Here is a 72,089-nt window from a genome sequence, read left to right on the forward strand (position 1 = left end):
CTGGCAGGTGGACTGAGGGCTTGGGTGAGGGGTGGGCGGCAAGAGCCACAAGCTTCTCGTGGTTTTCCTCTGCTGGGAGAATAGTTGAACAATCAAACTTTCTCTGGAGAGAGGACAGCCCTCTATGGGTCATATCAGTGGAAGCCCCCTCTTCACCCCAAGGACAAAGTAGTTCCCTACATGGACTTCTCCCCTTCACCCAGGCTGGCCTAGTCAACCCTGTGGGAGGGACAGAGAATCCCGGTACCTTGGAAGCCTCCCCACTGCCACTGGATTTCCTGTGACAAAGCAGAATGTTTATCTGAGTTGTGAAGCTGTCAGGGAGAGGGGAAGAGAGATGGATTACAGAAAGAAATACTGAGAATTTACAAGCTATCTCCAGCCTTGCAGAGTTCAGTGTTTGGGGGTTTTAGTTTTGGTTTTTTCTGTTAGAATGACAGAAAATGGGGTGCTTTCCATGCAGGCACACTATTTGCAGAAATGCCTGCCATCTGACATTTCAGTCGTATTTTGCCCACCACCCTCTGTGCCTGAACCGGGTGTGACAATAGGTAATGGGGCTGATTTGTTAACAAATAGAGTTTATACACGTAAATGAGTGGCTCAGTCAAACCATTCAGCCTGAAGTAACACACCTTTAGTCCCCTCACCGCACCCACCCCCCCCCCCCGCTGTCCATTGCTAACCTCCTCTTTTGAATCTACCCTCAAAGGGCCCAAAACATTCTTTTTGTAGCAGCCATGATGGTTTTATCTTCTGAAGGTGGATTTCATTTTTATTAAGAATCAAAAGGCTTTCAGAGCCATGAGTTATAAATAAAGGAGGGACCCAAATTAATTACTGGTACTATTTTGGTTCCAAAAATGAGGCGTGACTATAAAATAATGTCCTTATTGTGTATGTGTGGCCCATAAACTGACTCTCAGAGAGAGTCCTAAAGGGAGTACTTTGAAGGGTTCAACCATCATTTAGATGTTTAAATCCTGACGTGTTTGTTAAAACAACCTCTTTACTTAATAAACACACTTAAGATAAACATAGCATGAGATTGAGGAAGTTTTGCAAGCCCAGACCTAATCAAAGCAAAAGGACTTTCATATGAACTGAGATATTATCCCAAGTAAATCCCTTTCAGAAAAACACGAGGTCAAAACCTTCCCATGGAGAAAGTGCATACAATATCCTGCTAATTGACAGCAAAACTACACCAAGAAATGGTAACCCTATGGTGGTTTACGTAGAGCCACATAGCACTGTGACTCAGGAAACTACAAATACGTCTTTGGAGCAGGCACTAGCCTGCAGGTTTTAGCAAGTGAGTATTACAGGCAAGTCAGACATTTTAAATGTTTTTGGTGTCTGAGACACAAAGGAAGGTAAAATAAGGGAAATACTGGCTATGGAAGCAAAAATTAAGGCTGTCTGAAGTGGCCATTCTGGGTCCATCTACTCTGGACAGGCAGGACAAAGGAGAGCTTGGAGGCTCGCTGGAATGAATTTACCACCAATTTCATAAGAATTATATTAATTATTAGAAAATATTTATTAGCTAAAGACTTTGAGAGACTCCTCTAAACACGGGAATTCTTTTAAAACTGTACCCTCATTCCACATTTTTCACTCGCTTTTTCCTACCCCTCTGTATGCCTTTCTCCCTCATCCAATTCAACGCTTCACCTGGGCATTCATGTTTTGAGAAAGCATCCTATCCACTTCTTAGCCTGTCACTTAAGGCTCTCTAAAACCTGGGCCCTTTCTGTTCTCCAAATCTGTTTCCAGCTCTTCCCTTTCTCAAATGTCTTGCTCCAGGCAAACTGGACGCCTACTTCCCCTGAATGCTTACACATGCCCACACCTGTACCTAATGTCCATAAATCAGACACCATAGACCCCCACTGAAAATAGACCAGCATACATGAAACAAATTGTTCTTTAGCCAGCACAAGTGTCACCAGACTTAATTTCATAGGGACAACTTGAGAAACTATATCTCTTCTTAAAAATGAAGGAGGCTTGGGTAAGAGATCCAGCAGGCAAATAGCAAAGTAGGAAGGAAGGAGATGCTTCTGTAATGGGTGTGGGAAGGAGGGAAGACATTCTTGGAAGAGAACAGCACTGACTAAATCCAAGTAGGAAATTTATGGGCTGCCAAATTCCCTGTACGTTTCTTGTTTTCCTTCTGGAGTGGTCCGTTCCGAATTACTGGTTGTTAAGCCCCTGGTCCCCCAGATGGCCAGAGGGTGGGGAAGAGGGAGGAGACCATGCTGTACACTCAGCAGTGGTGCCTATGGAGTTTCCTTCTCAGATTTTCCTCAAGCTACCTCAAAATTAAGAGGGGTTCAGAGAGGCTTGAGAAGTACTTGCAAGCTTTCAACTGTGCCCTTGCATCTCTGTCCTCACTGAGAGAAAATGCGCAACCCAGACATTTAAGGGCACATGGAGCAGAATCAGTTGCACCAGTTTTCCCATAGCCAGCCTACATCAGTTTATATAGCTGGTTGATTCCCGGACCCGAGAATAAGTCCAGCCAAAATGAAGAGAACTGCCCAGCTAAGCCCAGCTTAAATCACTGAACTGCAGGCTCATGGTCTAATAAATGCTTATTGTTTTAAGCCAAAAAAATTAACAGAGGCTCAAAAGGATCACCTTGACAGGATGGGAGAAGCTACCTGTAAGAGAATGATTTCAGGTTAGTCCCTGAGTTATGCTATCTCCCGGGAAAGGGACAGTGAGAATGCAAAAGTCCCCACTAGGACACAGATAGAAAGTAGTGAAAGTCCTTTTCCTGGTGACCGTCTAAGTTGGGGATGAAAAGGTCTGGAGGGCTTCCCTGGTGGCACAGTGGTTGAGAGTCCGCCTGCCGATGCAGGGGACACGGGTTCGTGCCCCGGTCCGGGAAGATCCCACATGCCGCGGAGCGGCTGGGCCCGTGAGCCATGGCCGCTGAGCCTGTGCGTCCGGAGCCTGTGCTCCGCAACGGGAGAGGCCACAGCAGTGAGAGGCCCGCATACCAAAAAAATAAGAAAAGAAAAGAAAAGAAAAGGCCTGGAGCTGGAGTCAAGGGTGAACTCCAGGGCTGACCAGCGCCTGTGACTACCTCGGTCAGAGGTGTCTGGCTCCAGCGCCCTGAAAGGGTGGACCAGCATGCTGACCCCTCTTGCCGGGTAGGCAGTTGCAGCTGCCCTCAGTCTCTCCCATTGCGATGACAATATCTCTGACTCCTTTGGCTTTGGTGCCGTGGACAATAACTGTTCCTACTTTGTCCAAATGAGGTACATGATCTTCAGAACCCCTGGAGAATTATTGTGTAAAACACCGGAGGATAGCTAGGATTTTTGGCAGTCAGTATGCTGGGCTTATGCGGGAAAACTCCTTTAGAATATTTAGAAAGAATATCCTCCATTCATCCAATGTGTAAACAGTCCTGAAATCCAGGCTGGAGCTATGATTCTGTGCCAGGTTATTACTTAATATTCTCTGTGCTCATGGTATCACTTCTTCCAGAAGATCTTTAGGGAAAACTTAGTTTGGTTTCTAGGAGGTTTTTGCTGAGCTGAAGATCACTGTGTGAATAATAATGCAGGCAACACGTTCACATTTGGAGGGGGAACAAGGTTAATGGTCAAACCCCGTGAGTATCTCTGCTGAATCTGTAATGATTGCTCTGATTTCTAAAGGAAGCCATAGCACTGAACTTCATCTGGGGGCTGTTTTTTCCACCCAATTTTTTAAAAGTTAATTCTAATCATTAATCCTAATGATTATACAGTGTATATATATGCCATATGTATATGTGAAAACGGGCACATATGTAATCATCTGGCACAGGAACAAATAAGCTGGAGAATAACAGATTCCTTGTCCTTTTTGTCTTAACCATCTGGGTCTGAAAGTCTGTGTTGAACACGGGGATGGCTGAGCACTGGAGTGAGAGAACCTTCTCCAGGGACTTTGTCAGTATTTTGCCATGCCCTGCTGGCCTCGTGAGGGGACAGCTCAGTCTCGAAGTTGGTATTTAACCTCAGAAAAGCCTTTGTGTCCTAACCATGCTGTGAATTGACCACGATAATAAAGTCTTCCCCACTGATTCTTTGGCCAGGGTCCTAGCTGGAGAAGCACGCTGGCTGGATTTGGGGATTGAAAGGGATTTCCTGGTACACATTGGCCTGATCAGTTTCTGTAAAGCTTTCTATGACTGTGTAATATTGGCAACAACCGTAAGCTGATTTGGGGATTGGGGACAAGTGTGGCAGTAAATCCAAGTGAGTCTTCAAATTAACTCTCTCAAACCTGTCTATGTAGCTGGAAGTATCTCAGAAACTATCTCCTTCTTTAGCCCTCATGTTTTAACTGTGCAGTAATGAATAGTGTTTTCCTCCTGTCCACCCAAGCTGAGCCCTTGCCCACCTCTCAACCAAAATAACTAGAGAGAGGGGGCCAGATGTGCCTGGTAGGAAGGCAGTTGCACTGTTAAGACTGTTTTCTTACAGAGCAAACAGGTGGCCCTTTCCAAAAAGAGCCATCAGAGAGCACTGAAAGTTAGACCTCCTTAGTCCATACTGTACTGACCTCACTATGGGCCATTGGTGAATCCTGTTTCCTCCCAGCCAAAGATAACTCAGGTGCTGCTGGGAACTCCTGGGACTTAGGGCCCTCCGAGTGACCTCCCTGGAGGACATCTCCTCACCATGGATTATCCAGAATGACTCAAACTTACCATATAATTTCTGCATCTCTCAGTTCTCTTTGGCCTACAGCCTTATGGTGGATTTGCTAGAAGTAACAGGGAAGGAGTTGGTTTCATCCTAATTCTGGTCTCTCCTGAAAAGTTCTTCTCTCCAAGACTCTTCAGGAGCATCTTAGGGACCACCTAACCTGTTCAGAATTGTGCTTTGTACAACCAGACTTGTTCCTAGCAGTGTTTGCTGTGGCTTTGGCAGGGGCTAGCTCCCAGGGAAGTTCTGGAGCTCCAGGCTGGAGCTGCGGGGAGAGGAAGGGGTGTGATACAATGGAGTCCAGGGGCTTTGGGAAAGACATCTTTGATACAGGTGTTAATGAATTTCTAAATGAGCTTCTGTGTGTTAACCCGATAAAGACCCTCCAGGGAGAAGGTCACACTTACCTAATGGAAGTCATGTGTTGCAAGAAAAAATGGGAAATGTCAACTGCAGTGCCAAAATGAAGAGACTGGGTATAAATATTGAACCAGTTTTAATGTTAAGTTTATGAAACGTAAGCCTTCCAAAAGAACTGGCTCAAGGCACATTTATTAGGATGGATGAGCTAACTATTTTGTCAGTGTTACTGGGATGCACACTTTAAAGGGGAACCCAGAATGTTTTTAAGACTAATGAAAGGTATAGCCACTATAGGTGAATTTTGGAATCAAACTGCCTGGGTAAACCCTAACTCTGCTACTTACCAGATGTGTGACCTCAGGCAGGTTACCTAATCTCTTCATGCCTCATTTTTCTCATCTGTTAAGTGGGAATAATAACAGTACCTAGCTCACTGCATTGTTATGAGATTAAAAGAGTTAATACCTATCAAGGACCTTGCATAGTGACTTACCTAGTAAGTCTTCAATAAATATTAGTTATTATTACTAGCTCAGGTTGCTGGAGGGAAGGAAGGAAAAAAAACTATCTCCTTTTAAAGTTTTTGTAAAGTAGAGTATTACAGTGTGGCTCTGGCAATGCAGGAAGACTCACCTTTGGGCAGGGGACAATGTTACAAGTAAAACCAGGTAGGTCTGAATGTTCTCGAATAAGCCAGAGTTACCCACTAAATTCATTCTTTGGTTAATCATCTCTGCCTTTTCAACTTCTAACCAAAGACTCTTATTTTTAGATTTTATTTTTCTTTTACAGTAGTAAGGAGAAAGTGGGTAAAGCCTGGCTACATTCTTTTCTAACACATTTGGTTTCAGCTAGTGGCAAAAAAAGGGGGGCAGGATTTGAAGTGAGTTAGGTCTGGAATTTCTAGGCTAAGACTGAGAGAATATAATTTTATGGGAGACATAAAAACATCTAGTACTGGGCTTCCCTGGTGGCGCAGTGGTTGAGAGTCCGCCTGCTGATGCAAGGGACACGGGTTCGTGCCCTGGTCCGGGAAGATCCCACAGGCCGCGGAGCGGCTAGGCCCGTGAGCCACGGCCGCTGGGCCTGCGTGTCCGGAGCCTGTGCTTCGCAACGGGAGAGGCCACAGCAGTGAGAGGCCCGCGTACCAAAAAAAAAAAAAAAAAAAAAAAAAAAAAAAAAAAAACATCTAGTATGAGAGATGCACCAAAAAAAAAAAAAATGGTGATTTTACATAATGGCATACTACAGTGAGAACCACACTGGTAGAGGCTAGAATTCTCTACGAACTGTCTTTCAAGGAGAAAAGGGGTAACACAGAAATGACAAGGTTTTGTTTGAAAAATAATGGGGAGGAAAGATGGGAGACTGTTGGTGACTTGGATTTTTTTTTGTTAAGAAACATGGAAAACAGCATTTTTCCATAGGATGGTTGGTAAAAGGCTATCACCAAGTAGGAGTCAAAAGGGTCAAAACATAGGTGAGCTTCACGGAGGAAGAAGAGGAAGAAAATGTCCCAGAGTAAAGTGGTTTTGTACTGGGCAGAAACAGTGTGTCAGATTCTGGGGCAAACCAGCTTGTCTTTGGGATGGGAACAAGACTCACTGTCATTCCCTGTAAGTCTTTTGCCACTTGAGAAAAAGCCCTTAATCTACAATGACCAGCTCTCACATCCCAGACACCTATTGAATTTCTCAATGAGCTTCCGTGTATTAACCTGATAAGACACTCCAGGGAGAAGGTCACCCTTACCTTTGCAGCTCTAAATGTAAGGCCTGTTGTAAGAAAAAATGGGAAAAGTCAATTGCGGTGCCAAAATGAAGAGAGTGGGTATAAATATTGGACCAGTTTTAATATTAAGTTTATAAAATGTGACCCTTTCAGAGGAACCGTCTCAGGGCACATTTATTAGCTTGTGACTACACATAGCACAGTTGTCTAGTTAATTTGGTTAATTGTCAGTAGCTGATCCAAATATTTAGGCACTTCCTTGAGAAACCTTTTTTGCACTCAAAATGGCCTGAATTGACTGTCACATTACCTAAATAATTGCCAGATCTGTTTTACTTTGTGCTGTAGAGACTCAGCCTAATAAAAACAGAGGCTGTTGTGTCCCCCCACCGCCCCCGTCTGTCTTCTCTCCACACAGCAAGTTTTCCCTCTATTCAACAACATCTCTGCACACAAAGAAAAGAGACCCAGCAAGCCATGTGACTTATGGCTGCTGCTACTTTGCATTTATATGACTCCCTTCCTTGGAAGAGATTAAGACACTTCATAGGACTTATTAGCTAAACAGATTAACAGCCTAATTAGAAAGAGAGAAACAGAGTCCGAGTATCTTTTTGTGGCTGCTGTCCTTGCCCCCTCGTGTAGAACATTTGGTCAGATGGTTCTACAAAACAGAAATAAGACAGGGAGAGGGCTCACTGTTTGTAGTGTAGGCCTTCTCAGCTGCATGTGAGAGGTTGTTACAGGGGGTAAAACAGTGCTAAATGGGTCAAGGTGACTGACAGAGCCGGGAACATGTCTTTCCCCAGAGCTCCTGGGGTCTCACAAAGCAGAGCACATCAGCTGTTGCTGTGTGTCCACCCTTCTTACTCCTGTTTTCAGACCCTTCTGCTCTAGGGCTGTTCCTTCCATCTCCCACTCCTCTGTCTAGCTCCTTTCTGTCTCCTGTGACCCCTGACTCCCATGCCCATACCCAGCACCAACCCTACCACACACTAAAGAGGCCGCCTGGCCTTTTGGGCCATCCGTTGTATTTCTAAGGAGTTTCTTAGCCCCCCTTGAGTGATCCTCCAAAGGCTCAGGTACCTGAGAGAATCCTCCCTAAGGGCAGGGCCCCACCCCCAAGAAGTGGAGGACCGCCCCAGAATGAGGACCACTACGGTCTTCATGATGCATGTGTGTGAGTCCCCTCCTACTTGGGAAACTATAGCTTCCACCTTGACTCGACCTTTGTGGCTCTGAAGAGGGGGCGGGTTTCTGTAGTGGAATCAGCCGTTGTGGACAGTCAGGCTTTGGGGGCATACAGCGTTCTGGCCCCGGCACTCAAGTGATTGTTACACCACGTAAGTGCATCTTTTCTCATTTCTGTGGGTGGGTATGTCTGTCAATCATATAGAGGAGTTCTCCCCCCACCCCCGTTTCCCAGCTAGTCACTGATGGGATACAATTTCTGGATCCAGCTGCCCTGCCGGTTTGACCATTAAGATGATCAAATTCATTTTCAGATATAACTTTGACTGATTTCAATTAATGCTGCTAACAGCAAAGGGAAGTTAGCACGTCGTGGGAACCTAATCTATGCTCGTTCGCTGCTATGGGAGGACAGTCATTTCTTCTTATCCCCGGCAGTTAAACTTCAGAATTCAGCTGACCTTTTCCAGGCCTGTCTCCTCTGGCAGATTAAATGGTTGTGTCCACTAACTTTCTTGAAGGAAAACACACAAGACAGATATATTCTCTCCTTCAGCTTTTCCTAAGAAAGCTTTTGGTTAGTTATTTTGACAGTACACTTTAGCTAACTTATTCCCTTCTATTCGTGTTAATAATATCTTGGCTTCAACAAGCAATTTTCCCCACATTATACAAAATGCATTGTTGTGTGTAACCCACTGCTCTACCGCCAGCCCTTTTGTCTTCACAACATTCTCTAAGAAGGTAAACAGGGTCACACATCATCACACACAGTTTCACAGAAAAGCTGAAGCACAGACAAGTTAAATAATTGAAGTCAAACCCCAAAAATCAGAACTGGGATTAGAGCTTGAGATTCCCCATTTTCTTATGGTGAATTATCTTGAGTTGTCACCTTGGTGAATTGAAAACATAATAAGCACAGGCCATAGGAATCCAGTGGGGATGGAACTTAACCAAAACAAAAACTGACCGTCTGATGATTGCATTGGTGTTTGAAATGTACATGCCCAAATCTGCTTTGCCGTTGGTAGTTATTTGGTGCCAGAGATGGGGACAGAGCAGAGGGGCCAGATGTAAAGGCAGAGCACCCTGCTGGGCTCAGGGGGGTTTGTAGGCCTCGGCATCACTGTGTTCTCCAACACAGACAAACTCATCTTTGGGGCTGGAAGCAGATTACAGGTCTTTCCAAGTAAGTCCTAGAAAACAAGGAGTGATTTTGCAAAGGTGTTTTGTATAAACAGTCAACTCGCTTTGGTTCATCCTCGTGGTACTTTGGGCCAGCCTTCCCAGCCCTGCACTCTGTAGGGCCTTCCCCACCTCTGGCTGCCTGGTCCTTGTTCCCTCAGGATGCCGTTTCTCACAGAGAGAACATTCTGTAAACCAAATCAGTATAATCTATATACGAATGCCATGGTTCTGACTAGAATCTTTTCCGCAGTGAAAACAAGACACTAGAAAATCCGATGCATTATAACTCCAAAAAAAATTATCTGTTTCTCTCTTTTGTTGTTTGTTTATTTATTTATTTATTTATTTATTTATTTTTGGCTGCACTGGGTCTTCGTTGCTGCGCGCGTGCTCTCTCTAGCTGTGTTGAGCGGGGGCTACTCTTCATCCCGGACCAGGGCTCGAACCCCTACAATGGCAGATGGATTCTTAACCATTGCACAACCAGGGAAGTCCCTGTTTCTCTCTTTTGCATTTTTATTTAAAACATCAGGGAAGGTGAAGCAAGTTCAGCTTCTCCCATTTGAAAACTGCTTATGAATTTTGCTTCCCTTATATGCAGAGAGATCGAGATTGACTTTGGATGTTTAGTCATCCCATTTCATCATCTGTGTCTGGAATCTATAATGGGAGAGGGAATCAAATGTAATTAAATGAGCAAATAGTCTTCAGTAGTCAATAGTCCTACGTTGTTTTATGTGCTTGGCTCTGGACTTTATATCTGGGATTTATCTCTAATAGGCTCCCCAGAAGGACAGTGAAGGTTTTAGTTAAGGTTTTTCTCTCTGTGCGGATGGCAACTATCGGTTGATCTGGGGCTCTGGGACCAAGCTAATTATAAAGCCAGGTAAGTCTCAGAGATGTGACCAACCGTAAGGGAGAGGAGACACAGGTTGAATAATACACGAGGCATCGCATGCAAATTATATTCTTAAGAACAATCCAGCCTGCTGGAGACAATGCACTCGACCCAAATAGAGTTTTCATTCCCAGCGAGAAGCAATGTCAGCCACCAACTCTCTTGTTTGATCTAGTTGCTTCCAGAATGAATAATGCTTCACTAGCCCTCCAAGAGAGCAGAGCTGGGTTGTTAAGGAGTATCTAATTCCCTCTAATATGGTTGGAATTCTTTCCCAAGGATATAACCAGTCTCATTTTATCAAAAGAGAAATCCAGAGAAAAGGGAAAGGGCCACAGTCAAATACCAAGTGGTGAAAAGCAGTGCGGGCGGTTTTCCCGACACCCTCATCTCTGGTTGCTGTCCTGCGTGGGGAGCAGATACCTGCAAAGCTTCTGGTCATTTGCTGGTGAATCCCCTGGGGTTCTGGGCTTCAGCATGAGTCCCACAAGGGTGTAACTTAAAAGGCAGTGTCCACAGACGTAGAGAATGGACTTGAGGACATGGGGAGGGGGAAGGGTAAACTGGGACGAAGTGAGAGATTGGCATGGACATATATACACTACCAAATGTAAAATAGATAGCTAGTGGGAAGCAGCCGCATAGCACAGGGAGATCAGCTCGGTGCTTTGTGACCACCTAGAGGGGTGGGATAGGGAGGGTGGGAGGGAGACGCAAGAGGGAGGAGATATGGGGATGTATGTATATGTATAGCTGATTCACTTTGTTGTACAGCAGAAACTAACACACCATTGTAAAGCAATTATACTCCAATAAAGATGTTAAAAAAATAAATAAAAGGCAGTGTCAGGGTACTTGAGGGAAGAATGGAGCCTAAAGGGATACCTGGCAAGTCTGATTTCGCAGCATTGGGACTAAGGAGCTCTTAGCCTGGGAAAAATAAGCCCATACTCCCCATCCTGCCATGCCCCCTCCTGAGGATTACTGTAAGGCTCTGAAGGGCTGTGCAAATTATGGGAGTGCTGCCAACGAGCTCCTCTTTGGGACTGGCCACTGCTTTCTGTCAAGCCAAGTACGTGAGTAGTGGGATTCTGTGTCCCTGGCAAGTGGGAAGTAAAGTCACTCCTCAGTGAAAGGAGGGATGAAGGTAGAGTTCTTACCCCACTGCCGTCCCTTATTTAGGCAGGCTCTCAAATTTCCCATTTTCCTGATGGCTCCACACAGTCAGAGAAGGGGAAATGGGCTAGTGTTAAGGTAAATCCCAGGAAGAAAAAACACTGTAGAAAAATTCTTCCCATCTAAATGTTACAGGCTTTCTGCTCTGTGAACCTGATTCCCAGGTCAGCTCCAGTCCTACCTTTACCTAGGTAGATACAATCTCTGCTAACCTATCTGTACAGTTGTGTGTCAGCTGGTCCAAGCACCTTATTTTTCTCCCAGAAGAGACCTCAGAGCTATGGTTGGAGAGATTGCTGAGAAGGCAGACAAAACTGACCCGGGGTGGGGCAGGGCAAAGACAAGGCTTAGGGTGGGTTAGATCAATATTAATATGGTGACCCATATATTCAATAACACCTTCCCTATATGTCCTCCATTTGTTTTCCCTTTCGTTTTCCCTGGACTACATCCTTTTGGTTTATTCTGGACATTTACTGCTCCCAGGCTAAGAGGAGAGAAAACTAGCATTGAACTCTCTCTTCAAATCTGAAGAAGCAACAAGTCACAGTTACGTTGGGGATGTGATCAATTCTCCTCTCTCCAAGCTTAAAATCCTGTCACTTATGCTCTATTTTTAACCAAGACCTGGTATCACTGTCTTGGATGCTCACCCCTCTCTCTTTTCTTTGATTCTCAGTGTATGTTAAAATGTATATTAAAATCCAGCCAATGCTCAGCTTTGTGATAAAGGAGCTCTTGTGGGCCCTTATCCTTGCCTTTAGGATAAAATCTTTCTTCTAAAGAAAATGTTCACTTCTTCCATTTATTTCAGGACTGGACTTGCTTAAAATGTAGGAGATGGTGTATTATAACTCCCTACTCCTGTCCATCTGAAGCATCATATGAGTCCATGGTGGCACCTCTTTAGGAAAAGATAGGACTATTTTCCTCTTGTTTCTCTTTGCTGGTGAAATATCTTCCTAGGCTACCACACAGACACTGTTACACAGTGAGAATGCTTGGAAATAACCTGGCCAGTGAGTATGGGCCAGGACCGAGGCATTTGGGTGGAGCCTGGATAGGAGTTCAGGGAGCTCTGTAGCTGGAAAACATCCCTTTGGATATAGGAATGCATCATCCTTTCAGACCCGTCTGTCTAGGGCTGAGCTCACACATATGAGAGCAAGAGTTGTTAACAAATTATTTGATTCAGCCTTGGCAGATTTGAGCCTAACAATGCAAAAGGGTCTTAGAAGCTCCAAAGTTTGGTCTTTCTAAGTAAAAATGATTTGCTTTATGTAGCAGAACCAATGTTCTTCTTCCTATCATAAAATACCATTTTCCAGAAACACATAAAAAGAAAAATCACGGTGAGTCCAACTGCCCCCTCACCACCATGCCACGTGTGTAGTGGGGTTTTACTAGGGGTTTCAGTAAAGGCAGGAAATGCTGTGGGAATAACAATGCCAGAATCGTCTTTGGAACTGGAACCCAGGTGTTGGTAAAGCCCAGTAAGTGGTCATGTTCTATTTATATTTGACCAAACAAATAAATGCTGTGGAGTTAGTAGAGATTTAATTTAATATGTAGACAAATGTACCTTTTGAAAAATGACTTTTGTAAATGCATGAAACATTCATGATTGTTGAGAATAGAGCAATAATGATAAATAGACGCAGAATGAGACCATCCCAAATTGCCTTTAATATGGCAGCTCAGCCGCCCTTCTTCCGAAGAGATATTGGAGTCATGAGTTATTTAAAGCCACAGTGTCTCTTAAACTATGTTCTGCAATGATTTGTGTTTATTGGGTTTTGCCCACAGAACTTGTCTTCCATTCTACTAAAAATCTATCTCATTTTAAATGCTATTCATGTGGATAAGATACCTCCTTTGTCACTCATGCCTGCATATGTATTTATTCTAAAAGACCCAATATAAAACTCAAACTTTGTCCCATTTTGACAAAGGTCCACATCTAGTCCGATACACCACACCAGAACAGAGCCCAGGGTGAGGTGAAGGCTCTGTGATGCAGTTCTATCTCAGGTGAAATTCAGATGTGTGTCTTACGTGGCCCCTCCTGCCCCCATCTTTCTTTAGGCTCTGAAGAGTAGATTTCTAGCTCTGTGGCTGTCCACCCAGCCATTTTTTCCCTGCGGTAACAGAACTGTGTTAGCTATCACACAGGAGTTTGTTGAATTGTTGCTTTTATAATTCACCCTCAGTGTCAAATGAGGTCATCCAATTTCCCCTCTGCACATTTGCAATAAGCAGCATAAAAAAATTCAAGCAAAACAACCAGGAGACACGGAGAGAGACGGCTGATGAGATAATGAGGCCTGTTTATTATAGTAGAGGAGGAAATATCCTATGAAGCTGAGATAGCCAATGAGGGATGGGTAGCTTTGCTGAAGAGTCACTAGGAGTTTTTGTTGTGGTCCCAATCACAGTGCGAACAAACTTCTAACAAAATTGTCTTTGGAAGAGGGACTCAACTTCTTGTTCTCCCCAGTAAGTGCTGTTCATGTGATTTTCTGATATTGGCTCCCGTTGAGTGAAAGTGGTTTTGGTGTTGGGTGGGAAAAGTTTCTTAGGCTCTAAACATGTGGGTAGCCTCTAAGTCCTGGGTCCTTCTGCTCGCACAGAGGCCCAGTCCTTGGCCCTTCCACGGCTTAGCCAAATATCAAATTCTTTCCCCTCTAGAGCTCAGAAAGTTGCTGCCAGTGTTTTTGCTGCTTAAATATCAATTACCTTTTTCATTGTTTATACATTATGAAGAGCAAAAAATTTGTGAAATTTTTTCGAGTCCATCTTCAAGTCTCCCCCCGCCAAGGCTTGTCCCCAGTGGACTTTGTTTGGACACATCATTAAACCCAGGATGATTTCTGACTCCAGCCAAGTGGCATTGGAAATGACCCCAGCCTACCTATGACCCCTCTCCTTCCACTCTTTATAAAAGACTCATTTTCTCCGTTTGTCCTCTGCTAAGATTCCTGGCTCTGGTGCCCCATGCCTTCACATTTCCCTTGTTCCAGGGGTGGGTGGAAGATAACTTTTTTAAGAGCTACTTTAATTCAGAGGCAACAAAGATGGTACGTCAGCCAAAAACAACATCTTGTGTGGAGCCTTCTTACTCTGTGCCATTTTCAAAATCTTTTTTTCATTTAGAAAAAGCAGCCACTCCTTTTTATTCCTCGCACAGCAAAGAGTTCATTATGATGCCAGAGACAGGGTTTCCTTTGGAATATTTTTCACAGGCTAACAATAAGCCGGAAGTTTGCAGGCGGTTCACAAATGCATTCTTGGGCCACAACTCCATGTATGGAAGCCGGTATCGGCAGAGTACACAGTCAAACCAGGGGCATCTTACCGATACCACATTTTGTAGAGGATCAGGGGGAAGGAGGCAAAGACGTGCTAAGGGAAAACAAAAACTATGGTTAAGGGGGGAGATTTCTGTATGATTCCACCCAGGGAAAAAGATTAACATGAAGAAACATTCAGAAAACCACCAAGGCCAGGCATTCAGAGTTTTTGTTATGGAAGCAATCACTGTGGGAATTCAGGAAGCAGGCAGCTTCTCTTCGGAAAGGGCACAAGACTGGCTGTGATTCCAAGTAAGTGCCCCTGGCCATCCCTAATTTTGATCAGAATGGCTTCTGCCTTTAAATGATTTTTTCAATGAACCTATGAATGCTTTTACCCCCAAGAAAGTTCTGGTAGGAGCTGGGAAGTCAGTGCTAAGCAGGAAGATGGACAGGTTACTCTGGCATAATTCAAAAGCTAACCAGACAATCATGGGCAAGCACCGTGCCTCACCCCGTCCTCAGTGCCTCCAGCTTGTTCTGGCCACACATCCTACCCAGTTCCCTCCCCTGATCCCAGGAGACCAAAACCCTAGGACAGAGAACCTGAGACTCTTTAGTCTAGGGAGGACAGGAAGGCTTGTCTGAGATCCAAGAGTCATTTGAAAATATATTGTGTGTTTCTATTTATTGTTGTTATTAATTTTGTTGTTGTTAACTCTAATTTGTCTAAGTAATACGTGAAATTTTCTCATTGTAAAAACAATTCAACTTACAGATAAAGCCAATATGCACCTTGACCCCCCTTCCTTCAATATCAATTTCCTCCCCAGAGGTGACCACTGGTTTGTGTGTTGTGATAAGTTTCTATTTGGAGCATATTGACATGAAATTGCCCATCTTCAAGGAAAGGAGCTCAAGACATAAAGAACTCAGACTGCAGATTTCAATTAGATACAAGGAACAGTTGGTTGAATGCAAAGGCCCTTGGCAAAAAAGAGTTACCTTCCCAGGAGCTCTTAAAGAATATATAGGTCTTTGGTCCAAGAACACCTTGGCTGAAGACAGGAGGATGGACTAGTTGACCTCTGAAATCCAGCCAGGTCTCTGTAGGACTCAGGGATGTTCCACCCCACCCCCGCATGGCAAGCCTCTGTGACAGCCCTTCTCTTTTGCCTGTCATCTGGTTATTGTTACAACCTGAGCTTTTGTCAGCACTGCTCCTGTGCTGTGAGTGGTTTGATTTTCTCAGCATCTGTGGGGTTTTTGCAAAGAAAGGAAACTCTGTGTGTACTCTGGAGTTGGGGGTTACCAACTCATTTTCGGGAAGGGCACCAAACTCTTGGTCACACCAAGTAAGTTCTTCTTTCTGGCTAATTATTCTTCCCAAGATGCCTGCCTTCCATCATGCAGAAGCTGTCAAAACACAGGTGGTGTTTTCTTTGCTTGGTTTGTGTTGGGTGGTTCATGATACCAGTTGGAAAACAAGGCTATTAATGCACATATTCCCTGGGGCGTTGTACTTGGCTTTTAAGATCCATGTAGTCTCTCCCTGAGAAAATATGTGAACCTCCACGAGGAGGAAGGCAGAGGGGGGGAAAAAGGCAGGAATTGGGTGAAAATAGATAAAGGGCTTGCAGGAATAACAAACAAGAGGGGATCCCAGGAGACCAAGCAGTAGCCACTTTGAGTGAATTTCCCAGGAGTTGCTCCTGCCAAGGCCCATTCTTTCAAGGAAAATTACCGCAAATAGAATCGGAGTGGGAAGTTGCTAGTTATTCGTATTGGCCCCACGTTCTAACCTAATTACAAGGAGATTGTTCTGGCCGTGGGCAGTCATTCCAGGTTTTGTTTTCCTGCTTGCCTCCTCCACCTCCACCTGTCTTCCTAGAGGCCCGAGTCAAGGTTATTGCAATAGCACCGAACACTGTGTAACACCAGTGCAGGCAAATTAACATTTGGGGACGGGACCGTGCTCACTGTGAAGCCAAGTAAGTTGTGTTCTTCTTTGGCTGTGCCTTTAGGGGCAATCAATCAAATCGTTAGTTTGAAAAATACTTTAATCCTGTGCATCGGCTTGGGCTCTTTATGTTCTTTCCCCAGGCCAAAGAGAATTGGTTTCTTTTTCTGCTTTAAAATGAGATGTGTGTGCGTGCACACGTGCGCGTGTGCACATAACACACACACTTGCTCTGGCTCATGGTGAGGAGCTTTCAGGAGCATATACAACATTTTCAAATAAATAGAGATATAAACAATAATTGAGCCAGTGACACTGTCAGGAAGAACCTCCACCGGGGACCCAGCACCCCGACCCCTGGTTTGGCTTCCCTGCAGGCTCCCTGGCAACATGGATACGCTTTGGCTCCGTCTGATGGTCTAGGGCAGGAAATTCCTCAGCTTTTCTCTGTAATCAATTCCAAAATTTAGCAGCCCCTGCTGCCAGAAAGTACTTTTGTACATCTAAATTTGACTACTCACCCCCCTGTCACTGTGATTTAAATCTCTGAAAAGAACCACTACAACTTCAGGCATCTAGTTTGCAAATAAAATTTCTGCTGTAAATATGAGACTCAGCACTGAGTAGACTTCTACAGCACCTCTGAGATGCCATGTGTCCCGAAGTGATTACAGATTAGGCACTATATGTGAGCTTCGGAGACAGAAAAACCTAAATTCGACTCCTGGCACCATGACTTTACCAGCTGTGTGACCTTGGACAAATTACTTAACCTCTCTGAGCCTCGGTTTCCCCATCCATAAAATGAGGATAAATATCCCTACCTTGTTGTGTTATTGAAAGGATCAAATAAAATAATAACAGCTAAAATATTTAGCATAGTGCCCAAAACACAGAAAGAGCTCATTAAACCCTAGCTATTAATAATAATGATAAACATCATCTCCAACACACAGTAGAGCTTTCGTTTTCGCCCTTCAGGCTCCTCTGTCATGCAGCAGAAGAGCTGGCGTGGGGGAGGGTGGAGAGTGTCAGCCTGTTCTATGAAATTCTTCACCTGGGATTGGAAAGTGTCTAAGTGGAAATAGAAAGACTCCTGGCTAATTTAAATACAAAATTGTCCAAGTGTCAGAGGCAGGGGAGAGGTTTCTGCAGAGAGCTGCATGGCTGGAGCATCTGAGGCTACACAATAACCCCTTAGAGCAGGGATGCAGCTCACAGTATAGTCGGGCGAGGGCTGCGGCAGCAGAAACCTTGCAGCACCCTCTCACCAAGCTGACCCCAGGGTGACTCCCTCCAAAGTGCCCCAAGGCACGGGTTCCCCATGTGGAGGGACAGGGATTAAGAGAGGATGGAAGCTTCATAGGGAAGAGCTTCTTGCCCCAGATCGTGTTTCTGCTCCTCTGGGTAGTGAAGCTTGTGAGAAATATGGCGCCTGAAAAATAGTCCCTAAATGAAACTCTCAGACCTGGGGAGGGAGGATCAGGAGCCTATAGAGGCAAAACTGGGCCAGTTAATATTGAAGACAAGGGGTTGAGTGTAAGGTGGGAATCAAGTCACATCTCAGTCTGGGAGAAGACGCATTAAACAAAAGCTGGAGATGCTGCGTTCTCCAGACCCACCGGGACTCAGACCACAGGACGTGGCTAATACTGCAAGAGGAAGGGAGTTAAGGTTAGTGATTAAAACCTCCGTGATAGGGGCTTCCCTGGTGGCGCAGTGGTTGAGAGTCTGTCTGCCGATGCAGGGGACACGGGTTCATGCCCCGGTCCGGGAAGATCCCACATGCCGCGGAGCAGCTAGGCCCGTGAGCCATGGCCGCTGAGCCTGCCCGTCCGGAGATAGACACCCTCGTCTCAGGGCTGATTGGAGTGCAGCCCTGCCTCGAGGCAGGAGAAGAAACGAGAGAGCCTCTTCCCAGCCCCTGAGCTGCTCTGTGAAAAAACTCTGGTTCATTAATGCAGAGCTGCATCCTTCGGGACACCGGGGTTGCTGGGTTAAGTTTTGGAACCCTTGCTTGTCGTGTCCCAAACTCCCTTTGTTCTCAGACTTAACAGGACAAGCAGGCTGATTTTTTTCATCCTAAAGCTAAAAGCACAGGGTCTGGGTCCTGTGCCGTTGATGGTGTTGAGATATGAGGTGGGGTGAGTTCGGGGGGAAGCTCTAAGGGGTTTTTGTAGAGCCCAGAGGCACTGTGGGAATAGCTATGCCCAGAGTTTGACCTTCGGTGGGGGAACCAGATTGTCTGTGCTGCCCTGTAAGTACGGAGAGGTGGGAACAGAAACCAGCCGTGCTTGAGGCCTGGGCCCATTGTGACCTCCGAGCCGGGATGGAGAGGACGATAAGGAGTGCGAGGGATGCTTATTCAGGGAGGAAAATCACAGGCCCGTGGGAATAATGCTGGAGGAAGTACATCGGAGCTTTCCCTTCTCAGGAGGGCTTTGTCGGGGGGAAAGCTGAGTTGGCAGGTTTTTGATGCTGAGATAATCACTGTGCACAAGGACAAGGCTTCTCCCGTGTCCTTGGGAAGGGAACAAGGCTGCTTGTCAAGCCAAGTAAGTGGCATCCAATTTGAATTGTGCACTGAATATGATTATCTCCAAGAGGAAGACCTGCTCTCTTTCCCACGGGGGCCTCCTTGGACCAGAAGGCTATTAAAGGGGCTGAGCGGACCAAGGCCCAGAGCCTGGTCATCTCCTTTGTCCTTGAAGGAGCTCTGGGAGGTGCGGAAGGGAAGAAAGCCATCAGGACCCCACTGACAACCCAGCCTTGGGTTCCGTCCATTCTCTTAATCTTCCAATAAGTAAAACCATCTGATGGCAAGTCTTCCTCAGAAGGAGGTTCCAATAGGGTTATGCCCATTTCATGCACTTAAAAACTGAGGCCTCTCAGAGACCAGCATATTCTAACAGGAACAGAACGCAGGGAGCAAGCACTTTTTCAGGTAGACGGTGAAGTCGAAGCAGCAGGTTATTTAAATGAGAGGGGAGCCGTGGTAAACAGCTGTAACTTGAGTTCCGTGGTGCTGAGGACTGGGTCTGGCAGTAGGTAAACTCCTAGATGGTGGGGTTTTATCACTGCAGAGCCCAGTCTTCCCTAAACCTGGTCTTCGTTAACCCCAGCAGTGCCACTCTCTGGCCCTGCAGCCTAGGAAGTGCAGCTCTTGGCAACATCATCCTTGGTGTCTTGCAATAAGAGAAATTAGAAGAGAAGTGGCGGGGGGGAGAAAGCTTGTATCTCATATCATGCAGTTCCCTCATTTTGTAGCCAGATTGTTTCCCCATGAGCCGTTTGTCTTCATTTAGCCACTGTCTTCTCTGGGGAAGCCATTTTGTAGAGGAGTTCGTCACAGTGTGACAACTGACGGCTGGGGGAAATTGAATTTTGGAGCAGGGACCCGGGTTGTGGTCGCCCCAGGTAAGCCTGATTCCTTGGAGCCTCACCTGCACTTAATTCTAACCCACGTGCCAAGTATTTCTAGCTGAGACCATGACATATTTGAAAGGAAGCCATTTCCCTGAACAGCAATACCCAGAGCCAGTAAGCAAAAGTGAGAGATCAGTTTGGTGTTAAACAGGAACATTTTTGGATAAATAGGAATTCTCATTTTTCTCTATCAGTCCCCCGAGTAAGTACCTGATTCCCCTTACAAGGAATAAAGTTACAGGAAGAAGTAGAGCCGTGATTCAGGCTGTGGTGTGGGAGAGATCGGCTGTGGATTCTGGGGTGGAGGATTAGAAATGTGTTCAGGAAGATTGGATGTGTTTTTGACAGGATACGTAACACTGTGTGAATTATAACCAGGGAGGAAAGCTTATCTTCAGACAGGGAACCAAGTTATCTGTGAAGCCCAGTAAGTATAAATGTGTAGCCCTGGATTAAGCAATGTCTGTGGATTAAGGGCTGATTTAGACTCAATTATACACTGTATGAAGAATGTTTAGAAAGGGTGAATGAGCGTCAGATACAAGGACAAAACTCCCCCTGGCTAGGACCTGACATCTGTGTGCAAAATGGGCCACACAGGGGAGTGTCTGGGAATTGCTCCCAGAATATATATGGTGGGACTATGATGTGTGACTGATTACTTGGGATATTGGCTAGGATCTGTAGCCCTGGACTTGTATGGTAATCAGTGACGAGACTTCTAATTCCTTAACAAGACTCTAAGGAGCTATTTTTTTTTAATTTATTTTATTTATTTATTTTTGGCTGTGTTGGGTCTTCGTTGCTGTGCACGGGCTTTCTCTAGTTGCAGCAAGCAGGAGCTACTCTTCGTTGCATTGCACGGGCTTCTCATTGCGGTGGCTTCTCTTGTCGCAGAGCACAGTCTCTAGGCGCACAGCCTTCAGTAGTTGCGACATGCAGGCTCAGTAGTTGTGGCTCACGGGCTCTAGAGCACAGGCTCAGTAATTGTGGCACACAGGCTTAGTTGCTCCGTGGCATGTGGGATCTTCCCGGACCACGGATCGAACCCGTGTCCCTTGCACTGGCAGGCGGATTCTCAACCACTGCACCACCAGGGAAGCCAGGTGCTATTCTTTTTGGCTAAGATTATGTCAACGTATAGAAGGAATCTTGTAAGTAATGATCACTGACCAGAATAACGGTGATTAGCCTCTCCCAAGGTCTAAAAATCACTCAAAAAAAAAAATTTATTCGTAAGTACTGTTGGGACACTTTCTGTTTCTGAGAATTTAGGCCAAAAATTTGTACAACATAGCCTCGTGGAGCTGAGAGAAGAACCCTTAAAGTCATCTTTTCTGATTGTCCACCTCTAAGGAAACTGAGGCCCAGGGAAGAGACAGATCATGGTCCCACAGTAAGTCCATGGCTGAGCTCAGACTAGAATTTAAGTCCCTATCATTAATTCTCCTGGCCTGAGGTCTGAGGAATCTGCAAGACTCATGTGACAAATATTTTTGTGTACCTACTCTATGCCAGCCTCAGCGTTTGGACCAGTTGACCCATCAGGGAAGAAACTCAATGTGATATTGCCCTCAAGGAACTTGCATTCTGGAGGTGGACCCCATTGTTCCCTGGGATATGACCATCCATATCCTGATCCCTCTTGAGCTTTTATACCATCCTCACTACCTTAGGTAATATTAAAATTGATCTTTGTTGCAGTTTTAAAGTCTTTTAGCAGTGAAATCAACATAGTCATGAGAAAAGAAATGGCCCAGAAGTGAAGGGGAAAACTAGAAATTTCCCTGATAATTTGATCATTCTAAAATTATTTTATTGATATCAAACTCGTGGCCAAATTAACTAGATAACTAATGCAGCTCTATACCTCATTTAGATCCTGTACTCAGTCTAAGGAGGATTCAAGGGTTCAGGCAGTTTCCTGGTGACGTAACCCAGAGATCCCCAGAGCAGCAGAGAAATATTCTCTGTTCTGGGCTTTGTGAGTCTGAAAAGATGTGAACACTGGTTTGACCTCTGAAATCGGGGAGTGCTCTATATATGTTAAAGCATATATTTGACTCCTGGAACTCTGTAGTAGAAAGTGGGAAGCAAAGATGCCCTAAAAGAAGGTGAGCTTATAAAGACAAAGAAGGCTTTATTTACAACTTGTAGATAGGCAATTTGGTCACTCCAGATCAAACCTAGATTGACAATAATACACACCTAATTCATAAAGTAATTGCCAACTCTTTACTCTGTGCTCTGCCAACTCGGCCTATTGGATCTGGTTTTTGTTGTTGGGCATATCACAGTGTTTCCTCTGGTTCAAGCTGGCAACTGACCTTTGGATCTGGGACCCAACTGACTGTTGTACCTGGTAGGCCGTTACAATTAAATACTATTTTCACGGATTTATTAATCTATAAATGTATGCTGTACATTTATGTAACGTAATGGGCCGGGGGGGTGGAGTAGGGTGGGGGGAGAGATACTAAAAACACATACTTAAAAGGGTAACATAAGAAGAGAATTATTTATCAAAGACCAAAGAGAAAGAGAAGACTTTTTGCTAAGTTTGGAATAGGAGCTGGTGAAAATGAGTAGAAAAGAAGCTATCCTAACCTAGAAGAATAGGAACAGATTCCATAAAGGGAACCTCTCTTTCTCATAATATTTTCACTAGAACCAGGAGAAATGCTACAAGATGGTTTTACCAGGAACTATCTTAAACCAAGTCTAGTTGGCCAGCCATATTTCTAGCCTATCCTGGCTTATTTCTACATAAGTTGCTAAACACAAAAGTGCCTATTTAAGATATTTAAATGAAGCTCTATTTCTACAGCTCTCTGGTGCCATTCCAGCATAGTGTGCCTGTAACATACTGCTTATCATTTCTACAAGTAAGAACAAGTTTGCCCTCCCAAACTGCATAAGTGTTATAATTACTTGCCTTAGACTGAAGTCACCTCTATTTTATTTTTCCTAACTGTGTTCATTTGTTAAGATTTGTTTAAATCCAGAGTGTGTGGGTGTCTAACTCTTGGCTCTGAGGTTTCCTTTCTCTTGAAAGTGTCAGCAAAATATTTTGCCCATAAATAATGTTTCATCTAGACTTGCAAATGACAGCCAACTCTGCGGCCTCTTTTTTCTCCCCCCCTTGCTGAAGGGAATATGCAGGCAGAGAGCAGGAAAAAAAAGCCAAAATGTAGTTTCACTATGGGGCTGGGTGGGGGCTGTTAAAGTACATTTGGTTATATAATGGAGGTACTTTGAAAGATAAGACGCAGTGATCTTGTTTGATCATACGTACATAATACTGCTAGCTTGTTGATGTGGTTCAGGGTGTCCTTAACAAGAAGCTCAGGTCAGGTTGCCAAGCAAGACACAGACCTAGGTCCAACTCAAGGAGAGAAGCTTCCAGATAGCCCTGGAACTAAAGGCAGAATCAGGATTCTCCTCACAATCCAGTCCACCACCGGAGGAGACATTCCATTTATAATTAGGAAAAGAGAAAGGTAAAGAGCATTTATTTGCAGTGTCCTTGTTTCAAATATTGTGCGTATGAAGCACAGAAGACACAAGAAAGAACCCAAGCAGAAAACTAAAGAAAAGAAATCGATAAAAGCACTGAAGAAAATCAGATGCCCTTGTCTTGCCTGTCTCTGATAATGAATGGGTCTTCTTGCCTCATTCCTCACTTTGGTTCTTGAATTTTCTAGGAAAGTAGCAAAAAGAAAAAAGCTGGTGGGGTTGCATTAGTCTTGGCCTAACTTGGTTAGTCATCTCTGGATAATACACCCCCCTTTTAGGAAGTCCAGGAGACTTTTTGTAATGATAGTAAACATGGTGTACAACTCCAGATTTTTACTTCGGATCTGGGACGAAACTCAGTGTAAAGCCAAGTAAGTGACAGCTGTCTACAGGAAAAAGTCACCAACGTATTATCCTAAATTCCTCTTACCAGTCTGTATTTATTTTGAGTTCTTTTATTTTGTGTTTTGGGTCCTTGTTCATATGTCCCTTAAACAGATATAAAATGTAGTAAACAAATCCTATGATTCAGTAAACATTCTGAAACTGCCAACCATACTCTTGGGATGGTATCCTATATACGGAAAATTCCCAAATTTTAACTATTGCTGCTTTTATTAGTTGACCCGAAAAAAAGAGCATTTCGATATAACTTAAAGGACCTATGAATGTCCAGGATTTCAGAGAGGAGATATGACAAATTAAAATTTTATTAAATTTAAATTATATGTTATAATTATATTGATAATAATCTAACATTTACTGAACACTTGCTATGTGCAAAGTATTGTGTAAATGTCTCTCATACTTTAAGTCATTTAACCTTCCTCACAATCTCCTGGGATAGATACTATCATCCCCACTTTCACAGGTGAGGAAACTGTGAAAGTGAAAAATAAAGTAAGAGGTTAAAATAGTTACCAGAGGGCTCCTACACAGAGGGGGCAGCGCTAGACCTCAGGGCAGCCTGCCTGTCCCCACAGCCTACTCTCTTATCCAGGATGAGGTTTGCGTAGGAAGACGTAGCACTGTGACTCTAATGACTACAAGTTGACGTTTGGAGCAGGAACAACAGTAACTGTAAGAGCAAGTAAGTAAGAAGGAAAAAATGAGATTAGTTTTAGAACAAAATGGTGGGCACAGTTACAAGCAATTCCACCTGGGAAGCACAATGGTCAGTAACTAAATTCCCAAAAGATTTCCCAGTTTGCACTAAGACCATAACCATTAGGACCATAACCTGACTACCTCACGTGTCTCCCTCACATCCTCCTCCACCCCAAAATGCTCTCTGCCTCAGGGATGCCTTCACAAGGACAAAATTGTTGAGAGCATGGGCTTTACGGTCAGATAACAACCAAGCTAGCTACCTGAAATTATCTCAGGCACCCCCCCAAAGTCACTGGGTTGTATTAAGATGAGACATAACTCTTTCCAAATATTTGAAGAACTGCCATTTAGACAAGGAAAGGGGTTAGTACCAGTGGCTGAAAGGATGTGTGTCTCAGCCTCCTGTACAATCTTGTTAAACAAGGGGAACCTGTCTGCAGTGGAAAGGCTGCTTTGTGAAGTGCAGGACTGTTTCTCCTTGGAGATCTGTATGCTGGGTCCTTTAGGCTGACTATCTGATGTTGTAGAAGGGATTTCTATGCTATTTTAGATATTGCACTGAATCATCTCTGGGCTCCCTTTCAATGCTAAGCACTAAGATCTCATGACTCCAGCCTAGAGGATGAGAAGGTGAGCTCAGACCTGTTTCTTCTATTTTTATTATTTTGATAGCCAAAGAAATATGTCATTGAATTATTCATCAGCTAAAGCCTATTTGGGATTTTTATACCTAGAAGATGGTGGGGTATGATCTCCCAGGGCCATAAATGGGAAAATAAAGGGCCATATCAGGAAGAAAAAAAGAAAGAAGAGGAAAAGAGAATACCTGGAGGGACGACCAGAGGTCGAATGAGGAAAATGGGGTGATTTTGCAGAGAACAGAACTAGTCTATAAAAGTTTTCACAAGTTCAGCTTTGGAAAGGGATCCAAACACAATGACAATCCAAGTAAGTGAGCAGCCTTTTATACTGGGAAATAGGGCCAGGGAAGCAAAGTTCCTTCCAATTTAAACACTCTCAAAAGGCTGTGTAATTGCTTTCTGATGGGAGAGGGCCTCTGCCGGTGGAAGACTATTGTTAGCCCAGACCATTTGTCCCCTGAGAGATAGCCTATGAGATCTGACTGTCCGGCTCAGACTGTCAGCTGCACAAGAAAAAAGACTTAAAGCCACTTAAGGAGGATGAAGGTGAACTTTCAACCCTGGCCCCCAGGGCAGGGGAGAGAGTGACGGGGAACATTAGGACCAAGTTCATGTAAAGGGGCCCAGCACTGTGTCGATAGAGACTCAGGTCTGGGGAGGCTCTTCTTTGGAAAAGGAACTCAGCTAACTGTACAGCCTGGTGAGTGGGTTGTTTTCTACTCCAGGGAAACAGTACTATGAAGAAATTGGAAAGGGAGATGAATGAATGTCCTTAGTCTTTAGGGACTAAAGGGAAAGTCTTAGGGAAGACTTAGGGAAATGTCTTAGGGAATATGTATATTGCTGCTACTGGAGGACCCTCCTTCTTAGTTAGACAGGGATGGGGAAGCGGAAGGAAGGTCAAGACCACCTAGCATCACTTTCAGGAACTTGAGACTCTGAGAGGAGACTGTATGTGTCCCCACTAAAGGCAAAGGAGAAGGGCAGCCCCACTAGAGGGTGTGAGGCATCCCAAAACACCTGCTCTGGTCCACACCCAACGCGTGGGGAAGGATGTGGCCCTCAACCCAGGCTGGGCATGCCAGATTGAGGTACAGAGTTGCCAGGGTTATTTTTCTGGAGTCCTGTGATTCTCAGCCATCTCCCTATCAGAGGCTCCATCAACTCCTTTCTTATCAGGAATGACCTCTCCATCATATTCTGTAAACTTTCCCCAAGAAGCCTCCTCCCAGTTTCCTTAGTACAAGCCTCACCGATGAATGGGCTCTAGAATAGCTGGAGGGGGTCTGGGTCTGAAACTTGGACCAGGGAAAGTAAAGCTGATCCGCAGTGCACAGCAGCTCGGAGGGCCTGGGTGGACCCAAGACTAAAGTATCCTTCCTCTCTTTGGGCTCTTCCCTGTGCACTAAATTGAATATAGAGATGCTAACGGCGTGCATGCCTGTGTATGGGTGAGTTCATCAGCATTTCCACGCTGCATATATGACCAGCCTGACCCTGAAGTTTCCCAGAGCTTACAGGGCTTCCTGTTCTCAGGTTCCTTTGTGGGTTACGAACGGTCAAATGGGCCCCTGAGTGAGTTTATGGTTGACACCTATTATCCTCACTCACAGATCCAGGTCCAAACAGCCAAAGCAGAGAAGTAAGTAAATATATGAAAGGGCGAGACCCAAATACGTGCCCAGGAACAAGCATTCCATCTCTACAAAGTGTGCACAGCACTGGGAGACAGGATTACCTTAACCATCACAAGCCCTCCACTTTGCCATGGCCATAGGACAGGGCCTTCGACAGGCATCTATGGAGTGTGATTTCCTTGGTCCCTGTGGGTTTTTGCTGGGCCTCAAATCACTGTGTGACCAACTCTGCAGGGAACAAGCTAACCTTTGGAGGAGGAACCAGGATGTTAGTCAAGCCGAGTGAGTACCGGCTCTTGAGCCACTGTTCTGTTTCCAGCATTGAAGCAGGAGCCTAGCCATCAATTTTAAACTGAATGCGCTGTGTTGGTGCACATTAATCTGTCTCAAACTTGCCTTAGAAATGTGTAGTGTTGCTCTTATGCATAAGCACATAGGTATGCACAAATTCAGTGTGGGTAAAGGATATCGCCATCTTGATATTTTCTAGGGTCTGTCTCCTTAAGAAAAGGAAAACAATTAAGGCACTTTCCTTATTTCTTCACATCTTTTGGCTGATCATCCCACAAGGTAGAGGAAGGTGGAAAGCGATGATTCTCTCTGTTCAGAGTGGTTAAGCGATTTGAATGTGGTCACAATAGCAGGGCCAGGACCCATGTGTTCTAAGGTTCAATATACTGCTGTCTGTTCCAGGCTGCAGCCTCTATAACCATCATTCTGATCTATCTCCTCTGGCCCTCAGTTTTCCCAATTAATGCAACTGAAATATTGGTAATTCTTATCTCCTGGCTCACAGAAAGTGTGTGAGAATTAAAAAGACATTGCTCTGAAAAAGTTGAGCTGGAGGTTTGTTTAGAGTGCTTTATTATTTTTTTTTTTGAGGAAGGGGGTGGATATTGTTTTTGTTGTTGACGCTATTGTCCTTTTCATTAAGGAAGAGAATAAAGAAGGGAGAGATACTTGAAAGCCAAGGTGATATGATCAATACGTGAACATGTACAAATAAATCATTAAGGCATTCAACCTGGGGCCAAAAGACAATGGATCTTGCTCAGCCACTCACCAACCATGCGTCCATGGGAAGCTCTCTAAGCCTCAGTTCATCTATGACATGGAGATTATGATTCCAGCTCTGTCTAGCTCAAAGGATTTTGTAAGACTCAAATGAGATAATGTATGTGATATCTCTTTGAAAAGTATGGGCAGTCAGGTGATTCGTGATTTTTTTGAGAGTCAGATTTTATGAAAAATTCCATTTGAGGGTAAACTTGAGGATGAAAAAGCTTCATGGATCTTGGCTATGGCAGAGAAACGGTTGAATTTGGATATAGGGTGAACCTTTCTAGTTATGAGAAAATAGAACGTGAGAATTGGTGACTAAGACTGTCCCTGGAGATCATCAAAACCTGAGATGACTTGGGAGAGAAATGCTTGAGGTTGTGAGCTTGTAGGAAATGGTTTCGGAGGTTTCCTACCATTCCAAAGAATGTATGAGTTTAAGACTTTTCTTGAGTTTACCTAAATATGTGCTTGGTGCTAAACTGGGTTTCAACCAAGTGAGAGAACCTGGGAGAATTCCTGTGCTTGAAAATGAAGCTCACTTTGGTTTTTGTGGTGAAATAGATCCCTGTGGGGTTTTCAAGCAGCCTGAAGCTGGTTTTTGGAAGGGGGACCACGTTCAAGGTGAATCTTAGTAAGTATTGTCATGAAATTTGAATTCAGTTAGTTCCTGAGACATGTAGCAGGCTTTTCTGTTCATTTCAGTGGACTGCCAAATGTGCTTGGCTTATTCAGATCTAGTGGGGAGCAGAGCTCTCCCTGCATCCTCCCCATCGTAAGTGTAAAAGCTCATTTCGCTGGGCAATGGATTGCATTGCTTGCCAACTTAATAGGGAAACAGGATGGAAGAAGTCTCCCCATCTCAGTGGCCAGCTCCATCAGAAAAGCCATCAGAGAAACACTCTGAGATGCTAACACCTTCTCTTCCAATTGGCCTCCTCTTACAACCTGGATGCCTCAACAGCCGGTGCCACAGTTTCCAATTACCCAGATAACATCCCAAAGTCACTTTGGAAGAATCTCTGTCTCATTTTGTCTTTCCTAACCAGGAATTTACATGGTAGAACTAGATCTAGTACTTCAACAGAGAGAAGGCATGATCTAAGCGTCCAGGGCCGTCCTTGACACTGTGTGATTTGGAGCCAGGCTTTGATCTTTCAGGCCCTCTATTGGCTTATCTGTACATAGAGGTGATGATTCTTTCCTCCACGCTTGGATCTCACTTCAGATAATGTCACCTCCTTAGAGAGACCCTTCCTGCCCAACCATTCTAACAAGCCACCAAACACAGCCGCTACCTGATTCTCCATCCCATTATCCAGGCTGATTTATTCCTGCACTTTCATCACTTGATATTGTATTATCTATGGATTTGTTTCTGTGTGCCTCCCACTAGACTGTAAGCGCCACGAGGACTGGGACAGTGTCCTAGCAGCTTTCTGCTCTATCCCAGCGCCTAGCACAGTGCCTTACACATGGCGGTGTTCAGTGAATAGTTATTGAGTAAATGGAGGACACACCCCCATCTACCCTCTCCTTCTCACAAAGTAACAGAGCTTTACTGTTGCATTCCCAAACACTGAGAGCTCACTGAGTTCCCTGCCAAAGGCAAGGACAGAATACAAGTGTCATTGTTTGTAGTTAAATACATGTTGGAGGCAGTGAACAGGTACTCAGGGTATTTGCAGGGCCTTGTTTCACTGTGCCTACCAGACAGGAAATGTGTTGGTCTTTGGGAAAGGAACCACTGTATCAGTATATTCCAGTAAGTACCTGGTTATTATTGATCATAATGCCTGAACTTATCCTGCAGACTTACATTGCACACATGACTACACGTCTCCTTATTCTTTAACTCAAGGAGTATTGGGGTTTAATGATGAAAGCCATCAAAACAAAATGAAAAAAACAGATGCTGCCCCTCGTGTCTAATACTCCAACCATACCCCTGTCCCACCCCATGCTCACAAATTTTTTAAAACACACTAAACTGATAAAAGAAAGAAAGATGACCTACAGGGATAGGAGCAATTTTCTAACCACTGGTAAAATTAGCTCGTGTACAGGAATTGATTCCTAAGTAAAAAATGGGAATCAAAGCTGATATGCTTTGGCTGGTAAAACAAGATGACTTGGTGAAATTTTTGAAGGAAATGTGTCAGGGTTGTCTAAAGACCATCAGCTGGACTCTTCTCAGGCTTTCCCCTCCATCAATTCTATTGTGCTCTGAAAAGAGGCTTTCAGAGGCTTAACTCCATGGCTTAGTCTTTATTTCAATAATAGAAAAAGGGGGAAATCCCAGCCAGAGCTCCCAGGAAGGAGGATAGATACATGCTAATCACATTAATCTATTATCAAGGTAGCTCAGGAATTCTTGTCAGGCAGCATGGTGCTGTGATTTATAATACATTCATCTTTGGGACTGGGACAAGATTATCAATAAAACCCAGTAAGTAGACAATATGTCACTAAAGTAGGAGGCTTAATGTGGTGACTGAGACCCATTGAACTTACTGCAGTATTTGTAGGGCCCAAATATCAAGAAATGCATGGTTTATGTGGATTTAAGTGCATTCTGAAATAGAAAGAAATGTTAAGGTAATGGCACAGAGGCTAGAAAGATCTAACTGTGGAGGAAAAATAGCAGTGTCGATGAACCAGAAATAACAGACTGAAACAGCTCAGTCAGAGAGTGGATCATAATGAAAAAGGCAAAGTTTGCCTGAACGCTGCTTGTCCTTCTAATCCTGGCTTGATCAGTGTATCTGAGCCACAATTTCTTCACCTGTAAAATGAAAATATTTCATCTCACCTCATAAGTTTTTTTAAAGATAAAATAAGCTAATGGATATGAAAGTATTTTAGAAACTAGTAAATGCTATGCACCTGTAAAATATTATGATTATTTGTTTTCAGAACAAAAAGAAAAAGCTAGGACAGCTAGTATAATTCTTTCAACATGAAGAGAATATGTAGATTCTTAGTAAAAGAGCTATTTTCATGTGGATCTGTAGCCATAGGCATCGGTGAAAACCACTCTCTCTTCTACTGAAGTACAGAGACTCACATGTCACCCACATGAGAATGGCAGAAAGGAAACCATTCTGTAAAGGCCTGAAATGCAGTGTGAATTCTGAGGGGTAGTCTAAAGGTTACCTTTGGAAATGGAACAACGCTTCAAGTCACCCCAAGTAAGTCTAAATTCCTAAGCACTTCTCCTCACTTGTATTGTTGTCTCTCAGATTGTAACATTTGGAGCACATAACGGAGATATAACAGGTCTTTTATGGCCATTTTCAGAAGATTTAAATAAAGATATTATAGAAAGATCCCTCATCCAACCCTTAACATTATAATAGTTTTATTCCATCCAAGTTGTGTTCTTTCTTAATAGAAAAGAAAGCCAAGATACTACCCATGAGGCCAATTGAAAACAGTAAATTTGCAGAGCATAGGAACCAAAGAGAAGGCAAGGGGTGTTTTTTTTACCAGACCTGAAGCAGAGTGGGTGCCCTTTAATCAGGACGCCTGGCTTTGGGGACAGAACAGGACTCGAGTAAGTAACCAGGCTACCACTAGGCCTAAGTCTGCAAAATAAGTTGACTGTAGGAGCAGGAAGCTGTCACTCAATGATCTGGATGCTATTCCATGAAGTTTCAATTGATTGAAGTTAAAACTAGGAGAGACACTATGGCAGAAATCTAAAAATTGATAAGTGTGATGGAGACAAAAGGACTAGATACATCTGCGGGATGCATAGAGTTGAAAATCACAAGTTTGGTGGTGACAGACCCAGAGCGATGAGGAGAGAGAGGCTTCATTTTAAGTGTTGCACAATAAATGCCCATATTTGAGTTGAATGGCCTGTGTGTTATGTGGAATGTAAAAAGAAAGTTAAGATGTAGTCCCCTTCATAGGTGAAAGGGCTGTATCTCTCAGTCTTGGGTATGCGAAGGGTGTGTGGGCTTGTGGGTGTTTTTGGCTGACTACGAAACACTGTGGGAAGGGTGGAGGCTATACATGGATCTTCGGGAGAGGGACAAGACTGCTGGTCAGGGCTGGTGAGTAGAGTATCAAGGGAACAACAGGAAGATTGATGAAAATATTTTCATGTCTCAGGAAATGATTGTGTGGTGGAGGATACGCTGGAGTTTGGGGCATCACTGTTACTAGAGGTCTAATGTCTGGTTCTAGCAAGAGAATTAACCCCAGTACAGCTGCAATCTCAATCTCGTAGGAAGGAGGAGAAGGATTCCTCACTCATAGTTCCTCCTAACATGTATCTGCCCTATGCTAAAAAGTCTCATGTCTCCAGGGTACTTGTGTAGCAGTGCTGGTTCAGTGTGCTTAACCCCACATCACCTGTTTTCCTTTTGTAAAATAAGGACAATAATATCAGAGTTCATGGCACAGTTAACGGCCTAAATAAGGCAAGGTGATATATAGAGATTGTCAACCCACTTGGCATGTGTAGGTTCTCCATAAATGCTGGTCTTCTTTCCCTTCCGTAAGCAATCAGAGGTTGAAAGACCCAACACTGCAGGCCATTTTTGTATAGGGGGTTGCCATAGTGTGAATTCAGGATACGACAAACTTACTTTTGGAAAGGGGACTATGCTTCTGGTCTCTCCAGGTAAATGTTGACCCAATCCCACTCCTGTTTTCTTGTTCTCTGGTTTAAGACTTCTACATGTAATTTCTGTGTTTTACCCTTGTGGATGCATCATCCTTGTTTTATCAGTTGACCTATGAATTTAAGGTTGAGCCTTCATGGAGCACTTTGAAAAATGAAAATAACCAACAGAGGAGTTGGATTAGTAGGATTAGAAGTTGAATTAGTTGAATTAGTAGAACTAATTTGCTAGGTAGAATGGAATAGAGACTAATACCCAGATAATTAAGACAAACCTGGTTTCTCCAGAAATAGCCTGGCTTCCTGTTTAAAGACTAGACTGTAGCCTCACCCCAGGCATCCCTCCCATTCCTCTTCCCTCTATATCCCCAATCTAGCTGAGGAGTCTTGGACAATCTGTGACACCTACAGCTACAGAATTCTTTCATTACTGAGAAGATCTGCCTATTAAAATTGAAAGATCCTTAAGAGCAGAGGTTCCTGTTATATACCATGAAGTGTCTAATATGGTCCTTTTACAGAGTAAGTGCTTGTTTAATTGAAATCAAATACCCAGAAAAATCAAGTTTCCTGGCCAAAGGGAAGAAGTGAATATAGTAAGCAACACAGTACATTCAGTATGTGGTGGAGAAGGAAAAATACTAGATTGAGAATCAAATAGACCCGTGTTTTTGTCTCTGCTACCAACTAGCAGTGTAACTTGGAGCAGATCCCTTGCCTCTAGGCCTCAGTTTTCTCCTCTATAAAAGGGGAAGTAGGTCTGGTTGATGTCCCCTCTGCCCTCCTGGCACCAGCAGCCTATGAATTTATTCCATTTGAGGTGGGGGGAGCTTTTTTCTCATATGAATAAGTCAAATAGCTATATTAAATTTTAAGTATTTTCTAACTCATCAGGGTAAATCAGGAAAAGGTGTGAGGTGACAGAGGGAGTTTACTGTGAGGCATCGGACACTGTGGGACTCATGGGGAGGAACGGACAAACTCACCTTTGGGAAAGGCACCCGGCTAAAAGTGGAGCTGAGTAAGTGTGCAATTCTGAGGTAACTACAAAATGTATTCCAGTGACAGTGAATGGGAGAAAAGGAGATGTTATTTTTGTCATTGGTATCTTATTTATAATTAACCATAATCTAGTGCTGAAGTATTAAGAATTGTGGCACCCAGATAAATTAATGAAAATATTCAAAGACTGTCCAAGAACATTTTCTTTAAGTTAGAATTTAGCAAGCTATTAAGACTTTTCCCAAGATGTGAGGCTGACAGAAGCTCTGTCCAGTATTAGAGTTTTTAGCACTAGAATTGAGCTAAATGGAGCCAGAAAGAGGAAAAAAGCAGAAGAGCAGAAAATTGCATGGCCATGATCTAATGGAACTTTTCTACTTCCACTGCCATTGATGCTGAGACTCATTGCAGGAGACTATTCAAGGTCACTTGACCTATGCCCCAAATAAGCCCTACCAAGTTCATTCCAGAGATTATGTCCCTTTGCACTAAACATTATTCAAGAAGAGTCAGTGAAGTGCAGAGAAAGGAGCCCAGGGCTTCTGGTTGCAGTCTAGAGTTCTAGATTTGATTGAGCCCCAACAGGCGGTGTGACGCTGAACAAGTCATTGCCCCTCTGTGTGCCTCAGGCTCTTCCAGTGTGAGATCAGAGGGTGGAAGCCCTCAAAATCTGTGATTCTTATTCCTATACCATCCTAGAGTTTATACAGCCCAAGGGTATGGACTCATGGCTATTTCACAAACAAGTTCTATAATACTAAAAAAAACTTGTTAATCAATCATTTAACTTAACATATAAATCATAACCACCACCTCAGTTTCTATGATGTGTAGGTACAATACTAGGGGCATGACAGACAGTATTGTTTATCTTCAAACAACTGTGGATCAAGGAACAGTATGCCTATTTTACAGAAAAGGAAGCTGAGGCTCAGAGAAGTAACTGCCCAAGATCCCAGGGTTAGTGAGTGGAAGGGTCTAGATTCAAACCACGGTCTGCCTGCCTGAACTCGAAGCTTACTCTTTCTACTACATTATGTCACAGACCCTGTGCCAGGGCTTACCTAGAAATGAGAGAGGTTGCCAATCAGAGTTAGTAAGGAAATACATGGAATTTATCTTTTCCATTCTTAGATACTGCCATGACTTGAGACATGGAGCTTTGGGAAATCTTGACTTGGATGCCCCAAATCTAAAGGGTTCTCTTCCCTTTTTAATGAGGAAACAAGTAGTACAGGGGCTGCTGGGAGAATTTACCCCAATGGAGAGAGGAGACAGAAGAGCTGGCAGCAGCCATTTCCTTACTCTGACTCTCCCTTCCCCTCACAATTTCTTATATTTTCCCCATGCAGACCAGTGTCCAGTGTAACCCATCTATAAGTGCCTGACTCATTTGTGAGTTATAGAAATATGCAACATTGAGTACACTTTGGACATTGCTGGATCATAGAACTTTAGCTCTGAAAGGGAAATCCAAACCTCTTTTTTTCCAGTAAAGAAATTAAGACCCAGAGAGGTTGGTTGAATTGTCCATTATCATAAAATCTTATCATAAAATCAGTGTGAACTAGGGCTGGGATGAAAACGTGGGGATCCTGGTCCCTGGGCCATATTCCATGACTACTGTTTGGTGAACTAACCCTTCCAGTAGGTAGGAGGTATGAGATTGTTCATGAATAGGAAGAAACCAAATGGATTTACTGGGAGAATCTAAAAAATTGCTCCTTATTATGAGCACCTTCCCATAGGCTCCCTGGGCCTGCTTCACAGCTGTGGTTAAAAAAATGGAAGGGGGCTTCCCTGGTGGTGCAGCGGTTGGGAGTCCACGGGCTGATGCAGGGGACACAGGTTCGTGCCCCGGTCCGGGAAGATCCCACATGCTGCGGAGCAGCTGGGCCCGTGAGCCATGGCCGCTGAGCCTGCGCGTCCGGAGCCTGTGCTCCGCGGCTGGAGAGGCCACAGCAGTGAGAGGCCCGCGTACAGCAAAAAAAAAAAAAAACGGAAGGAAAATGAGGCAGCCTACTTTGTCACAGCATAAATCACTGTGGGAAACAGTGGAGGCTCCAACCTTGTCTTCGGGACAGGAACAAGGCTATTTGTTGAAGCAAGTAAGTTCCTTGAAATAGCCTGATTTTTATTACAGTTGAAGGATATCTGTTTTCACTGATTTTCCCCCAAGGGTTTTGTCTGCTATTTAAGTAAGAAAATAGTTTGGTGATGGTAATGTTGCATTATATGTATCCACGAGCCTCATTCATGCCAGAAACATGTAGTAAACACTTAGTAAGTGTGCATGGACATAACTACCCTAGGTCCCATCTAGAACTGAAACTCTGTAATTACATAAATGGCTTTTTCAACCTGAATACTCATGACATTTTTTATATAATCTACTGCATACAAAGCAGGATTTCCTATTGAGTTGTGACTTATTTCTTGTCATCTTCCAATGGTCTTAGAAATGAAGGTTAAAGAGTAAAATTACACACCTCTTCCCACTTTGGCGCATGTACACAAACTCGGGAACATGCTTAGCAACTAACTTGTGTGTGACTCAGGAATCCCCGGCTATAGTCCAGCTATAGGGCACCATTTGTATAGAGTTGGCCCAGTTATAGCATACCATTTTGTATAGAGTTATGTCAGAGTGTGAACACAGGTTCTCAGAAATTTGTATTTGGAACTGGCACCCAACTTTTGATCAGCCCAAGTAAGTCAGCTCTCCAGAAATGTGTAAGCCCACCTCCAGCATTGGGTTTATATTTGTATATGTAGCATTTGCTCTGGTCTATAATGGAATATTATGATGATGATGATTATCATTATTATTGTCACATCATCATTATTATTATTACCACTACCGTTTTGTTATTATTGATCATAACAATGCTGCTACCTCGGAATATATTTTTTCTGCCGTATTATTCGTTTTACCCTTTAAGGAGAATCAGTGTCAAGGTATCAGGAGAAAACTGGTTGAGTTTCCTTTGCAGTCAAGTACTTGTTCATTCAGTTGCCCCCTCTCTGCTGAGGGTCCATAGGAACTTCACGATGTCGTGGGTTTTATGCTGCCTCCTGATTATCTCTTTGAGTTGCTTCCTTGGTTTTTCCCTGCCTAAGCACTTAGGTTTTGCAGCTCATACTTACCAAAAGTATACTTAGCTTTTAACCTCTCCCGAAACTGGCCTTCTTGTCCCAATAATTATGCACAGTAAAAGTCAGTTCAACTCAGTAAGTGCTTATTGAGTATCATCAAGCCAAGGGCCATAGGTGGTTTAAAATGAAACAAACAAACCAAGAAAAGAAGAAGCATAAGATGCGGTTCTTGCTCTCAAGAACTTCCAGTCTCGTCAGAAAAACAAAACACTCATTTGTTGAAAGTCTAATAACAATTTATATGTGGGTGCACCAAGCAGTGTGCTGTGTGTGGTCATGCGCAGGACCTGGGACCCTAGTGACTGGAGACAGGACAGCAGTGACAATGGATAGTCCATATTCCCTGGCAGAGAGCAAGCAGGATTCCACCCCTCTGTTTCTGGAAAAGGATTTAAGACTGTTATCTGCTGAGATGTTTGATTTTCTTGAGAGAAAAGCCCCTTGACAGAAAGCAACATTGACTTAGGTGAGGATAGAAAGAGTAGAAACAGGAATGAGTCAGGCGTGAGTCACCCAGAAACCTCGCTCAGCCCCAGAGAGGATGCGGTGACTCTGAGTCACGCTGAGGCGTGTTTTTAGCATGTGCCCTGGCCTGGCTTGCTGGAAATGCTCTTGCTCCTACTCTTTCTGGCAAAGTGAAAAATACATTTTTGCATATGCCCCTAAGGCAATGGCGCCTTCCTCTCTGGCGGGGCAGCTGAGGTGGGAAAATGCAGGCTGCTGCCTGATATCTTTCTTCTTTTTTCTTTTTTTTTAAATTTATTTGTTTGTTTGTTTGTTTGTTTTGGCTGCATTGGGTCTTCGTTGCTGCGCACGGGCTTTCTTTAGCTGTGGCGAGCGGGGGCTACTCTTCGTTGCGGTGCGCGGGCTTCTCATTGTAGTGGCTTCTCTTGTTGCGGAGCACGGGCTCTAGGCACACGGGCTTCAGTAGTTGTGGCTTGAGGGCTCTAGAGCGCAGGCTCAGTAGTTGAGGTGCATGGGCTTAGTTGCTCCGCAGCATGTGGGATCTTCCCGGACCAGGGATCAAACCCGTGTCCCCTGCATTGGCAGGTGGATTCTTAACCACTGCAAGAGAAGTCCCACTGCCTGGTATCTTTAGAAACACGTATACCCACCCGGCCTATGTGGGAGGCAGGTTTTTCACCAAGTTTTGTAAAGGTTCTGTGTTTCCCAGAGGAGAAATAGCCAGAGGCTGTTTGTTGATGGCTGTGATGAGGAAAATGGAGGTGATGGGTAGCATCAGGGCTGAAGCTGTTACAGCCATTAGGGAGTCTCCCTCCTGTGCTTAGAGCACCCATCAGAAGGAAAAGGTTAGGATCAGCCTTCCCAGGATCCCAGCTTTTAGAGCTACTGGGAAGTGTGTGTGTCCTCCATGAGAGGGTGGGCAAACCCAGGACCTTTTTGTAATGCACTTTCCCAGAGTGTGATTATGGGAACAGATTCACTTTTGGAAAGGGGACTCGAGTATTGGTCACACCAAGTAAGTGAGCCGGGATCCTCCTGGACATATGACCCCTCCCCCACCCACCGCTCTTCCTACCCCGTAGGTACCGGACAACTTCTTATGTCCATGGGAGGGCGGAGGGCATGTCCTCCATCGATGCCACCCCTAACGTCCTTAAAGCTCACTGTGTCAAACCTTCGTGTGCCCCTTGTTTCTTCCACCCTCCCTTCGTCTCAGCATCTCCACTGACAATACATTGAATAATATAAAATTTTCCTTTGCCGCCCATCCTGGGAGCACTTGTATCTGACAAAAGAGTAGCAGAGTCACACCTTGCTGTGGCCCCAGGCAAGCAGGGTGGTGCTGGAGGTACGGCTGCTGGGGAGTTGCTGCCCTGCTTCTCCACTGACAGGAGCGTGTGTTTTCTCCTGGGTAGAGGAGGTGAGGAGCTCTTCTAGTCCCCAGTCCCTGGCTCCCATCACCACCCCTCGGCTCAGGGTTCCAGGACAGCTGTGGGAGATTCCTGCAACTCTGGGCGCGTTGGTCAGTGTTTCCCTGGATTGTTGCCCCAAGCACTGGAGCAATAGGTAGAGGGAGGTCACGGGAGATGGGTTTTAGCAAAAGCTTTCCTCGCTGTGTGTATCAGGAAGAAACTATGGACTTATATTTGGAAGAGGGACCAGGTTTGTTGTTCATCCATGTGAGTATTATAGAAACGGTCAAGGGATATTTTGTAGACAGAGGATATATGATGGAAGGATACTGCAAAAATGAGGGAGTCTGTGACTGGGCTGCTCCATCGTGAAAGAGCCCTTTGCTGTCTGGGGGTAACTTACCATTGTGTCAGGTCTAATGAAATGATTGAGGCTGTACTGGACAAGGGTTTTGCACAGTGCGTGCAGAGGACAGATCACCAAGGTTTGAGAAAAGAGGCTTCACTCTTGGTTAGGTTTCTGAAGCAGAACTGTCTTCTTGGCAGCCAAGGGGTCCATCCTGCCCTTCAACCCCCTGGCTGAGAATCTCTCGCCACGTCCCCTTGGATCCATGAGATATCTGTCGCACATGACAGCATCCCAGCCAGAATGCTGAGGCACCCTGGGGTGCTGGAGAGGGCGGTGGGGCAGGGACAGGTCTCCTCTGGCTACAAGAAGCCTCATCCTTCCCTCAGTGGAAAGCACTGCTGGGAACCACCATATTAATAGCTACTATTTACTGAATGCCTGACATGTGCCAGTGACTATACTCTGTCCTTCAAAGAATTTCTCATTCAGTGCTCACATCCATCTTAATGCTAGGTAGCTGGTATTAGGCCCATTTTACAGATGAAGAAACAGAGGCTTGGGGCAAGTAGCTTGCCCAAGATTACACAGCTAGGAATAATAGGGCCAGAATTTAACTCTAATCTATTTGACTCCAAGGCCTTACTGTTAACCATGCCACCACACTGCCACCAGTGTCCCTCCTGCACTCTGTGAAGGAAGACCCCAGACCTCAAAGGCTACCTGTCTGGTCCTTGGTTTGCCTATACCTATACTGAGCCTTCTTGCCATGGTGACCATGGCAGCTTTGGTCCAGGACTTAGCGTTTCTGAAGAGATGAGTAAAGTCATTGAATTGGGTTGGTAGGATGCAGGTATGGCAGGGAGGGAAGCAGAAACCTAGGGGGACTGATTATTGGGCGTAAAGTGACACAGAGAGACATTTATCATCAAAACGATGGAACAGGCTGTTCAAAAGCTCCATTCCCAAGAGTGAAGGCTGTAAATGTGGGGCGGGAGGTGTGAAGCGCAAGCAGCAGCCCTGGGTGGCAGATGGCAGGTATTTGTGCTGCACTGTACCAGGGTGTGGACACAAGCAGCAGAACACTCACTTTCGGGAGTGGAACAAGACTCCAAGCGCATCCAAGTAAGTGCCTGACCTTAGACTCCAGCCAAAGACACAGAAAGTCCCTACTCGGCTTTCTTAGATGTTGAGTCTGCACTTCCCGAGCTAATTTCTCATGATTCTTCATGAGGCTTGAATGTTTTGAAATTTGAATTCCCAGCCACTAGCTCAACAGCGGTTTATTTTCTAAAGGTAGTAATTGCCAATGGGGCCTGGACTTTTCATCGTTACAGAGGCAGACTCTTTTGCTATTTCTAGATTCCTTTGAGACAAAAGACCTTTATCAGAAATCATGACTAATTATGCCAAAAAATTTTATTTTTGTTACTATCTAGTTTTCATGAGAGGTGATAAGTTAAACTTCCTAAAGACCCTGGGCATGTAATACAGTCTCACAAAACTCCATATCTGATCAAGAGAGATAGGAAGAACTTAAGACCTAAATGATACAATAAAAATAATGCTGGGTTTAGAAAATGGACCCATACAGAATTAAAAGATAAATGAAACAGTCCTCATAAAAGAAGGTAGAGGACAGGACTGCATTTAAAATGAATTAAAATAATTAGAGGGCTTTCATTCAACAAATATTTACCAAGCAACTATTATATTCTAAGCACTATAGAAGGAGGGAGGAGGGGAGGGAGGGAAATGCAGAGTCTCCGCCATCCAGGATCTCCCAGTGGGTAAACATCCGTATAAAGAGACAATTAAGCCCAGTGTCACCACACTGTAGTGGAAGTACACACAAGTTGCGATGGAATAGCAGAAAGGAAGGCATCCCCGACCTCCTATCCTAGTTGTCTGGTACTTTCATGCATTCTGCACTGCATCATAAACTCTGTTAGGTCAAGACTCTCTCTCATTCATCCTACACCTCCACACTCCAGCACAATGCCTGTTGCATAGGTGTCACCTAAGAAATGATTGTTGAAAAAATGCCTCTAGCTGGGAGACTCAGGGAAGGCTTCAGTGGAGGGACAGTAACTATTTAGAACATATTGGTTTAGACAGTAGCAAGTATTCTCCTACAGAGTTGTTAGATTTCAAAACCGGGAGATTACAGAATCCATCTGAACGTGCGTGGGTGGGCGAAAGCCCACTTCTCTGGGGAAAACTTCCTCCATATTTATCTGTTCATTTGTGCACTTCACCAAAGCCTCTTCCCTGCCCTGGGTCAGTCCAGGCTACATTTAGAAAGCCTGAAATCCATCATATTTCTAAAGAACCAGAGTTCAGAGGCATAAGAACTACAATACCCTGAGAGGGAAGCAGCACAAATGGGTTTTAGCAGCAAAAAGGAGAGGTCTAATGATAAATACATGAAGTCTATGTCCCGACTTGAGACGCCACCCAGGAAACTTTTCTCCATTTGTTCTAAGGAAACTTTTCTCCTTTAGGACCAGAACCTTCTTTGAAGTACACAGCTCTAAGGTGTGTAGGAAGGTGTGTGGAAAGAAAACCAATAAATTCACATTTGGGAAAGGCTTTAAAGTTGCCTTTGTTCCCAGTAGGTAAACCCTGCAAAGTGTTAGGGCGATGTGGTCTTGCATAATGACTACGTACGTATCTGCCTTCGAGCCATTCCTGACAGTGGCAGGAAAATTTGCTACATATGAAGCTGTTTCATAATGATTAGAAAGAAATAACCAGCATTAATGAGGCCCCTAATTGTGTCCGTAGGAGTTGGTAGGAGAACAAACAGATTCAGAACACAGAAAGCCTAAGGATAAAATTAGGCTGAAATTTAGGATGAATTTTAAATTCTTTGAACTAGAAAAGGGATTTCCAGGGAATGTGTATCTAAACCTGTACATGTTTCACAGAGGTTAAAGGATGTTTTAAGAAAAAAAATTCTTGAATCGAGTAAGTTTAAGAAGCTCTAAATTTCTTTATTGTAAGACTTCTCAGAGCCTTTAAAATGCTACTGTGCGCTGTTGGTCTTCAGGACTGAAATACGCTATACAGCATTTTCCAAACTTCTTTGAGCTTAGAATCTTTTTTGCAGAGAAACTTAGGACTAGAGTTCTGTGAATTTCTCACTGAGAAGGACTTGTCTAAACCACTCTCAAACTTTGGAGATTTTTTTTTGTCCCCATATGAATGTCAACCCTAATCTTAGAACCCTCCAGAGAAATAGATTCTCAGGCCCCATCCATAACTCACTCCTGATTCTCACAACCTTCAGAGTTAAGCAGTCCTCCTTGTGCATTGTATGTGATATCCCTATGGCAATATTAGTCTCTCTCTGTCTCTGCCTTCAAAGACTAATAGAACTGCTTTCTAAAAGGAGAGTTTTCATAGGCCTCCCTTCCATGAATTAAGCCCTACCCAAGGTTTTCCATCTATTGCCGGTGCTGTGAATTTTCCCTCAAGATTCATTTCCCAGTTAATCCCTGGCTCTTCTCCAGACCCTTCCAATTGTCCTCCTTCACTTCCAGTGTGGAGCCCAGAATGGGCATCCACCCTCCAGGAAGGCCTGACCTGCTCAAGGCCAGCTAGGAGGGAAAGGTCTGTGAGATTATTACACAGAAAGCTGAGGAATTAGGACTCAGTGGGCCAGACTTTTTCTTGTGCCAGAGAAAGGGGGAATTTGGAAGAGCCTGTAAAACAGGCACAGGAGACATTTCTGCCCGAGTGAAGCTGACCCTGCCGGGGGCTAGAGTTCTTGTAAAGCACCCTCCTAGTGTGTGTTGTCTGGTGGCTACAATAAGCTGATCTTTGGAGCGGGGACCAGGCTGACTGTATGCCCATGTGAGTATTATGGTGCAAATGACCAGGGCAAAGTAAGTGACAACTTGTCTATGAGAAAACCAGCAATGATTTACAGTAAACTCGAGGATATGTGAAACACTCGTTTCCATTTCTACAAACTCTTCTGGTATCTTAAAATGTTCCCGTTTCTCATACTAAAGACAGAAGTGCCAAGGGCCAGTTGAGGAAATGAAAATCTGAGGAGAATCATTTACAGAAACATGAAAAGAGTTGCAGATATTCAGTGCTTTCAAGCAAAACAGATAATGTCAGCACCAGATGATCTGAAGATTCAGGAAATAAGCTAAGTGCTCTTGGGGAAAGAGATGAGTTCATGGCAAACACAAATTCTCTTTTATTGCAGCAGGTAGCTAAATTCTGTGCATGGACTAATGAGCATGGTGTGGGGATACCTGCTCACAGAATCTTCCTCTCTGGAGCTTAGTAGAGCATTGAACCACTCCCAGGGTAAAAGTGACCCAGACCCCTATCTGAATGGCAAATATAACAAGGCATGGAGGCAGGATGGTGTGGGGTTCATAGCACAGCTTGGGAGGCTGGCAGACCTGGGGGAAAGTCTGGCTCTACCATCTCTAGCTAATTAAGTCTCCACTTTCTCAATGGCAAAATGACAATAACCACATCATAACAAGACAATACTCAGCATATAGCAAGTAATCAATAAATGGTAGCTTTACTAAATAATATTAATAGTAATTATCATCATCATCAACAAGGCTTTGTTATTACTAAAACTTCATTATTGTAAAGGGAAAGGGGAATGACTTCCCTGGGAAATATGAAACCTAAGAAACAAAGACCCAGGGTGCCTTGTAGAATGGTGCCCTCAAAGTCTGGTGGGCTTTAGCAGGTTAACATCAGGAAGGTTATTGCAAAGACCTTACCCTCAGTGGGGATTCGGCAGTGGTAACAAGTTAAACTTTGGAGCAGGGACCAGACTAAGTGTCCAACCAAGTAAGTAATGCAGGGCAAGGGTGGACATAGATAACTAATTCTTCTTTGTCCAAGATGCTGAGTTGAGCCCAGGTATTATCTTCTGTAGGATCCCAAATGGTTCTTTCCACCCATCCCAGAAAATCCTCTCATCCTGTGCTCAATGCTCAGGAAACATCCTTGGGCCACAACCTGAAGAATCATGAGTCAGGTGATGGGCAAGGAGTCCTGGACCTTTCACGAGAGGATCCAGGATACTGCTGCCCTGAGTGGGGGGGGTTGCTCTACTGAATTCTTGGTTTAAGGAAACCACAACCTCCAACCGAGGGCACTACAGCAGGATAAGGCAGGAGGGGAAGGATTAAGAGACAAAGTCTCAACACAGAAGATCAGAAGGTATTACCTCTGAAGAGTGTGACCCTCCGTCCCCTGTGAGAGACCAGTGTTTCTGCTACTGAAATAGGAGGTAGGTCCAGTGAGTTTCTGTAATGGTGTCACCTGCAGTGTGAATACCAGAAGAATGACCGATAAACACACATTTGGGAAAGGAACGCAAGTGGCCATAATATTTGGTGAGTCATTCTAGGTGGCACCATTTGCAACCCTATGGGCCAGTGTCACTAATCTTTTCCCCAGAGATATTAGTATTACTTTGGTAAGGCTAACTGTGGGTATTACAACTAATTGTCTTACAGAGGCCTCTGGGAACGGGAAAAGCCACACTATCGATCTGTGTTTCTCTAGGTCAAACGCATTAAAATTTTACTCTAGTCATTCAGTGGCTAATTTTAAATGCCTTCTATGTGGCCATCAATCTATAAAATGTGAGACTGAGTATGAAGATATCAAGATAGTTGCCTGACCTGTCTCCAAATAGTATAAAAACTAGCCAAAGGGACCAAACTATTGTAAATTTAGCAACCTGAAAACCATTTTAGTATCAGCTGGTTGATACCAGCTGATGATGTCAACAGGCACAGTAGAGATACAGAGGAATGGAGTCCCGGCTGAAAAGTTGGCCTAGATTGAGAAGGTTTGATGCAGTAGAAAGCATTCGTTGAGTCTGAAGGATAGAGTAAGATCTGTTTGGGCAAAGCAAGGACAGGTGGGGACTTCCAGGCATAAGGAACACCAAGAAAGAAGGCATGATCTTGGGAATGAACAAGGCACATGATTTTGGCCAAGTAAACACATCTAATAATGAAGTTAGATGGAGAGAAAGCCAAAGATAACTTTATAAACAATGGAGAAAAGGAATACTAGAGCCTTCAAGAGAATACAGTATTGATCACAAAACTTGGTATATAGTAAATAATAATAGATCATATATAGTACTTTTATTATTTTTTAAATATCATATTTCTCTGAAATGGTAAAATGAATAAATACAAATTTGCTTCAAAGTCTTAAAAAAAAAAAAAAAAGAGAGAGAGAGAGAGAGAGAGAGAATACAGACAATTAGGGCCAGGACCAGCCACTAGGAAATTGGGAATCCAATTCAGAAATGCAGACCAGAGGTGAAGGTGAGAGGGGCCAGCTCTCCATGGACGGCTTGTGGCCTAGACCTCCCCCTTCTTGCTCAGTGGGCTGTAAGAGGCCATCCCTCAGAGAAGGGGAAACCTAGGCTCTCTGTAATGGAGACATTCAGAGTGGTATGGAGGTATTGCCTCCCAGATGCAATTTGGTAAGGGAACCAGAGTTTCCATTACTCCCGTAAGTCTGCACAGGCTCACTGCTTCCTGACGCTCACCAGAGCCTCCGTGGAACTCAGACTCAGAGTCAGTGCTGCTAACTCACATTTTGGGTTCCTGGTGCCTAACTACCAAGAACAGATTTAGGGGTAAGGGAGCTTTCGATCACTGCTGTGCCCCCGGGGATCTAATGCACTAGAGCCTTCGGACATGTGCTTCTGCCGTTAGTTCTGAATTTAAATGAACAGTTAGGAACTAGAATAGGTGACTTCCACACTGAAAAATTGATCCAGTTTTGCTAAGGCTACCTTCTGAGATGTCATCAGTGGTAGGAGGCGTTTATCTTGCTAAGGTGAAACAGGATGTCTCTCCTCCCAGGGCTCTGGCAGATGGACCCCTAAAGCCCTCCAAATTAACAGTGACTCATTCTTTGTTTTCAGACAAAAAGGTCGCTAGAGGTACACAGGGCGTAAAAGTAAAAGGGGGCTTTAAAGAGTCAAGTTTAGGGATCAGTATCCAGCTTTTTTGACCAAAAGGTCTAATTAGCAGAAATTCTGCAAATCCGATGATCACTAGGCCACTTGTTTATCCAACAACTATTTCTTGAGACCCTAGTATGTGGCAGAGACCAGGGACACAGCAGTAATCTAGGGACAGGCCTTTGCTGTCACAGAGCTTACATTCCAGGGAGCCAGTGTGAAGAGTTTGGTGTAGCTGTACTCATACAGGGCATATAAAGGATTTGAGAGAAGAAATTCAAGCTCTCCCGATCATGGCAGCCCCTGAATGTCATGCCAGGAAGTGTGGGCATCATCGTATAGGCAATAGGGAGTCTCTGAATTATTTTGAACAAAAAGTGACCCAATCAGCTCCAAGTTTTAGACAAGTCGTTTGGATGATGAGCTCAAAGAAGAGATGGAAGTGTGGGGAGCAGGAGAGGGTGAGTAAGAGAGGAAATCAGGGGTAGGGAAGCCGGACAGGAGAAACAACAGCCAAAATGCACATAGGGAAGCCCAAAGGGTATCAACTGGTAAAAACAAGACTTGAAAGAGGCTAAAAATCACCTCAGTTCTTCTGACTTCACTAACTGCTCTTTCATTTTGATCTCTCACTAGCAAAGTTGAGCTACAATTGGCCTGCCCCAGTATCACCCCTCACAGAGCTCAAGTTGGCTCTAAGTCTCACCCTCAGCCCCTGGTGCCTTTCCTCATGGTCCGTGGCATTGCTCACTCCAGACCAATGCTGTCCAATAGAACTGTCAATGACAATGGAAATATTCTGTCATTCTGCACTGTCCTATACAGTAGGCATCAGCCACATGTAGCTACTGAGCTCTTAAAATGAAGGTTTATGGGTAATTGAATTTTTAATTTTACTTGACTTTTGTTTGTCTTAATTTCAATAGCCACAAGTAGCTAAAGACGATCACATTGGACAGTGCGGTCTAGACCTTCTCCAGCCTGACAACCCCCTGGCACTAGGACTTGAGTGAGAGTTTAACCAGGACTCAAAGTTGGGCATCTGGCCCCCACAGTAACCCCCTTCCCCCTCTAAGGCCAACCTGTGTCTGGTGGCAGCTTAGCCTCTGCCTTCTTCTTGAGGCCACATTCTCTCAGCACCTCCACACCCTTCCATGTCCCCCCCGGGCCGGTCCCACCCATGACCCCCGCTGATGACTAACAAATCCACTGGAGTGTGGTATTGGCTAATAGCTTCCCATCTCTCCCCTCCCAGGAAGAGATTTACACCATAGATCCTTAACCCACAGTGATGTCAGCCCCACAGGTAGATGGAGGTTAGAGGGGAGCAGGCAGAATCCTTTGAAGCCAGAGGTTTGGATGTCGCTCACATGTGACCATGGACCCACCCCTGCTCTGCTGCTCCAGGGACAGCCCCACCACAGACAGCTCTGCCTTGACTCACCATCCCAAGGCCATGCCAAGGGCTGATGCCCCTGGTTTGGTATCAAGCTGGATGTCTGCATTGCCAAGGCCACCCTGGCTGGCTCAGCTAGTGGGGTGCATTATGCATCACTGGTCTGCAAAACTTTGCACGCATGGTGAGGAGCTGGGGCAGCAGAGAACCACAGGGGCAGGAAGCTGTTGTCCCAACCCTGCTGTAAACTCTCTGGGTGGCCCTAACGTGTTAATCCTCCAGGCAAAGCTCTGCTTCCTCCTCCAAGGGCAAGAGGTCTGAAAGAATAAACACTGAGGGTTGCATTAAAAACACAAAATCCTATGAAAACACTGAAGAGTCATTCTCAGCACTAAAGAAAAGCCTCCAGCAACTCCTGCTTCCCTGGGGGGTGAAGAGTAGAAACTGTGTATTACTCTCGGTAGCACATTATTATGGCAGTCTCCTGGTAGTATCAAGAGCTACAATTACTAAAATTATTTCAGTATTTCACAGTTTATTAAATATAATTTATATGGAGAAACTCTCATGGCTTCTCAGAATAGCCTTGTTAGGAAAGTGGATGAGGCAACATCCGCATTTGACAGATGAAATTCCTGACACTCAAGGAGCTGGTGTGAATTGCTCAAGGCCTTGTATCTAGTAAATGGTAGAGCCAGGGCTTGGATGCAGATGTTCTGATTTAGCATCTAAAACTTTTATCAGTGAGAGAAATCTCCTGGTGATCTTCCAACTTCATGCCAGCCTATCATAAAGCTCACATTCCTGTCAATGCCCAACCTTAGTGGGGGAGACCACCCCAGATTCTAAGACGTATGGTTTGCTTTGCTGGACATCTTTTCTACGCTCGTTTTGTCCTGCCAGAATTATGTTGTTGCTTACTGTGCCTACTGAGCTTTGAAGAAGTTCCCTTAAGCAGAAGAGTGGGCAGTATCCTTAAGTAGCCCTGCATTTCTGGTTTCCTTGAATGGCAGGCAGGGCCTGGCAGAGAGCATTCACTAAGAGACTGGCCTCTTGGCCAGGACTCATGGTTTGTGCCTGTCCCTGAGTCCCATCTGTTGCAAGCTGCTGGTGTCTACAATGTTCTTTCCCATCTAAAACCTGACAAATATGACTTGTCAGCCCTACAGAGCCCCATTCTTGCCCATCACTGGCATCTGGACTCAGGCCTGGGTTGGGGCAAGGAGGGAAACGAACATCTCCTAACCCGTGTCTTTTGGGTCCACAGATATCCAGAACCCCGACCCTGCCGTGTACCAGCTGAGAAGCCCCAAATCCAGCAACACCTCCGTCTGCTTATACACCGATTTTGAATCTCAAACCAATGTGTCACAAATAATGAGGTCCATGGAGTTCAGCTCAGACAGCACCGTGCTAGACATGGGAGCCATGGGTTCCAAGAGCAACGGGGTCGTGGCTTGGGACAGCAGGACCAATTTGGGATGCGCAGACACCTTCAACCAGACCTTCTACTCCAACTTAGGTGAGTGCAGCCTCGGTGCCGGTCTAAGCTGAGTCTCCTCCTTCGAGAGGCCTGGTTGTGCTCGGGTCTCGGGTCCTTGGTATCTAAAAGCTGCTCTGATTGGTGGTCTCAGCCTCATCAACTGTCAGCAAAGCCACCTCCCCTCTCTTTACTGAGCACCAGTGAATCCCATGGGCAAAGAGAAGATGGGGAGAGGCGAGGGGCACACTGGCCCTGAGGCTCACCCACTCTGAGTCCCCACCCTTCTGGCTCCGCTCAGCCCCTTACTGCTCCTCCAGGCCCTGCCCTGATGCACTTCTCCAAGATCCCTCCCCTTATTTCTCCCTCTCTGCCAAAGGTCTCTCCCAGCTCCTAACCTCACGCATTCATTCATTCATTCACTCAGCGATCACTGATTGTGCATTACAACATGCCAGTTGCTGCCGTGGAGGAGCAAACACATCAGATGATGGGTGTGCCCTGAGCAAGCCCCATTCCGGTTGGGGGAGACCAACCATCAGCAAGTGGGAATCTAAAGAACTCCAGATTGTAATACGTGCTTTAACTTGGAGTTGGGGAAACAGCCACCTTAGGAACAAAAGTCACAGAAGGGCCCTCTGGGGAAATGCTATTTGAGCTGAGATTTCAAGGCTGAGAAGGTACCAGCCATGCCAAGGGCAGAGAAAGGACCCTATAGAGGCCTGAGCCAGGAGCTCAGTGAGAAAGGAGAAGGGCAGGAGGAAATGAGATGGAAGAGATAGGCAAGGGCCACATCACGGGGCCTCACCCGTCATGAGAGGGAGACACTGTTCTAGGTACAATGAGAAGCTTTTGATTGGCTATAAACAGGGTAATGACATCCAATTTACTTTTTTTAAAAATCACTCTGACCGCTGAGTAGAAAATGGATTGTAGGAGCCAAGAGTAGAAGCAGAAAAGAAGCCCTTGCAGCAGAGAGATGATGGAGGCCAGGACGGGCTTGTGGCAGGGGAGTTAAATGCCCATGCCCAACACTATTTGGGATGCAAAGGTAGAACCATGCAGGGATGAGAAGGAAAAGAGGGCATCAAGGAAGGTGGCTGGATTTTATTTCTGAGCAGCTGTGTCAATGGTAATGCTGTTTACTGAGTCAGAGAAAACAAACAAACAAATTTGGGATGCAGGGGTCAAAACTTTGTGGAACACACGAAAGCATCTATACCCCTCATGGCACTTGTCACTGTGTCTGTCTTACTTCCTCTATCAGACTCCAGACTGGAACTCGCCCAAGGGCAGGGTCTAACAGCTCCTTAGGGCCTTGTGTCATGTAACATGCGTTTAGCACAACCAGTGTTCATTAAGTGAATAAAATGGTGCCTAGAAGCCAGGGTGTTGGTCCTTCAGGGGTCAGTGGCTCATCCCAGCAGGTGCCCATATGGGACAGGTTCTCTCCAGATCTCTGCACAAGGAAGAACGGAGAGGCTGGAGACATTCAGCAGCCCAGCTTCTGGGGTGGGAGAGCCAGCATGCTCGGGACTCTAAGAAAAATTTCTTTGTTTGTTCCTTTTAGGAATTCCCTGTGATGCCAAGATAGTACAGAAAAGCTTTGAAACAGGTAAGGGAGGGGTCTATCCTGGCCTCACACAGGTTTGTGGAGGCGATGAACCCACAATTACTGGGACGGGATAGAGGTGATGAGAAGGAATGTGTGGATCTAGGAACGAAGTTCTGAGGAACAAGAACAGCAGTCCGAGCCCTGGTCAGAGCTGCCTGAGGACATTCTTTTTTTTTTTTTTTTCTTCCCCCCCCCCACCCCGGTACGCGGGCCTCTCACTGCTGTGGCCTCTCCCATTGCGGAGCACAGGCTCCGGATGCGCAGGCTCAGCGGCCATGGCTCACGGGCCCAGCCGCTCCGCGGCATGTGGGATCCTCCCAGACTGGGGCATGAACCCGTGTCCCCTGCATCGGCAGGCGGACTCTCAACCACTGCGCCACCAGGGAAGCCCCTGGGGACATTCTTAAATCCCTAGATTCCTCTCACTATCTCTAATTTTCTTTTCCACTCTAAGTATTTTGAGGATGAGTCTAGTTTTGCTAGACCAGTGACTCACTCCTAGGCCTGTGTATTCCTTTCAATAGCTCCACTGTCAGCACAGCTCAAGAGAGCTTCTGGGTGGCCCAGGTGTGAAATCTCTGACCAGCTTTTGTGTAGCCCTAGACTAACCAGGTCACCCTGAAGACATTTTCCCTCCATAGCCAGGGGGTTTTGCCTTCTTTCAAGAAGAGCAACAGAACTCGTGTAGGCGGTGACCTTGTCTCTCAAAGATCCCCACCACTCCTCACCACCCACCCTGGGCCCATATTCATTGCCATTTGAGCCATTTGTACTGAGTCATCCGTCTTGTGGTTCAGCCACTAGATTCTCACTAAGGGGCCCAGACCCAGGGGGCTGCGTGTGATAAGTTCTGAGCACCCACCATCCCCATCCATGGAGGGGCTCAGAAATAAAACAAAGAGTAAATGCAGTCAGTGTTTCCCTTTGGAAATGAAATGCTGTTGACCCTGGAGGGATGTACAAATATGTGTATGAGGGGATGTGCACCAAAGCTCAAAGGGAGAGGCAGATCCAGGCGCCGAAGCCCACCCCACTCCCCACCCTGCTTTCAGTGTCATGGGGGCTGTGCAGACCTGTGCCCGTGACCGCTGTGGCCCCTTGGTTTTGCAGATATGAACCTAAACTTCCAAAACTTGTCAGTGATCGGCTTCCGCGTCCTCCTCCTGAAAGTGGTCGGGTACAACCTGCTCATGACGCTGCGGCTGTGGTCCAGCTGAGGTGAGCCGGCATCTCAGCCGGGCGGTGGGGTCTGGGGGTCTGGGGGTGGGTCCCCAAAGCTAACCTCCCCCAGCCTCTTGCTTTTAGGTCCTAAGTCTGGGCCCACCAGACTCCTCCTTTTTTTTTCCTGTTAGGAGTTCCCCTTGTTAATAGCAATGGCCCAAAACACTTGATAAACACAGTATACTCCTCAGGTGACATGAGTCACCTCGCTTGAGCCATGTCTCCCCTACAAAGTATGAGGAACCGTTGTTATTGTCCTCATTTTGGAAATGAAGAAACTGAGGCCAAGTAATATCAAGGGCCACACAGCTAATGAGGGAAACTTAGGAGAAACTTAGGACCCAGACTCATTCATACCCACACCTTCTATCATATCCCTTTCACTGCAGATCCTAAAAGGGCAGCCCCCAATTCCTTTCCTCGGGCCCTCTGACCCCAATATGGTGAGACGGTATTGTATTCATTATCCACCCTAATCCTGGCTAGAGTCTCCAGACCCTTCGGCCCCAGTACCCCAGGACATCCCACTGACAAGAGCATCCCATCAAAAAGAACCCGGGGGGCTTCCCTGCTGGCACAGTGGTTAAGAATCCGCCTGCCAATGCAGGGGACACGGGTTCAAGCCGTGGTCCGGGAAGATGCCGCGGAGCAACTAAGCCCGTGTGCCACAACTACTGAGCCCACGCTCTAGAGCCCACGAGCCACAACTACTGAGCCCACGTGCCACAACTACTGAAGCCGGGACCCATTTGCTCCTAGAACTCTACAAACAGAGGCATCCCCATCACATCCCTAACTGTCCTGCACCTCCTCAGTGTGCAGCCTGACTTCTGTTCTTTCTCCTCCCAGGTCTCCAAGAACGTGAGAGCCCCGTGCTCCCTCTCCCCTTGTTCCTTGTCGCCCCTCCTCTGCCTCTTCAAGCAGAGAGGTGCACTCTCTGCCCCCGTGGACAAGAAGGCTCCCTCCACCTCTCTGGCCCCACTGGCCAAACCACCAACTGGATCCTGCCAGATATTCGTGATCAAGACACTGAAGAGCTGCCCAGCACTGTAGCCACCCCCTCTGTTCCCTCGCTGCTGCTCATCACTGCCTGGCATCCTCAGCAAAGACGGAGGCCGCTGCAGCCTCTCCTGGCTGTGGGGAAACTCCCGCCCTGCTCCGCCCCTCCCCGAGACTGCCTTTGATGTCCCACTGAAGGATGGATCCCCGTGGGTTCTCTTGGGCTCTAGCTCCTGGAGAATGTTGTGTGCTGTTTATATTTTTTACATAGTGTTCATAAAGAAATACATATCACCCTTTTTCCCAAGATGTGGGGGAGATTATCTCATGATCTAGGCCCTGCTCTGCTTGTGTATCTGAGCCACGCTGTATATTCTGCTGCCATGGCTTCATTAAAAACAATTTGGAAGAGCAGAGGCTGTGCTCCTGTTTGATTGGATTTGGTCGGAATCGTCTTCGGCCTGCTGTGGATCACTAGCTGGGCAGAAAGAAACCAAGGCGTTTGTCCATGATGACGTTCAGGGAGCCTGACTCAACAAGCTGCTTCAGTCCACCTCTTCATGGAAAAACCTCTAAAAAATTCCACTTAGAAGGCTGCACTGGGGGCCAGGTGAACCCGCTGAAAAGCTCAGGTCCCTGCTCTTCCACGGGGCCACCCATAGCAGGAGGCCCAGGTACATGGGTGGTAATGACCTGGAGTTGAACAGGGACCACAGACAGCGACCACACAGCAAGTATCCCCAAAAGGCCACCCACTGTCTCCTGCCCTGAAGGAACATTTCCTTTGCCTTTCCTTTCAGACTGGATTCCCGTTGAAACAGTGCATTGACCTACAAATTCATGGCTGGGAACCACCCACCATTCCACCACTGCCTGGGTCCCAACCCAAGGCCCAGCCCATTGGAGTGCCCAGTCTAGGAGTGGGGGAAGCAGGTAGAAGATTTTGACCCTAGCCACACTTTCTACTCCCACCACCCTGGATGTGAGAATGAGAAAAGCAGAGATGAGCTCTCTCCCCGCAAGCCCAGGGACTCAGCCAAGGAGAGTAGGAGTCTCAAGCCCTCACCTAGAGCACAGGTGATGGGATCCCCTGGGGCCCCTCGGGTTCTCCTGAGCCTCCTGCTGCCTGAGCATCTTTCCTGGGGTCATGGACGCTGATGGGAACACCCCTCAGAGACCATTCAGCCATCCACTTCACAATTACCATAATCAAGACCGGAGTTCAGTGCTTAACAATTCCCAGGGCAGTGGCGGGGGAGGGTCCCATCCTCAAATACCTGTACAGTTCACCTGTGTGTCTCTGACCACACAGCCAGAAACATGCAAATCCTTCCAGCTACAACTCAGGCCGCTTCTTATCACAGGGATGGAGCCACCAGCTCGACAGGTAACCTAGGCATGTCCCTCCCCTCGGTGAGCTCCAGGGTCACCACCTGTAAAACCTATGTCACATAGGACTGGAGGCTGCCTCAACTCCCTGCATGCCTGATTCTCTGGCTTCTATAGAAGTAAAAACCATGTCCATCTCCGGAGCCCTCCCGAGGGTAGTCACAGGAACCCCAGTTCTCTCTGAGCGGCCTCGTGTGCAGCCTAAATACAAGTGCCTTTAAAGATCACTAAAGCGAAAGGTCTCAGAGGAAATCCCATCATAGCAGGTCACTCTCACACACAGGAGGACAGGCACCACCTGTGGGGAACTCAAAACTGCCTCCTCGGGCTTCCCTGGTGGCGCAGTGGTTGAGAGTCCGCCTGCCGATGCAGGGGACACGGGTTCGTGCCCCGGTCCAGGAAGAGCCCACATGCCGCGGAGTGGCTGGGCCCCGTGAGCCATGGCCGCTGAGCCTGTGCGTCCGGAGCCTGTGCTCCGCAACGGGAGAGGCCACAGCAGTGAGAGGCCCACGTACCGCAAAAAAAAAACTGCCCCTCATCTGTCTAACACAGTGCTAGAGATTCCACCATTGGGAATTTCTTTTAATTAAAGCATTCGCTTCCCCATATTAAATGAAAATGCCGCTGGGGGGCTTGCGGGGGGGTTAACAGAGCAAGCCTTTACCAACTGTGAAAAACTCCCAGGCAAATTAGTCTGTCTTTTTGTTCCTCCTCCTAAAATAGTAATTCACTTTGGTCTGTACACAAAAGATCCAGGCAAGGGATGTGTAAGTATCTGAGGAGACAAGTCTGCCCCTGAGAGTTTAGCTGCAAAGATGCTGAGGATGAAGGGGACATGGGGCTTAGGGCAGGGGACAGGAGCAGGGACCCTGGAAGGCAGTGAAGGGGCCAAAGACAGGCCCCTCCAAGAACCTCAGAGGAGGCCCGGGCTGAAGGAGGCCAAGGGAGCACGTGGGGTCGCACCAGCCCAGGGCCCTCAGGTGGCAGGGCCCCTTGGTCACTGGACCCCTAAAGCTACCCAAGGACCTATGAGGGGGTGTGGCAGCAGTGGCTAGGGATCCTCCCAGACCCACGGAGGGAGCAAGGCCTACTCCTTCCAGGCCCAGCCCAAGCTGAGGGTGACAAGGTCTCAGTCAGGTAAGAGGCCATCTGGAAAGCAGGGTCAGCACCACCCCTGAGCAGTTTCCATCTCAAACAAGAGGCTCCTCAATCCCAGCAAGAACTTTCTCTCAAGTCTGAGGCTGTTAAGCCTAAAGCCAACTGGGGCCAAGCCAGAGGGCAGAGCAAGAGCAAGCAGGTGTGTGAGGGTGGTGCAGAGTCCACTCACCTGTGTCCACTCTGTTCTCATGTCTGGCCCAGGCCCCACCGGGGGCATCAGAGGGGATTAAAGTGGCCTTTGTGAGGGGGCCTGGGGAAGGGTGCCTACGCCCACCAGGAGGGTCAGCACCGGGCTGAGGGCCACTGTAGCAGATCCCTCGGTGCAGTAAGGGACACGGCATTGTTCAGCGTGGAGGGAAGAGGCTGCTGAGGAAACCTGGAGACATGGTCATCAATTCCCTGAGACTTGCCCAGCCCTGAAGAACCCTAGTCACCATGAGCAGGGACCAGCCTCAAGGAGGGAAGTCCATGCCATCCCAGGGGGGGAGTGTGTCACCAAGGCCAGCTGTAGAACACATTTCTCTGGACAGACGCTCTACTGCTCCAAAAGGCTTTAAGCACAGGCCAACCCTGGAGGCAGAAGAATGGACCAAATGACTTCTCATGACCCCAGGCCTAAGATTCTAGAACACTCTCTGACACTTCACCCAGAGACCTTCCCTCTGAGTACAATTGAAATCACAGTCCAGTCAAGAGAAGAGCAGGCTAAGCCAGTATGTGCTTCAGGAACACTTGGGTGGGGTCTTCAGCTCCACGAGAGTGACCCCTCTGCCCTGACCCACCATTGGAGAGGCAGCCATCTGAGTCTCAAAGGATTGTTTATCTTCTTGGTTTGCCCATAGAATCCAACTTCCCTGGGGTCACATGTAAAGCCTTTAACAGATATCACCTTAGTTATCAGGTAACATCTAAGCAAAAAAATCCATTCAACTATGTGCTCCTTGGGATGGAAAGTGTATCTTGTTCATCCGTGTATCTGGGACAACTTGCACAGTGCCTGGCACACAACCAATGCTTAATATAAACTTAAGCAGCAAGTGAACAAATAAATGATTAGTACCATCAGGCACTGGGGAAGGAGCCAAGTTGTATATGTGTGTAGGGGTGTGGGGGGAGCATAAGAAAAAAGAAAGTGGGGATTAATAGACGAGGTGGCCGGGTGAGCCACTATTTCACAATTTAGCCAAGAGCTAAGAGTAACCAACCTGTCAGGAACTATCAGGAAGGGACTTCCCTGGTGGCACAGTGGTTAAGAATCCGCCTGCCAATGCAGGGAACATGGGTTCGAGCCCTGGTCCGGGAAGATCCCACATGCCGCGGAGCAACTAAGTCCGTGCGCCACAACTACTGAGCCTGTGCTCTAGAGCCCGCGAGCCACAACTACGGAGCCCGCGAGCCACAACTACTGAAGCCCGCGTGCCTAGAGCCCGTGCTCCACAAACAAGAGAAGTCACTGCAATGAGAAGCCCGCGCGCCGCAACGAAGAGTAGGTGCGCAGCAAGGAAGACCCAACGCAGACCAAAATAAATAAAATAAATTTAGAAAATAAAATAAAATAACTACCAGGAAAAGCAAAATCTGAGTGATGGTCCCTTGGCCAGTGCAGCCCCAGGCGGGCATTCATCCAACAGAGCCTAGAGGATGATTACTCTGGGAAAGCACACAGGGCTTCCAGGCGTCAGCCCTCCAGTCACTGAGGCACCATACCAAGGTCCAGGGCTGAAGGCCACGATACCACCCACCTCACTTCCTCCAGCGTCCTATCTTAAAACTCCTTCTCCAATCTACCTCCAGGAGCAATGTGTGGGGAAAAGAAACTTCTGACTGATGGTTGGGCCTAGGGAAGGGGAGCAAGCCGTGTGCAGACCCAGTGCCGTCACTCTAAGTACACTGATGAGCCAGGAGACTGAGGCGGCCGGTGCCCTGCCTCTGTGTAAGGCCCCCTGCGATTCAGGCATAGTTTCACCCCCCCACACACATGCGTAAGGTTTCCTCTGACTATCACACGGAGAGCTATATTTTGAAATTAATAAGCAGGTCAGACATTGAGTCAGTAGCCAGAAGTAGGACAGGAAGTGGAAAAAAGTCTACCACTTCCGCGCAGATGTTCTGGGGGCTTGGGGTGACCCCTCCCATTTCCATGACGTCATGGCTGCCCCGAGGGGAAAATGGGGCACCGTTTGAAGCTCTCCCGCAGAAGCCACATCCTCTGGAAAAAGGAGTTTAAAATTCTGAGTTACAGATAGCATCACCCTAGGCCACGTGCCGCCGGGGCCGGGAGGGCTGGGCCGTTACACCACCACGACCGCAGGTGCGACAGGAAGGCGGTGGGCGAGCTGGGAGGGGCTGGCGGGGCCCTGGCAACGGCACCCACGCCCACAGCAGGCCGGGGAGGTGCTGCACACCCCACTGCGAGGAGCAGCCCCGCCCCGCCTCTCCCACCGCCCACCAACCCAGCCCTAAGATCAAAGCTTGATCTCACCCGATCACACCCTTTCTTAATACAGGACAGGCCCTCTAGGCTAAGTCCGGCCCGCCGTCCCCCGGGAGGAGTGGGGTCGCATCCTCCCCCCTACACACAGCTGGGGCTGGTTCTCCGAGGAAGGCCCCGGCTCCAGGTCAGCGCTGAAGTGCAGGCTGATGGCCGTGATGGACATCTGCCTCTCAGAGGCCAAGGAGACCAGGATTCAGGAGGCCAGGAGATGGGGAGCCGCAGAAGGAGAACCAGAACCTGAGACCCGAAGAACGGCGGTGCTTGGACGTCCTGCTCTGTGGTAGTGTCCCTGGCCACCCACCTGGGGGCAGCAGCACTCCACCAAAGATGCCTCTTCTTTTCTGCTTATTCTAAGGAAGGAAAGACCCCAATGCTTAGGAAAACCTCTTTTCAGAGGCAAATAAAAGGACAGAAGACTTCACTCCAGGAGCCGAGCCCCTGCCCTTTGCCCATCACTGCGTAGGGCTCTGGCCCACGTGATCCTGTCACATCCCTTGGAGGAGAGAGGGTTTAGGGTCTGGCCGGGCAGACAGCAGGGGGCACTACCTGCCTAGGATCACCAGGTTCCCTCATCCAGAGCACTAGAAAGGAGTCCCCCGGGAGGGGCTGGGGGAGCCCCCAGGATACTAGAGAGTCCTCTGGATTCCTCAGCAGGGAGCCTGGGCTGGCGGCTGGGATCCACCACTCTAACCGCCCACAGCCTCAGTTTCCCAGCGGGGTCAGTGCTCTCTCACAGGGCAGTTTAAGAACTAAGGCGCCTCTCACAGTGCATACCTGCCAAGTGCCAGACACAGGCCAGGCCCTGGGGATTCAGCCTCTGTACAAAATACATGACTCCGCACAGATGAAGCTCAAGAACAGGCAAAACTAATCACCAGCGATGGAAATGGGAACAGTGGATGACTCGGGGGTAGAAGGACTCACTGGAAAGGGGCACGAGGGAAGCTTCCAGGTGGTGGAAATGTTCTGCATCTTGATTTGGGTACACAGCTGTATACACGTGTCAAAATGACTCCAACTGCACACGTAAGATTTGTGCATTTTAGCATATGTAAATTATATCTCAATAAAGTACTGTTCCCATTAACACACACACACACAGTTTCAGCTTAGTAAGCTGAAATGCAAATGTAAGGGAATGCCCAGAAAGGTGAAGAGGTCCTGTGAGTTGAGCTGGATCAAACTGGACCACCACGCTGAGATGAAAGTGGGGCTGCTTCTTCGCTAGGCCAGTGCCCAGGTGAGCCTAGGCCTCCCAGCCCCACCAGCGGATGGCCACTTCTCCCCTCACTATGGGCCCAGGAGCTTCTGGTTACACTGTCATGTGCATTTTCTTGCTCCCTCCACGGCTTCCAGCTTCCGGGAGAGCTTGATGGAAGGGAAACTGCAGAACTGGGAGGCACTGGCAAGGCTGTAGCCAATTTTCTGACAAAAGCCAACACTCCTGGCCCCAGAGCACTCCAGGCGGCCCAGACTCCTCTCATCGCAACATCACAGGACACTCCCACTTCATATTGCCCCTCTCACCCTCTGGGGGCCTCTCTGCCTTTAAAAGGGCCCCCTTGAGCCCTGGCTGAACATAAGGTCTGAAGGAATGAAGGCAGACCACCCTCCGGCAGGCAGTTTCTCTGGGCCGCCATCGTCCCAGGCCAGAACACCCTCCAACATTCCAGGGGGGTCTCACCACCTCTGGGAAAAGGTCAGCCCATTCTCCCTGTTTGCTTTGGAAATGCGGGCACACTCCCATTGTGGAGGCAATAGGATCCAGAGGAGAGAGCCCTGCCATTTTCAAATTCTTTTAAAAATCCCACTGAGACGCAGAAAGGGTGCTTGTCTACCCTCTCCCTGAACCGCCCACACAAAATTCAGCCAAGGAGAAAAAAAGAAACCATTAAGGGAAGAGCATATAAATGTGAGACAAGGCTGGCAGGACTTCAGAGAGTTTAAGGAGATGAAGGACTGTGGTTCAGAGAGTGGTCAGCAACTGGTCTCCATTTCATGCTTCCAGTGTTGATGGGAAGAAACTGGGTTAACATGAAACAGGTCTTCTTTCCAGTGAAGACAGCAAGACACTATTTTTAGCAAACTCTAGGGCATCCTTGCTTCTTGCTGGCCCAAATTATTCCAGTGATTTACCAAGGGATGGGGGTGGGCCGACATCCTTATCTGGAAACTTTATGAAGAATATCATGTATCTGTGCAACACCAAAGCAAACATGATCTGGCTTTGACCTTCACAGGAAAGCTAAGCAGTAGGCAGAGTATGATCTCCCCCTTTCACAAATGGGGAAAGAGGTGAAGTGGCTCACTTGCCATCATGGTGAATGAGGCCCACATCAGCACTAGACTCGGTCCCCAGACTTTCCACCAAGCCCTGTGGACACCCAAGTCCCAGGTGGTTCCAGATGCAGCCATCACAGAGGAAAGAGCAGGAAAAGACGGAGTCTCAGGACCCCCTCCCAAGATCGGTGTCTTATATTCTGCCTGCATGTCCCTTCCCTCTTCCATGACTCTTGCCCCTCCTTGATCACTCTTTAGGATTAGAGAAGAATGGCAAAACAGAGGCCGGTACACTTAGGAGACACTCCCTCAGTAAATGTTGATATTAGTCATCTCCTGAGGCAATACTTTCTGCACAAGCAAACTCCACTACTCAATCACATGGCAACAAGAGTTAGTAAAGTAATAGCTAGATACCCTCCGGCCAGCCGGTCCGATGGCTGATTCTTACTCAGCTGTCAGATTTCAGCCTAAATGACTCCTGCTTAGAGAGGCCTTTCCTGACCACTGTGTCTGAGCAGCCTCCTCCCCATCTCCACTCATGATCACTTCTTACAGTTTATGCCCTTCACTCTACTTCGTTACAACACGATTCTATTTATGTGCTAATTTGGTTCTCTTCCCAACTTGAATGTAAGGCTCAGAAAGGGAGGTGCCTTTTCTGTTCTGATCACCTCTGCATGGCCAGTGCCTGGCAGAGCAGGCGCACAAATATTTTTTAACTAAATGATGGAGTAATAGAAAGGAGGCGCTTCCCCACCAGATATCTCTTATTAACATCCTGAAGGTAGATGGGGTAAAACGTCAATGAGGGCTTCCCTGGTGGCACAGTGGTTAAGAATCCGCCTGCCAATGCAGGGAACATGGGTTCGAGCCCTGGTCCGGGAAGATCCCACATGCCGCGGAGCAACTAAGCCTGTGCGCCACAACTACTGAGTTGAGGCTGTGCTCTAGAGCCTGAGAGCCACAACTACTGAGCCCGAGTGCCACAACTACTGAAGCCCACATGCCTAGAGCCCGTGCTCCGCAACAAGAGAAGCCACCGCAATGAGAAGCCCGCGCACTGCAACGAAGAGTAGCCCCTGCTCACCACAGCTAGAGAAAAGCCCGCAGGCAGCAACGAAGACACAACGCAGCCCAAAATAAATAAATAAAATAAATAATTTTTTAATAAATAAGTAAAACGTCGATGATTGTTGAAGCTGAATGTTGGGTGTCTGCGAGTTTATCTCTTGGTGTGTGTGTGTGTGTTTGTGTGTGTGTGTGTGCGTGTGTGTGAAATAAAAAGTTTAAAACAAAGTTGTTCATCCCTGGCATGAAAAAAGGCAGAGCAGATCTGAATAGCAGACCCTAGGGATGTCTCTAGGGATATCTAGGGAGTCCCTCAGGATGTCTCTCTCCAGAGAAAGAGGAAGACCTGACGTTGGCCACCACAGTCCTTTAGCTGAAAGCTAGTAAAACTGGACGTGCAGCTGAGGGAGAAAAGCACTATGTGTGGACAGTTCTCCGTGTTTCTGACAGCTGCTCTGAGGGTACATTTGTAGAGCAGTTGCATTAACAAGGTACTTTCACTTACGTTTTGTTGGAACAACAGTGTGAAGTATTATTATCCCCATGCTTGTTATATTATTTATCTCACTCAAAGCCTAATCCAAATGCTTTGGAATCAGACAGAAATAAGATTCAAACCCTTACACTACAGTCTGAGCTTCCATTTCCTCACCTGGAAGAGGAGAACACCACCTCCCTCCTCATGGGATTATAGGGAAACATAAATAACAGGAGGACACTTAATACCATGCCACACATATGGTAGGTGCTCAGTGGTAGCTACTCATTGCTGGACCAAGGTTGTGTCTTATCTTTGGTAATCCCACGCACTATGTAGCACGGTGCCTGGGTGCCTAATTATTGGCTAAATTTTAGTGTCAAAACAAAAGGTCCACAGAAGGTCAACAGACTGTAAGTGGCAGAACAGGTCCTTGAATCAACACCTTCAGGGCAAGCAAAGTGCTTTCGGCAGCACCGGGCTGCCTATCTAGGGTCTTGAAGATACACCTCTTTTTCATCCCATTGACAGAAGTTTTGCATAAGCTTGAACCCACCTATTAATTGAAACTAAGCAAATAAAATATTTTCTTTAGTTCCTCAGAAGTCCTCCTCTTTTGTTCTCATTCCCTTGTCTAAGATCCTTGTTCTGTGAAGTGTTGGCAGGAAAAAGCCATTTTTAATATGGGCTAAAAATTTTTTTAATTAACTGTAGTTAGAAAGTTATACAGCACTCAAACTTCAGAAGCCCAGAGCCGCAAGCCAAGATGGGAGGACACAGTCACACTGAGTTTGTACACGAGCTCCCCAGCCCCTGGTAACCACCAGTGCTAGTTCACTGAGCCTCCAAAACCAGAGAGCAGGCCTCTCTGACCGCCCCAAGTATGTTCAACCATCATAACAAAAGTGTTTTGAAGCCTAAGATGAAAGGATGTGATCAAAGAGGCCAAAGGTACTGGCTGCTAAAAGAAGAAAACACAGGAGATGGTTTCCATGTGATAGGCGGCAGGAAATGTGTGGGCAGCAGGTGCTGAGGGCCAGGCTTCCAGCCACTGCAAAGAATGGCAGGGAACAGACCATGTACAGTGGTGTCGCAAATGGCCCCCGGCCCCACAAAAGAGCACAGAAAATAAACCCATCCCATAAAGATGCTGAGCTAGAAGCAGCAGAAAATGCTAGGATATAGCTCACCCTGTGCCGTAGTACTCAAAATCCACTCTTGCAGCATGCTACACTGGGCACCCAGGTGTAAGGCCCATGGACAGGCACCATCACAACACAGCCGGTGGGTATTAAGAAAGATCCAGACAGGAAGATGCATCGAATGAAAAGATTACTCATCCTGATTCAGAGCCTCTCATCTACCATGTCTTTAGTTACTTCAGCTAAAAAAAAACAAACAAAAAACAAAAAACACACCTAAGAATCAGAAACTCTGGGACTTCCCTGGCCGTCCAGTGGTTAAGACTCCACCCTTCCAATGCAGGGGGAATGGGTTCGATCCCTGGTTGGGAACTAAGATCCCGCATGCCACACAGCGCAGCCAAAAAAAAAAAAGAGAATCAGAAACTCGGTGGTTGGGGGGCGGTAGTAATGCGTTTTTTAAACTTGAATCGTTTCACAGGTAATTCTCCTACATGTCGAGTTGAGAACTACTAAACAAGTGAACAGAAGACTAAAAATGAGTCGTAATGAGCTTTTAACTAAATTTAAACTCAAGACTCCAAAAGTTGTCTATAGGCTTCTGCCATATTGCAAACGGTGAAAAGACACACCAAAGATGGTTTCCCACTGGCTTGGGTAAATCACCTCTGAGATAACAGCTAACCCAATTAAGTGGGAGCTTAGTATCTACCTCATGTATCTCAAGATCACTGACATACATTAAAGTTTGTATATTAAAGGCTCTGAAAATTGTAATGTCTTCCTTGACAAAATTATCACTATTATTCCCAGTTTTCCACCCATTTATCTTGAAGTTCGGATGCTTTTCTTATTCAAAATACCTGTTTATCAATCTACACTAAAAATAATTCAGAAGCCTCCTGATAAAGGTACAAATGTGTACATAAGTTTTTTTTTTTAATTTACATCTTTATTAGAGTATAACTGCTTTACAATGTGTGTTCGTTTCTGCTTTATAAAAAGTGAATCAGGGCTTCCCTGGTGGCGCAGTGGTTGAGAGTCCGCCTGCCGATGCAGAGGACACGGGTTCGTGCCCCGGTCCGGGAAGATCCCACATGCCGCGGAGCGGCTGGGCCCATGAGCCATGGCCGCTGAGCCTGCGCGTCCGGAGCCTGTGCTCCGCAACGGGAGAGGCCACAACAGTGAGAGGCCCGCACACCGCAAAAAAACAAACAAACAGTGAATCAGTTATACATACACATATGTCCCCATATCTCTTCCCTAGAGTTTCCCTCCCTCCCACCCCTCTAGGTGGTCACAAAGCACCGAGCTGATCTCTCTGTGCTATGTGGCTGCTTCCCACTAGCTATCTATTTTACGTTTGGTAGTGTATATATGCCCATGCCACTCTCTCTCTTTGTCCCAGCTTACCCTTCCCCCTCCCCGTATCCTCAAGTCCATTCTCTAGTAGGTCTGCGTCTTTATTCCCATCTTGCCCCTAGGTTCTTCATGACTTTTTTTTTTTTTTTAGATTCCATATATATGTGTTAGCAAACGGTATTTGTTTTTCTCTTTCTGACTTGCTTCACTCTGTATGACAAGACTCTAGGTCCATCCACCTCACTACAAATAACTCAATTTCGTTTCTTTTTATGGCTGTGAAAATGTGTACATAAAAGTTTTAAAGCATATTCAATTACTCAGTCATAGTTTAGTGAACTAGCATCCCTCGGAATGGCAAACCATGGCCCAAGCACCAACAGCTTGCTTTTGTGAATAAAGTTTTACTGGAACACTGCCAGGCCATTCATTTAAGAAAAAGCTTGCCGACTCCTAATCTAGAGCTATTCGCAAACTTTAGTGTGTATCAGAGTTTTATGGAGAGCTAAGAAACACAGAGGCCCAAATTCATTACCAAGTTCCCAGGTAATTGTGAGATACACCAAAATTTGAGAACCCCTGCTCTGGTTGGGTGCTTCTCAAACTTTAATATGAACGTGAATCACCTGCTGACCTCGTTAAAACAAAGATTCTGCTTCAGGAGGGTCTGGGGTGGGCTTGAGAGTCTCTTTTTCAAATAAGCTCCTAGGTTATGTCAATACTGCTGGTCAACAGGCTATGTTTTGCATAGCAAGAATCCAGAGCAGCACTTCTCCAATTTGGCTGCACATTAGAATCTCCCGAGTAGTGGTACAAAGTGCAGATGCCACCCCCAAAGATTTGTATTTAATTGGTCTGGGGTGTGCCCTGGGCATTGAGATTTCATTTTTAAGTTCCCCAAGCGACTCTAATGTGCAACCAAGTTGGGAAACCTCTAGAGCACAACTCACCATCTCAGCAGTCAGCCAAATTTAAATAGTGGAATCCTCAACATAGCTTATTTCCCGTATATAGCACCCAAGATGGAAATAGGGCTGCTACCACAATACATATAAATATGTCTAGACTTCAGCCAGCAGACCTATTGTTCCACCCAAGTGTGTCATGAACTCTGATCTTAAGCAAGTTACAAATCGGAGCTTCAATTTCTTCATCTATCTAATGAGGATTGGAACCCCTGAGATAATGGTAAGAACAAAATGAGAGAACATTTGTGAAGGTGGTTTGGAAAGTAGTGTCTCCTATAAATAAGCATATATACAAACCCCACTTTTGGCACTCTTCTTACATGGTCTAAGAGATACATATTTCCCTTTTCACCACTAAATCACATTGAAAGAGATATAAATGGGGAAGCACACACTTTTCTCACAAAGTGCTTAATGATGCAGTTCCAGGAAGCATTGTGTCGTAAGAGCGGAACCACCCTCAACAATTGAAGGATTAGTAAGGGATTACCAGCTCCAGGGAAAAGACAAAGGACTGTGGTTTCCCAGGGTTATCAGCCCTGCCTTTTGTCATTAACTTCAAATACACTTAATGAAAACACAGGAGGTAGATTCACAGTTGCAAGTTATCAACTCCTAAAGAGCTCTGCACAGAGGATTGAAGGGAAAAAAGGACTTTCATACCAATAAAGAATAAAAACAAAAAACAGAGCCAGAGGCAGAGGAAGGAGTCGCATGGAGCTTTTTAATTTGGAAGGCAAAAAGGTTACACTTCATGGAAGGCAGAGGTTGTGTTAATAAATGCTCATTACAAAGTTGTTCTGACACAGAAGCCTGGGAACTCTCTGGGCTCTCCAACCGCATCCCAAATCAGTCGGTAGTAAGCATAAATCTGAAGTAAATCCGTGTGTCCAACAAACAGCCATCTCAAGAGCTCTTCTTATCCAGGGGAAATCAAAAAGTGAACCTTTAAGAAAGAAGCAGAAAGGTAAGAAGAGATACTCAAGGTTTCTAAAAATGTTTTGTGATATGCTACAGACAGGGTTTCGATCTAAATTCTAAACCCGTAAAGACAAAGGCAGTTATGGAGTTCCCAAATTCTGGACAGTATTTAAGCCAGGTTAGAACAACCAGAATAAAGCAAATTTTTTCACTGAACATTTTATAGAGGTATCCATAAAAATTAATGCTCAAATCTGAATTCCAAGCACACAAAGGCGTAACTGACTCGGAACTGTAGCCCTGGGTTCTAACGCCACCTCTGCAATTAATTAGCTGCACGACTTTAGTAAGTCACTCTGACCTCTCTGATCCACAAACCCCTCTTTGTGGTGAGAGGATTGCAACTTAGCCTAAAGAGCTTTTCTGGATTTAGAAAGCTTACAAAGCACTAACTTCCAGTTTGGGGGGTGGGGTAGGGGGAGTGGAAGAAGGAAGAATTCGAAAGAAAGTAGAGAAAGATTCCCAATCTCAGATTTAACGAAGTACCAAAACAGAAGAAATAATTTTCTTTTCATTTAACAGTAAGATTATTTTTGGCAAGAAGGAGGTGGAGAGTAACCCCAAGAGAAGAGGCCACACAGCTGCCAGAGTCAGATGGGACTGACTGTAAGCTGTGAGGTGGAGCCCAGCCCTGCCCTGTAAACACAGACTTCCCTTCTCACACCTCTAGGAGGGCTGCCCACCTGGTGTGCTCCAACACGGTGTGGCCAGAAGGTGACCCCTTGGCCCTAGGGGCCCCAATGTCCCCAACCACAAGCAGCCCATTTTCCTGCAGTGTGCCATAAAAATATTGTCATCTTCTATGTGTGAAGATGAGAAAGGTTGGGAAACACTATGTTTCAGAAGAGCTGGGCTACACCAGTAGGTGAAAGGGCACCACTTTATTTTGTGCATTGGTTCAGGTGACCTGGAGATTCTAGCATCAGAGTTTAGAGGAAAGATCTTAGACTTCTAGCCAGATTGCTTTTATTCCACTAACAATGAAAGAGAAATGCTACATAATTGCAGAACATTCCTGCATCAGTGGAATTACGAGAAATATGTAAAACAAAGAGCAAAAACAGGGAGCAAAAGTGATCACAGTGTCAAATAAGAACAAACAGACCTATTAAAACTAACCTATTCACTCTATCAAATGTCTTAAAGCAAACTCACTGACAACAGACTATGAACTAATACCACACATCAGTTCTAATGGCCAAGGTGAGAGAGGAATAGAGCACAGGGCCACTTCAGGGAAGAGCCTGACACAATGAGAATTATAAAAGAAATCCTCATTCAGTACAAAAGTCAAGTTTTGAGATCCTATGACAATAAAACATATTGATCTAAGACACTGGGATTGGTCCAACTAAAAGGCAAAAAATGACTCATGAGAGTAAATCTCTTTGACAATGGTTTTCAGAAAATTCCTATTTACATAGATCTGCTCCTTTCTTTTAAGGCAAAAATATATCTACCAGACAGTACTCTAAAAGCAGAGGTTCTAGGAGTCTTTGAAATATTAGCTCAACAAAATTGGACTATTCACCAGCTCAGAAGAATGATTTCAACTGTTAACCAGGGGATAAAGGTTTCAGGAAACTGACAAATAAAATTTCCTCCCCTGATATCAAGACATGCAAAGTGGAAGACACCTACTGAGAAGAGTTAGCATGACTTCTTCAGTCTATTCACCCAAGCAGGAAAGACAGCACCATTCAATCAGCCTGTTCTCATCATCTTAAGAGAAAGCAAGGCACAACACAAAGAACTATTAAAAAGAATTACTCTCTGTAGAGACACAAAAGATGATGCCAGACAGGGTCATTTCTGTTTGGAATCTGCTTCCCCAGCACCATCTCTATTCAGACACCAGTACTGAGCAGATATGCCCAAATACTGATTTTCCTTCAATCCATCTCATCCTAGATCCTGGTCACCCAATTAAAACTGAAATTAGAGAAAATGTGAATCAAAGACCATTCTGCAGAAACTCTAGGTTCAGAGCTCAATGTGAATCACTACAATTTCAGAAGGCACGGATCGGAAAATGAAAGGAGCTGTAGAAATCAGCTCGTCCAATCCTCTCAGTCTTACAGATGAGGAAACCATCACCTGAGAGTTTGACAGATTTGTCCAGAGCTGTGCTGTCCAATACCACGCCACAGGTGACTATTTAAGCTGAGTTAAAATTAAATAAAATGAAAAATTCAGTGCCTCACTTAGCCACATTTCAAATGTTCAATAACTACATGTGGCTAGTAGCTACCATTATTTGGCAGTGCAGACTTAGATTTACACAGTGCAAAGTTCTACTGGACAGCGCCAGCCCATGGTCACCCTCTCTGGATAAAGTCGGGTCTCCTGATCTGCATCCTCCTCCACTTCTTCCAGATCATACTAAAGATGACCAACTTTGCAGAAACATTTTAGATAGCCTGTCTTCATCCTTTCTTATCAACCTCTCCTAAGTTTTTCCCATTTGAAAAAGAGAAGCAAGCTTAATACTGTTAATGGAAACCTTCTAACAAAATGTATATATTCATCATCCAAAAGTCTTTGAACACAATAGAAATGTAAAAGTGTGAAGTCAAAGTATCTGTTATCGAGTTCCCACTCAGTCACTTATTAGTTCCAGGCCCTGGAGAAGTCAACTTAAATTTCACCAAGCTTTAATTACCTCATGTACAGAACAGGAACACTACTATTTGTCTACCTCCATCATAGGGTGGGCCGTGAGGATGACGTGGGTTGATATGTGTAAAAGTGTATGTGGGGACTTCCCTGGGGGCACAGTGGTTAAGAATCTGCCTGCCAATGCAGGGGACACGGGTTCAAGCCCTAGTCCGGGAAGATCCCACACGCTGCCGAACAACTAAGCACATGCACCACAACTACCAAGCCTGCATTCTAGAGCCCGCAAGCCACAACTACTGAAGCCCACGCACCGCAACGAAGAGTAGCCCCCGCTCGCCACAACTAGAGAAAGCGCGTGCACAGCAATGAAAACCCAACGCAGCCATAAATAAATAAATAAATAAATAAATAAATAAATAAATATTTTTTTTAAGTGCATGTGGAGTGTGAGTCCTGCAAGCCTGGTTATGTGATAACTGTAAAACGTTTGACAAATGTTGTCTAATTTTGTAAAAGGCCTTATACAAACACTATGCATTTTGTTACAGACAATCGCACTTTTGATGGATGATGAAAACCTGGTAATATGGATAAAAAGCAACAATTGAAGGTAAAAAGCAAGAAGAAAAGAAAAAGCAAAGCTCAACTGAGGATCCACACAAACAGCATGATCCTCCTCAAACACAATGGGAATATCATGAATCAGAGGCTTTAACAGCTGCAAAAGACTCTAATGACCATCCAGGCCAATCCCCTCCCTATGCACATAGGGAAATTAGGGCTCAAGCTTATTTCTCCATTCAACTAGTTAACAACACAGCAAAGTCTACAACACAGGTCTTCCGACTTCTAGCCTCACGCCCCACTCCATCGTCCCTCGTGTGAATTGTTCCCTTGGCATCTTTCTTCCCCAGCACTTTCCCCATGTCTTAGCATTCACATCACTAATGATACAGCTATTTTATACAGCATTTTGTTGCAGCTGAAAAAGATTTACTCATTCATACACTCATTCAACAAACATGCATTGTGACCGTTAGCCCTGTGCTAAGCTCTGAGGTCCCCACCCTCTGGGAATTTAACAGTCCAGTGGGAGAGACAAGAAAATGAATGGTTTCACAACCATGTGGTTAAGTGCAGCATTAGGGGCATGCACAGTGGACCGTGAGGGCCCCAAGAAGAGGGTCTTATGCAACCTGGGGGCAGAATGACTTGCAGTCGGAATCATCTGAGCTGCAAGGCTAGAGAAACTAAGGCAGGGAATGAACCTCATAAATACAAACCTATGGGAATTCCCTGGAGGTCCAATGGTTAGGACTCAGCACTTTCACTGCCGGGGCCCGGGTTCCATCCCTGGTCAGGGAACTAGGACCCCGCAAAACGCAAAGCTTGGCCATATTTTTTTAAAAAGACACAAATCTACTTGATATTCTCTTTTATTCTTTTTCTCTCTCTCTCTTTTTTTTTTTTTGGTAGTTTTAAGTGAACCAAATACCAAATAGAGCACAATCACTAATTCAAGAATCATCAATTATTTGGGTTTTTTGTAAATAAAATAAGCAGATTCAAGGTTTTAAGAATAAGTAAAGAATCTCACCCTCCAACCAGGAAAAAAAAGGGGGTTGAGAAAATATGCTAACTCAAAATACTTTCTACAAATTTAGAGTAGTTCCCTTTTTGAGAACTTATCTGGTGGCTAAACCTAATTCAATATAAGGTGAACTGTCACAGAGAAAATGAAATGGAAAATAACCCCCCCACCCAAAAAAATTAAAGATGACTGCCAGCAGGAGGTCATGCTGAGGGCAAAAACAGGTCTGCAAGAAACTGGAAAGGGAGCTCTCGAACTGACAGATCAGAAAAGGAAATAAAAAGTCAATCTCTGGGTCACCGTGCACTTGGTCTTCCCTAGGTGACAAAGGTTGCATGCCCTTTTGTGCTTGACACCGCCCACCTCTGGCCAGAATGTAAAGCAAGCCCCACCCAACACCTAGGCCCGCTTGGACCTCTGCTGCCCTCCTGTGACTGGAAAGAAACTAGGTTTTATCACAAAGGTATCTGTGGTTTCTTCCCCCAAACTCAGCTTCTCTTGGGCTTTGTAGTACCTTCTCTCAGCAATGAAATGTACAGGCCACTGGGTGGTAGTAACGCCTAAGAAATAACATTTAGATCCCCTTCCAGAGGTAACTTTCTAGAGTACTGCAGTACTGTATGATGCATTCAAAAAGCCAACGGCGGCGACTGCTTGTTTGTAAATAGTACTGTTTGTCAGTTATGTTCTGCCCAGCCCTGTAGCGCCCTCGCTCCAGCCAGGATTAAACACTACGAATTTTTAAAGACCTGTGGGAGAACAGCCTCCACCATAAAAACAAAGCAACACTAACAAGGTTTCAGCACAACCTGGTGGCAAACAATCACCCTCAGGCTGAGCATACTTCCAAGCTCAGGTCTGTCCCCTTGTCGAAGCCCTGTTCACTTCTCCCTCTGATCCAGGGCCCAGTGTCATCAGGAACTTTCCTTCCCAAGCTGTGACCCAATGTAGCTAAGTCCCTCTTTTCTTCATTTCCCTTCAGAACACCTGAGATAGGCTGACATTTTCTGAAAAGAATTTCACAAGGAGACATTGAAAAACAAAACAGGAAATATTCACAGATAGTATGTAAATCTTTAAATATTCAAACCTACTGAACTTCTATATAATGCATTCATTCAAAATAGATTACTGCCACCTAAGTGCCAAACACTGATCATCACTTTAGGTGTGCATGGATTCTCCCAACTCAGAAGCTCACTAGGAGCATTTTTCACTTTTGCATTTTCATTTTTTTTAATAAATTGATTTATTTATTTTAGTTTTGGCTGCGTTAGGTCTTTGCTGCGCACAGGCTTTCTTTAATTGTGGCAAGCAGGGGCTACTCGTTGCCCCCCGTGTGGGCTTCTCATTGCGGTGGCTTCTCTTGTTGCAGAGTACCGGCTCTAGGCACAAGGGCTTCAGTAGTTGTGGCACGCAGGCTCAGTAGCTGTGGCTCACGGGCTCTAGAGCGCAGGCTCAGTAGCTGTGGCGCACGGGCTTAGTTGCTCCGCGGCATGTGGGATCTTCCCGGACCAGGGCTCGAACCCGTGTCCCCTGCCTTGGCAGGCGGATTCTTAACCACTGCACCACCAGGGAAGCCCTGCATTTTCTTCTTTTTTTTTTTTTTTTTTTTTTTTTTGCGGTACGCGGGCCTCTCACTGTTGTGGCCTCTCCCGTTGCGGAGCACAGGCTCCGGACGCGCAGGCTCAGCGGCCATGGCTCACGGGCCCAGCCGCTCCGCGGCATGTGGGATCTTCCCGGACCGGGGCACGAACCCACGTCCCCTGCATCGGCAGGTGAACTCCCAACCACTGCGCCACCCGGGAAGCCCTCTTCTTTTTTTTTGAATTTTATTTTATTGTTTTTATACAGCAGGCTCTTATTAGTTATCTATTTGCATTTTCATTTTTATGATAATCTAAAAAACATTATGAGTCTATTCTTTTCTCTTTTTTAATTATTT

General features: G+C 45.8%; 1 protein-coding gene and 1 gene segment (V, D, J or C); one reads left to right on the forward strand and one right to left on the reverse strand.

The window, feature by feature from the left end:
- Nucleotides 1-5,692: 5,692 nt before the first annotated feature.
- Nucleotides 5,693-53,857, forward strand: LOC308613784 (T-cell receptor alpha chain constant-like). The segment is given in 5 exons: nt 5,693-5,746; nt 48,564-48,818; nt 50,347-50,391; nt 51,502-51,609; nt 52,462-53,857.
- An 11,800-nt stretch (nt 53,858-65,657) lies between these two features.
- The window catches only part of DAD1 (defender against cell death 1), a 20,373-nt gene continuing 13,941 nt past the window's right edge, over nt 65,658-72,089 (reverse strand). Inside the window, exon 3 of the mRNA XM_081228963.1 lies at nt 65,658-65,899. The gene's annotated coding sequence lies outside the window, so the exon portion shown is untranslated. The remainder of the gene's footprint in view (nt 65,900-72,089) is intronic.

The sequence above is a fragment of the Mesoplodon bidens genome (genome assembly GCF_964165515.1).
Source record: "Mesoplodon bidens genome assembly, chromosome: 3".
Lineage (NCBI taxonomy): Eukaryota > Metazoa > Chordata > Mammalia > Artiodactyla > Ziphiidae > Mesoplodon > Mesoplodon bidens.